Source organism: Pleuronectes platessa, chromosome 1 (assembly GCF_947347685.1).
Source record: "Pleuronectes platessa chromosome 1, fPlePla1.1, whole genome shotgun sequence".
NCBI classification, from domain to species: domain Eukaryota; kingdom Metazoa; phylum Chordata; class Actinopteri; order Pleuronectiformes; family Pleuronectidae; genus Pleuronectes; species Pleuronectes platessa.
This window is the reverse complement of record NC_070626.1, coordinates 5,076,133-5,148,221: the sequence shown is the minus strand read 5'-3', so window position 1 is coordinate 5,148,221 and position 72,089 is coordinate 5,076,133. Positions and strand designations below refer to the sequence as shown.

General features: G+C 41.1%; 1 protein-coding gene and 1 long non-coding RNA gene across 2 annotated transcripts in view; both read left to right on the top strand.

Moving 5' to 3' along the window:
* Positions 1-3,823, top strand: part of tshz3b (teashirt zinc finger homeobox 3b) — a 4,205-nt gene extending 382 nt beyond the window's left edge. The window contains exon 2 of the mRNA XM_053421792.1: positions 1-3,823. This exon is cut by the window's left edge and continues 199 nt beyond it. Within this exon, the coding sequence (XP_053277767.1) occupies positions 1-3,451 (3,451 nt within the window). The 3' untranslated portion in view covers positions 3,452-3,823.
* A 23,280-nt stretch (positions 3,824-27,103) lies between these two features.
* Positions 27,104-55,169, top strand: LOC128441900 (uncharacterized). Its single transcript, XR_008338774.1, has 4 exons — positions 27,104-27,263; positions 53,841-53,901; positions 54,280-54,362; positions 54,607-55,169. It is a non-coding gene; the product is annotated as an uncharacterized LOC128441900 (long non-coding RNA).
* The last annotated feature ends 16,920 nt before the right edge of the window (positions 55,170-72,089 follow it).

Sequence of the window (72,089 nt, the reverse complement as noted above, 5' to 3'; positions counted from 1 at the left end):
CGAGTCTCACGTGAGCGAATCCAGTGACAGACTGTCAGATTTTGAGAATTCCTCACTTAAAAATGAGGACGATGTCCTCCTATGTAAAGACCCCTCAAATGCCCTGTCTTTGTCTTCCTCTGCCATAATGGCTGCTGTCAACGCCACTGCCCAAGTAAGTGGAGATGAGGCCATTTTAGCCACAACAGGGTCTGTGGCAGACAGCCTAGAAAAGATGAAGGCCATTTACACCTCCTTTCTGACCAACTCCTATTGGTCCACACTGAATTTGAACCTGAGCCAGCCCCCTGCAGAAAAACCCCCACGCAGTCACAGCAGCAGCAGTAGTAGCAGCAGTAGCAGTAGTTGTGGAAGTGGAGGCTATGACTGGCACCAGACAGCTATGAATAAAACCCTCCAACAGGCTTCACAGAACCACCACAACAGACTGGGCCTGGTTCACCAACCTACAGTGGCTGTATCTACAGTATCTACAGAACCTCACCTCTTCAGCACTGTCCAGCTGTACCGACAGAGCTCCAAGCTCTATGGCTCTATATTCACTGGTGCAAGCAAATTCCGCTGCAAGGACTGCAGTGGAGCCTATGACACACTGGTGGAGCTTACAGTGCACATGAATGAGACAGGCCACTACCGAGATGATAACCACGAGACAGGTGGTGAGGGTGCTAAACGGTGGTCAAAACCCAGAAAGCGTTCCTTGTTAGAGATGGAGGGGAAGGAGGATGCACAAAAAGTCCTGAAGTGCATGTACTGTGGGCACTCCTTTGAATCCCTTCAGGACTTAAGTGTCCATATGATCAAGACAAAACATTACCAGAAAGTGCCTCTGAAAGAGCCTGTTACACCAGTGGCAGCTAAGATTATGTCCACGGCTCGAAAGAGAGCTCCTATTGAACTAGACATCCCAAGCTCACCCGACTCAAACGGAGGGACCACACCTAAGCCCACCGCGCTCAATGAATCAAATGAAATACTCCAGAGGGTTACCAACCCTTACATCACCCCTAACAACCGCTATGGACACCAGAATGGTGCCAGCTATGCCTGGCAGTTTGAATCCAGGAAGTCACAGATCCTCAAGTGCATGGAGTGTGGCAGCTCTCATGACACACTACAAGAGCTAACTGCTCACATGATGGTGACTGGACACTTTATTAAAGTCACCAACTCTGCGATAAAGAAAGGTAAACCCATCATAGAGTCACCGATCTCGGCCCCTCCAACCAATTTAACAGGTGAAGAAAAGTTCCAATCTGTTCCTCTCGCTGCCACAACATTCTCTCCTCCACCTGCCCCAGTGCCTCCTCCAACCAGCATCTCCCCAATTGCCATGGCTGTGGAGATAAAAAAGGAGGAAAAGGAGGAGGAATGCACTAAGGAGTCCATTATCAACAATGGTAACATTCTCAACAAAGAGAAGAAAGCAGGAGTTGAGGATGACGCTGAGGAAAAGTTTGATATTTCTTCAAAATACTCTTATCTGACTGAAGAGGATCTGGAGGAAAGTCCAAAAGGGGGTCTCGATATCCTGAAGTCATTGGAAAACACAGTGGCGTCAGCCATCAACAAAGCACAGAATGGTGCTCCAAGTTGGGGTGGGTATCCCAGTATCCATGCAGCCTATCAGCTTCCTAACATAATGAAGCTGTCTCTAGGCAATGCTGTGAAGAGCTCCCCCCTTAAATACATGTTCCCTGGAAGGGACATTCTCTCCCCAACTAGTAAGAGCCAGCCGCTCCTCTCTCCTCCCAGCCGCCAGACCTCTCCAATGCCAAAAAACAACTTCCATGCTATGGAGGAATTGGTCAAGAAAGTGACAGAGAAAGTAGCCAAGGTAGAAGAAAAAATGAGAGAGCCCAGTAGCATGGTAAGGGTATCTCCTCTAAGACGTACCACGCCCTCACCTTGCAACAGTGAAGTAGGGGACTCAGTCCGAGGAACGTCCCCCAAAGAAAATAGAGCAGAAGGCTGTAACACCCCTGAGAATAATAGCGGAGTGGAAAAATTAATAGGAAACGGAAATGGAGCAGATCATGGGATATCAAATGGAGATATTTCCATGAAAGAGTCTGTGGAAAATGGTGTGGAGTCAGCTGCTGTGACATCACCCCTGCCTGCCTCCCTGATTGGCAGTACAGCTATCATTACAGACCATCCACCTCCTGAACAGCCATTCATTAACCCTCTCAGTGCACTGCAGTCAGTAATGAACGTCCACCTGGGGAAAGCTGCTAAGCCTGCCCTGCCCTCCCTTGACCCCATGAGCATGTTGTTCAAGATGAGCAACAGTCTGGCAGAGAAAGCAGCAGTTGCTGCTTCCACACCACCAGCACAGACCAAAAAGCCCAGTAATGACCACTTAGACCGCTACTTCTACCAGCAACATCTAAACAACGACCAACCCATTGATCTCACTAAAGGCAAAAATGCTGATAAAAACAACAGTAGTGGTTCTCTGGGTTCGACAGCTCTGTCTTCCACTGCTTCCACTCCATCCTCACTTCCTCCCCCCTCCACTGTCACTATGACCAAAGCCTCAGCTGCAGTAGCTTCCTTTATGTCCTCCTCCCCATTGAGAGAAAATGCACTGTCAGATATCTCTGACATGCTGAGGAACCTAACAGAAAGTCATGCTCTTTCCAAGTCCTCCACACCTACCAGCCAGTCTGAGCGCTCCGACATTGAAGGTGTCACACAGGAGGAAGCAGACGATGTTTCTCCGGCCCAGAAACGTAAAGGCCGCCAGTCAAACTGGAACCCCCAACACCTACTCATCCTACAAGCCCAGTTTGCTGCCAGTCTGAGACAAACAAGTGATGGCAAGTATATAATGTCTGACCTGAGCCCACAGGAGAGAATGCATATCTCCCGTTTCACTGGTCTCTCAATGACTACAATATCCCATTGGTTGGCTAATGTCAAGTACCAGCTAAGGAGAACCGGTGGCACCAAGTTCTTGAAAAACTTGGATTCCGGTCACCCAGTTTTCTTCTGTAGTGACTGTGCCTCCCAGATCCGCTCACCATCCACCTATGTCAGCCACTTGGAATCCCATCTGGGCTTCCGCCTGCGAGACTTGGCCAAGCTTTCCGGGGAGCAGCTGCTCAGCCAGATATCACAGCAACACCATCAACGCCACATCAAAGGACTATCTGAAAAACTGCTCTCTAATCTTCACTCATCTAGCCACCCTTTAGCCTCCTCTCTACCTACATCCTTAGCCTCGTCCTTACCCATCTCCCTTCCCTCTTCCTTAATCACCTCCCTGCACTCGACTGAACCCCCATCACCCTCCCCGGACGACGACGACAGTGTTGCCATGTACCAGTGCAAGCTCTGCAAACGGACTTTCGCGAGTAAGCATGCGGTCAAGCTTCACCTGAGCAAGACTCATGGGAAGTCCCCAGAGGACCATCTCATGTATGTGTGTGAGCTGGAGAAACAGTAGCACTGGCTTGGGACAACTCTGCACTCTTTCATAATGGCTCACTGTTTTCTTGCTCTGTCTCTTTATCCTTTCATGGACTTTTCTTTCAAAGAAAAGAAAGGATTATTAATGTGATGGAACTGCACAAAGATGCCATACAACTACTGCTTTGAGTTTTGGTACATGGTTTTAAATTTTGCGTTGTAGCAGTTTTTTCTTTCTCTGTTTCAGAGTGAGGTAGTCTCACTTTGGCCCACTCGATTTCATGATCTGAGTGTGTGATGTGATCTCCTTTTTAGGACTAGTACATGTTTTCATAATGTGCAGATGGGGGATGTTGTCAGTAAGAAGACACCGTAAATGAAGGTTTAAAAAAAAAAAAAGATTCTAAAATGAATTAGGATGTATTTTGTGTACATGAAAACTAAGTTCATTTATATTTTGACATCACTGGGGTGTGATAAGCTGCATGCATAAATAAAACAGTTTAGTTAAACATTTTATAACTAAATCTGGTGCACTTTCCATTATTTTCTCTCTTCATGTTTTCACTCTTCTGCTCGCTCTTTTTTTGTTTTTTTAAATAACATTTTTGTGCTGGAGTCAGCATTTAAGATTTAACCCTCTGAGTACGTCAAAGCACTTCTACACCTAAGATCCAAACACCATAGACTAAAGATTTGAGATTGGGAATTTCTGAAGCTATTATGAGAATTTGATGGACAATGTGTGCATGTGTCTGCAATGATTGTTTCCCAGACATACAGTATGTTGAGTCTATTGCTACACATGAAAGCAAGAGTATTCTGTATTAAGTGCAAAGTATTCACCTTGGGCTAAATACTTGTCTGGAAGATGCTCAAAGGATTTGATACAAGCATTGTAGCGATGTGGTAAAAAAAAGTAGGAAAAAAGGGAAATCTTAAGTCTTTTACTTTGGTCGATCAGGGACCTATATTAATTCAGGTCTGTGTAAAATATGTATATAAAAACATATTAAATAATTCCTGTCTAAATTATGCATCATTTCTATATTTTTAATTTAAAAGGATTATGACTATCTGCTGGTGCACAGTATATGAAGACGTAAATACAATTGTTTTGCACAATAGTTTTATAAATGTGTTATTTAATCAAATGATACAAAAAAAATGGAGGTTACAAAGGGTTGACAACAGGTGAATCTTTTTATTCCTGACTCGTGCTCAAAGGGTTAAAGACTCTTTTTACCAGACACTACTCGACATGTGCCGCTGTATGAACATTAAAAAGATATTAAAGGTTGTACAAAAAAGATGTTACTTTATGAAGATATTTCACATGTAAACTGTTATTTATAAGCACTCTTGGTTGTTTCATATCGTTGAATGCCTTTTTGATTTTTTCTTTTGTTTTGTTCTGTCTAATTGCTCTGCCATGATTCCACACTGCAGCTTTATCTTTTTGGGATATGAAAGGTAACCATGGTTACGCTAACCCCTTGAGTGACAAGTTCTGCTACATTTTTGGCAGTTAATTTGCTGAAGTAACTGACAGCTGCCAGTGTAGAGAAGTATTAAAAAAAATCCTTATGTGTAAAATATCGGCATGTAAACAGCACAGATACTGTTATGCATTCTGTGCTGTTGGTCTTTTTCATTTAGTTTTTTTCGTTTTCTGTTGTTGTTCTTGACAATGAACCCCCATTATATGACTTCATATAACCTTGTTTTCTACTGCAGCATTAAAAAAAAGGAAACTGTTTTTGCAATAATGTGTGTGTATGTGTGCATCATGTGTGTCATGGCTTTCAATTATGTGTGTGCTGTGCAGCCACTAATGAGCACATTAGACTGGGAGTGTGTCAACGTCTGTCTGTGACGAGCTGCAGACTAGTTTACAGTGAGTGCCAGGAGTGGAGCTGCGTGGGAGGGAAACATACATGCACACACATGCGCACACACAGTCAATCAGACACACAAACAGACACAATCATCGCCGGGCACTTGTTGGGCCTCCTCTGTTGTTCCACTGGCTAAGACTAAGGCATATACTGCATATATAAGGACTGTGTTTGCAACGTAAGACCTCATTAACAGCAAACAATCAGCAAACAATCCAATGACAGAAAGTTTTTTTTATCTTCATAAGGGGTCAGTGGATGTGGGAGGTTCACACAAAGCTGTCATTTGATATGTTATTCATAGGGTAAATTAAAACAAATAAACTCAGGTGCAAACGTCATGTCATTTTCTCGCAAATGTCATGCAAACTAATATTAAATGCAGAGATCTTACAATTCTGAAAATCAAACACATGGTCAAACATTGTCATCCGATTGTATAAGAGATAAAGATTGACTGAGTTCCACCTTCTTTCACTTTCTATACAACAAGGAAGGCTTATACAGATGCACACAAACACACACACACACAGTAACAAACAAAGAGAAAAAAAAAAAAGTCTCCCTTGCATATCTCCAGCTGTATAATTACCTCAGACGTCGTTTTTGCGGCGGGTCTCAATAAGGTAAGGAACCTGGCAGACATATTTGTTTAGGCTTTGTGGGAGATGACAACAATGCTGACAAGATGAGCAGCTTCTTTCAGGTCTTTATTTATTCATGTTTCTCGCTGTCCAGAGCTGTGATTAAATGGTAATTGTATCAGGATCAATTTGATGATATTGTATGTGCAACACAACAGTACAAAATAGATAAAACAGATGGAATGAAACGTTAAGGCTTATAGGAGGAAGAGATCTGTGAGAGCTGCTTCCTGTCCAAAGAATGACATTAGAATCACGATATGTTCAGTAGACATAAGCGATAGGAACACAGAGTTAGGTATAGCTGGAAAAAATAAATGTTCAAGAACTGGCACATATATCATCAAATACAAATGATCATACAAACAGAAGTATATTACATAAACCTGCGCAGGGAACACAGCAGTGGGACGGTGGGCAGAGTAAGTGTGTTCCTGAACTACATCAAATAATTGTTGCTGTATTCTGCCAATTAATTTACCATCCTGAAAAATAAAACACTTCCTTACACACACCTGCATGCAACACAAACAGCTCAGCATGGTACAGACTACTGCTTTATTTTCCAAATGCATACACACATAGATGGACAAAAGACACACAAACACAATCAAGGACTTCATCTGCACTGACAAGGTGCCACTGTGTGTGAGAAAGTTAGCCTTCAACAGTGCAGCCAGGAGTCTGGAACCATATTTAAGGCTCTCATTAGCCTCAAAGAAAATATGCGTGAAATTAAAGTGTAAGAAAGCCATTTTCTCTCTATCTCCCTGCCCTCACATCCTGCAGGTAGAGGTAAGGGCCTATTATGGTTCAAAACTAACATGCAGGAGACAGTGGGTACCACCATTGGGAAGGCCGTGCACACACACACACACACACACAGAAACATATTCACATTCATAGACTGACTGTGTCCCATTGTAATCATAATGTGCACTAAACTCCATTAGTTACAGTCAGTGAAGTAAAATGAGGAGTAAGTGTTGACCTCCAGACACTGATTATCCTTAGGCAAACACCAACATTTGTGTTTTCATTTAAAGAACCCTACACTCATAGAAAGTCTCCTCAGTTTACCACAGCACCATTCCACCATTATGTGCACTATTTATGTAAATCATGGAGAGTTGCACCAACATCTCTACAAAAGGGATAATGGTAATGCGCTTTAGTCCATTTAGAATGACATGAGCATTGACCACGGGAAGCATTTTAAACACCTCGATACACAATTTTCCAAAATGAAATAGAAGAATGTGTATGTGTTCACACCACAATGGGTTCAGAGGTTGTTATTGTAGTAATCATAAAGACACCTTAAGAAATCAGTCTTTCATTTTGTTCAACTCAGTTATGAAGGACAGAGAGAGCCACCATTAAAAACTACTTCAGGGAATTGCACGATGTGAGAAACTGCTTTGATGTAAGAAATGGTGTAGATTCTAAATACTTAATACAGCTTTTGATGTTTGATGTGATACAAATTTTAAATGTCACAGGTTTAACTTGACAGTGGATGCGTCCAAATCCTACATGGTTACAACCTAACTCACAATGAGACAATTAGTCAATCTATTAACTTTTCGTTTCTTAATTAGCTATATTTCATTCAGCATAACAAAGGGCTCTCTTTTAACAATCTAGGCTCATGATCAGAAGCGCATGTCCACTTTAGTAATTTAAATGCAGACTAACCTACTACAGGTGGGTTATATGCAATAAAATATCCCTTATTTCATTTCAGAGCTAGGAAAGAATTATTCTCGAGGTAGTAAGAAAGAATGCAGCTCCATGAGTTGGTGTATGTTGTTCACTATGTAGGTGCTATCTTGATAATGTGCCTTTCAATAATAGTGGAATACTATGCCACTGGCGTCTAACTGGGTTCTTGGAGGTCAAATGCCCATGAGTGCTCCGATGGGTTAATTTGCTACTTAAACCATGTGGGCCCAGGACAGGAAAACGACCACTGCTTTAGAAACTAACAAAAACCCTGATGTCACACTTGTCAATAGGTGTATAGAATGCCAAGATCGTGGTAGCAACCTTTTCAAATTGGGTTAGGGTTAAATGTTGTCATTGGACATAAATGTGACATATCTAAACCATCAGTTGCTTAACTACTTTTGTACACACTGAAATATATGTAATGGCCAAATCAGATTAACATTGTCAATTGGCTAACTTATCCCCCAGCCTCACAATGAGATTATTTCAGTCAGGGACACTTGGGAGGGGTAACCATAGCAAGTTATTTGTTAGATTTAGTTTGAAATGGAATTCAAGCTCCGGTAGGGATTCTCCAGAGAGCTAATCCCCCTCGCATGAACATGAATCCCAGTTAATTCAACAACACAAAATACCTCATAAGGAGGAGGTTGGTAATGGAGGCCTGAATGTGACTGTCAGAGTAACGGTGAGGAAGTATCAGGTTATAATGCCTGCAATGTGCACCTGAATGAATATTATTGGAAGTTACTTTCTGCACAGTGGTGAATGAGCCAATAAAAGGGTAATTCCAGTGCTCTGCCTGAACTGACGCTATGCTTCATTTCAGTCAGAAACACTTAACTCAGGGAAGTGACCATGTATTGCAAATGGTTATACTGTACATGTAAATTGGAAGAAAAGGCTCTGTTGTTTAAGGGAGCGCTCAATGAATCCAAGCAGCAATGTCGACTCTGGTATGAGAGCTAATCCCCCAGAACAAAATCACCACTCCCTGCTTAATAAGATGGATAAGTTTATAATTTAAGTATAATGCAATATGTGTAAGTGCACACAACGACCCCAAACAGCAGAGCCACTGGGATCCACCTTCCTGAAACTGCAACATGCATGTCATGATTTCTGTTCAATATAGAAGCTTTTCTCATCAGAACAAGCATGTTGCAGTTCCATTTAAGTTCTAGGGGAGCCTTTTATATTTGAAAGGTAGTTCAATACCTCGGATGAAGATGTATTCAAACAGTATCTTGAATCAAGGGAAATATTTCAGACTAAATGTACCCTATGAGAAACACCAAGCCAAGTATTCTTCTACTATTTAATGAACCAGTTAAAAAGTAGCTAATTCAGAAGATGCAGAATGGCTAGCACGACAGATTGGTAGGCAGTGGTTGGACCCATATGCCAACCCCAATGACTTGTTTTAACACTCACTGAAATGGTCAAAAAACTTCCAATAGGAGGTATATTTGGTTGGAATAGCTCCAGTATATTACAATTAAACATGACTCAATACTTTGCCAGCCTTGTTGCCACTTTAACATCTACCACCAATTCAACAAATGTCTGTATATGGAACGCATATCTCGCAAACCGTTCATCTAATCTGCCTTATACTTAGAATGTGTGTTCTTACTAGCCTGACAAAGTGCAGGGCAGAGTTTAATGTGATTTACACACAATACATTCAATAACAATAATAATAACGTGGGAATCAGCGCTCTGAAGCATTGCGTGGAGGCTGTCTGTGGACTACCTTGAACATGTCTTCTTCGGACAAACAAGAGCAGTGGACAAGCTGCGGCAATCTGATTACTTTTTATTTCACTATATCAGACTGTCAAAGACACAGATATTACACTATCCCCTATTGTTCGTGAATTTGTCTTCAAAGTCAGAGTGCAACGTTCGTGTCGTTGCTATAATAGTTTATACTGGCTGGAATTACAGAGCTTTTACTTTGAAAAGTTGTGAATTTGGGTCTGAAGTTAGTGTCATTTGCTTAAGAGGTAATGCATGCAATACATACACAAATATGACCAGTTTAGTAAATCATTCAAACGTATGTACAGGCAACACACTTGAACAGTAATGAAGCAAATTCGGTTTAATTTCTTGAAAAATATTGTCTAGGATAAACACAAAGTTTTGTAATTTCAGTCCTCACCATAGACTGTTGTTGACTTACAAAAAGCTCTGCACACAACGTCCAGCACAAAAACAATCAAAAGCGACAATATATTGTAGAACTATTCAAAGGAGGACTCACGAATAAAAAGGAGTAATTCTGAATTAGGCTCCAAACAGTCCCTTCCAAAGAGGCACTGGACTTCTTAATGAAGAAGTCAGATTTCTCTTCTTGACAAACAGCGTGTAGAACTGAATGACTGTTTTCTGTGTGACTCGACTACAGAATAATGAGGCTGCTGCCTCCTTGCTGCCTGTGTCAGATTCATTTAGCCACATGGAAATTCTGTGGGCTCTAAGTATGAATTGTGGACTTGAGTGAAAAGGCCAGAACTAAGAATATTAGCACAGCTGATCAAACAAAAGGTGAATGGGGGTCACTCATACCTGTCACTAATTTATGTCATGGATTGTGACAAAGACGTATTCCTCAACGTGAAGAGTTTTCTTTGTGTTTTGATACAAGCTGTTTGGCGAAGCACGTCAACAGAATCAATTCCATGATCAGAGCAACCGTGCTCACAGATGGAACAAGTACACTCTTGTTGCAGGCATCTGAAAAGGAAACATACAGAGTTTGACCTAATGAAATAATTGATTCTTTTATTTTTAATGCCATTACCGAGAATGTTATGTAAGCTTTTGAGCCATGCATAATTCATCGGATTCAGTCTTGCCTACTTGGAATCTATTGTATGCCTATTTTGGTTTTATTGAATAAGCTTATGTAAAGCTGCTAAATATTTAAAAAAGGAATAATACAAATGTATTACATAATGTCTAGGGGGAAATTTTGTTATCGGTAAACTGGCAGCAGCAATCTCACAAGCTAGCTTTATCTTCCTTTAAATGTCAAGTTGTATGTCCATAGCAGAGAGGGTGGTGTTGACCACGTCAGGATGGGGGGATTGCAGTCTGTGCAGCAGTACAAAGCCACAATACAGTAACAACTCAACCAAAGTGCATTTACTGATGTTTTGGTGCATTTTTAGATGTTTTGCAATATACATCACAATTTTGATCACCTTTACAGCTGGGGCTGGGCAATATGACCAAAAATCTATATTACGATTATTTTTTACCTATTACAATTAATGAACAATCATTTTAGCTTGCTTGTACTCTGTGTGTTGAGGGCAGCAGTAATATTGAAATGTGGGGGGTACAAAGTGACCCAAGAAGGTCATGGAACAAGAATTAAGTTGACATTGCCAACCCTAGTTCAGGTCTTCATAACTTCTGATTAGTGTTGGTGTTTATTGTTAATGTGTAAGGTGAACGTAGGTCAGTGGGGTAAGTGAGGAGGGTTGACATGTGGTATGGTGATATGGCACAGTACAAGGTCTTCAGGCCGCCGCTACAAAATGAACGTAGCAGAATCACCAAAGTTTGTAAATGCACATATTGGGGAAACTTTTAAACCAAGTTAACCGACATGAGCAATATACAAATCGGCTAAAGGTTGTAAATGTCGATGCCCATCCCTAGTTACAGCAATGTAAGGGTAAAATATAGCTCTATATATATATATATAGAGAGAGAGAGAGAGAGAGAGATTTAGAGGATCATCAGTTGCAGCCCTGCTTGTGCGCTAAGATAGACTATTATATGTGCACATATGATTCTCCTAATATTCTGGAAAACGCATAGCAATTAAACACGATTGTCCTACTCTGTCTGTGGCCAATGTAAAATTCTCAATGGGAAGTCAGCTTTCGGTGTTGTAAAGCGATTGCACTGCCTAAAGCTAGCTATGCCAGTGAACATTAACATCTTAATAGTGGTTGTGGAGATGGTGCTGTGTGCCAACATACCACACCCTCATTGTAGCCCACACAATGCAACCGTCAGAATCCCACAGGAACATAGAGAGAGCCTCCACAATAGTCATCAGCTCACATGCATTTGAGGAAGGTGCACTGCAGATCCAGATAGCTTTATCTAAAGAAGGGGGCTGGTGGGAGGGTGGGAATACAAGCTCGGTGGATCTACTCTGCACAATGGAATCACGCGGCATAACATAAATAAAGCCAGGGTACAAGCAACCATACTGCTTACACAAAGACACACAGGGAGAGTGCCCTGTCCTCCACACTTTCTCTTGATTTCTTTTTCTGTTCCCATTTCTTCATTCACCTGTTCTTTCACTTGGGCACACACACACACACACACGGATACAATGCTACCTATAGGCAGACAACGTATCGGACTCACACATCCACTATACCAATTAAACAATTTCTTGAATAATGATGGGCTGATGGGCCTGAGGAGCCATTTGTCGAACCAGGCTACGAACCACACATTCAAGAAACATATTATTTAATTAATTCAGGAGGAAGTTAGATGAATCAGAGGCTGAACCAGTATCTTCAGCAAAGTCAAAACAGTTAATCGTTGGTAGATAATACTTGATATTTGTTGATAGAGTTTCCTCAGGCCACAACCATACTACTACGTTTTTATTGAGTGAAGGTTATGTCACGACAGAAAAAAAAACAATCAGCAAGCGGTTGTAATCCTCATTGTTTCCAAATATCAAATGTTCTTGCAAGCAGAGATTAAAATGCAAAACTGGAGTTTTCAAGCCAAGTAGAGAGATAGTAGTGTTTCCAAACATCTCCATTTTAGCAGCCCTAAAACTCTGAAGTAGTGTGGACACCAGGTGTGTCGGTTGCAGAGTTGATGCGTTATCAAGTGAAAACGTAGAAGTATGGATGGAGCTTCAGGATAACCTGCTGTGCTTCAGCATCCTGAAATGAAACCAGTCTAATTTACGACCTGAAACCACACAGGCAGATTTTTCTGGTTTGTACAGAATATTTTTGTTGTATTTCTTCAATACATTATCATCTAAAATCCAAAATGCAATACAGGAGATCTAACAATGTCTCTCAACAACCACTCAGTTTCTACAGTCAAACAAACCGACACATGACATGAATATTGAAACAAGGCTGCGTCCCTGAGAGGTTTCAGAGTAAGTGACCGGACACACTAATTATATAGAGATACGGGTCATGTTGGACAAGCTGTCAGAGGGAAAAATGTTTACAGGTAGAAATTCTCGAGGTCATTTTCAATGAATCTGCTTGTCAAATAACAGTAGAATGACAACCTGCCATTCTCAATATTGTTGCCGGTGAAACCTGCAGCAACAAAATAACTTTTCCACAGAAACGAACCAAGTTGAACTCATTTGGATGCAAAACATCAAAGAACCTATCCATGAGCCCAACAGATCACTCTCTGAATCTCTGTTAGTTCAAGAGCAACTCTTGTTAGTAACATTACCAGGGTCTTGATTTGCTAATGTCTTGGATTTGGGAGAGAGTTATTTATTTGTACAGCCACTGACGTCTCTGATCATAGGAATGGCATATGTAAATTCTGTCTGAGCAGGTTCTCGGGCGAGATTCCTTAAGAAGACTATGGGAAGTGTGCCAAGAGACTGGGAAGTTGCACATCAAAGTCAAACATCAGAAGCAGCTGGAAGGTAGATTCACGACATTTACTTGCTTTTTTAATGAAATATTCAAAGAGTCGTTAGACATATACAGAATATGGCTATACGAAATACTTCTAAAATAACAGTCCTGCAAATGCTAAACCAAAACAGGCCATACAACAAAAATTAAGAAAATCAACAACTTACACATAGATACAAACAAAGACAAATAAAAAAAGATGAAAAATTAATATAAATACAATACAATGTGATAAACAGGTTATATTACAAAAAACAGTGCTGTTAAAAAAATGTTTTGTCCCGAGTCGTAATGAGGCACATTAAATGTGAATGCATTTTTTATCTTTTATTCAAATTTGTGTTCATTCTCAACAAGATGTCCATTATTATATTACCATACATGTTTGGGCATGTGTAAAGTATCCTGTACTCCTCAGTGTTGAGGTGATAATAAATAAAATGAAAGCTTATTTAAGATGGCTTTATGAATTAAAATAAGACAATGTTGTCCCCCTCGTGTGCTAAGTGTCCACCCTACCTTCTCATAGAGGAGACAATGATGGGTTCTAAAACTGCCACCTGTAATAAATCAAAGGGAGCGGTGATACGCTGCATCAAGAGGCTGGAGGGTGTGGGCTGCAGCGTAAATTACATCTACATAGTCAAGCACTGATTAAAATGTTGCCTGCCCAATCTGTGTTTTACTATGAGAGAGGGACCCTGCTTGTTTCTAAAACAGAAATCTGATTCAATTTTAAGTGTCTTATTATTCAACATTTTTTATTGAGCCCTCAATATTGCACTAATAGTAAAAAAGCAGAAGCACTTATCTGTTGCAAGCTGCTGGTGGTTCTCTTATTCACTTTTAAGATTTGACGTTGGAAATGTTTGATACAAAATACTGATATGTTAATTTGAGTCCCTCTGAAATATTACTGTGGATTCAGTAAAGAAAGAAGAGGAGGTGATTTGACCTCCCTACCGGCTTCACGGGGCTGACCTTTGGAGGAAGAAAGACGGTACGTGTCCAAAGTGCAGCAAAGTATCACTGTGACACTGCATTGAATGCAAAAAAGAGATGCACCTTGGTTCTTAGATCACAATATCTGGGTGTTTCTTTTTCTTTATTCCATTCCATACTAACAACCATGCTTTAAAAGATGTTGTGAAATGATTTTTATCAATAACCCCTCCTGTTCCGATGGAGAGTCAGTCAGTCATTGTGTATATTTGTTACATGCAGCACTGTAGATCTTGTCTGGCCGCACACGTTTCGAAAGTATCTTAAAATAACGCCTGTGATAAATGTGCAATTTCCCTAATTTACAGCTGGCTGCCGTACTCAGGGCTGCGGGCTGGATGGAAATCTTAAATGGGGCTTGAACAGCACTCTTCACAACAAGAAATCAATATGCCATGCAGCCTAGAAAGGCGACTTGCTATCTACTGTGGCCGAGGCAACGCTCGCAGGGTAATTTCCTCTAAACGCTACAAACACAGCTCAGCCACTTCACCGACACAAATAGAATCCCAGTCACACGCTCTGACACACATACACTCCAGAAGATGCAGGCTCAATGTGTGTGTCTGTGAGTGTGTGTGTGTGTGTGCATATGGAGAAACAATGACAGAATGTATGTCTGTGCGTATATGTGCCTTTTCACGTATCTAGGAAAGGTGCTGAATTTTCTGTTTTGTTGTTGTATGTTTCTGCTTTGCAAAGCAGCTTTTTTCTATTATTCACCTAGATATGAGTATTGGAACTCAAACACACTAAGTAAATCAAATTTATATTTTATATTTTTATTATATTAATGAGGTATGCAATAATTTGGTCTCGCTTGTGTTTTAAAGGGTAAGTAGTGAGCGTTGGTTTTAGGAAGGTACATTTAGCTCTGGCTGAAAACAAGACTGATTAAAGCAGTGAGATTAAACCATAACAATTAAGTTGCTGCATACAAAACCAAAACAATAAGCTGATAGATGCTAAAATGCAAAACAAGTTGAGAGAAAGTCCAAATACCTGCGATAAGTCTTGGTGATATGGTCACTACGAGTTCCTCATTTCCCTTTTAATATAAAACATATACAAGGTAGAGGTACAGAGACTAAAATAAGTTTTTTAAATAGTGTTTCTGCCTTTATCAACTGAATCAAGGGCTTTCAAACAAATTTAAGTATTAGATTGTTTATCAATTTAATGACTGTGATTTTCATCAATTACACCAGTACAGATACAAACAAACTCAAAACCAAATATGTACAGGTAGATATGTGAGTATAACAATATTCAGCCGGACTCAATTGGTTTATACAATATTCAATTATATGTCAGCGGTGCCACATAAACAAACACTTAAAACAGATATAATAAATTGACAAATCTGTCTAAAGACGCTTTGAGCAAATCTCACCTTCCAGCAATCTGGAATCCACACACACTTAAAGGTTCAGTGCATAGAATTTAGTGACATCTAGTGGTGAAGTTGTATGTTGCAGCTGAATGCCCCCCCTCCAAACACAAAAGAGAACCTGTGGGAGCCTTCAGATGTAATCAAAACCCAAAAGGTGTTTAGTTTGTCCAGTTTTGAATACTGTAAAAACATGGCGGCCTGATATAAAGTATATGGATATAAAGGGTAATAATAGAGAATACAATTTAGATGAAATACACAATAACATTATTGTATGTTCAATTTCTCAATAGATCCGTTTCACCTAAATCTTACACACTGAATCGTTAACTTGTCAAATTTATAAAACCTCATCAAAAAACAAATAAAAGTTTCTCATTTCATTTAGATGTTTTTTATAATCATAAAAGTAAAGGCTTGATGTCTTATTTAACCTAAAATTAAACCATCACAAAATTGTAAAATGTCCCTTAAATTATCTAATAACAAAACCTAAGTTCAACTGAATCGTATATTCGGGTTCACACATTCAGCTCCTCCGGCTTGTGTTTGGAAAAAATCAGGGCTGCAATGCATGTTTGAAAGCAGATCTTGTCTCTCATACAGCTCACTCCATTTGGTTAACAAACTGCCGCCACTGAACAGAGCTGGTGACTCTCGTCTATAGAAAGTAACTAACATTTGTCCAAAAACTCACTAGATTTGTCACTAGTTGAAAAAAAAAGCATTAAAAGGTCAGATAGTTGGAACTGTATGCACCAATTCATTATAAAGGGCAACATCCAATCAGGAAACTCCCAAAAGTGGATTCATTACGTGATTCACTCATGCATGGTGTCCTTCATCTGGTGTAATCAGAAGTAGAGTTCTGACTGAGGAAGAGGTGCAAGTAAGTAAATTCAGACAATATCCATTACCAAATATAATCTGCTCTCCCCTGTGCAGATACCATCTTTCCACAGTCCTACAGGAACAATACAGAGGATGTGCTTGCGCTGTTATTCTTGGACTGCTTTGCTATGGAACTCATCAGATAAGCTGGAACACTCCGTGCATAAACGCATACAGTATACTGCATTAAGCATGTGTGTGTGTGAGAGAGACACAAAGAGAAATGAACCATGCCACTACATAGAAATGACTAGAGGGGCAGTCTAAGAGTGCGTACCTCCACCAAGGCTAACACCCTCCTTGCCATGTTAAATAAAAGTGAAACAAAATTCCAGGATCTGCCTGTTTATTTGACTTCACTCCAAAATGTAATTGGTTCTTACTTGGGTTGCATTCCACCTCGGCACAAAGAGTCATGGGAAATGGTTCAATCGTTTTTGGGAAATCCTGCTAACTAACAAACAACCTTACAAACAAATGCAGATGGAAACACAAGCAGAACACTCCAAGAGTGCATAACTCAGCCAAGGCTATTGACCTGTCTCACCACATCAAAGCAGTGTTCCCCAAAAATTGTCTGGACATTGGTGACCTGCCATTTTCTAATATGTTCTGTTCTGACACAAATTTTTATCAACGATTTGTCTAAATTTCACCATGAAATCTTTTATGCTTTTGAATTGTTAGCTACCTGGCAGCTAATGATTTGTTGGAAAAAATATGAACATTCAAGTGATCATCTTTACTGAATAGACTATATTAATAGCAATGGCAGTATACCAGGGTCATACCTTCTTCGTTAGCCCATATACTTTTTCCAGAAAAGAAGTAAAAACTGCAGTGATTTTATGTCACCCACTGATGTTGACATCATCCCTGCTGCAGAGCCAGAAAATGTTGCGTCTCAAACACTCATTGCAAACCATTGTAAAGATGCCATTAAACCACTGATGACAAAGTATCTTTAAGCGTCAAGGGTGAACTGAGCTGACCCTGGTGATAGGAGGAAGTGCTCAGTGTGGTCAAACTTGCCTCCTGCACATGTGTGTAAATGTACATGTGAGTGTTCTAGTATATAGCCGTCCTTAAGGATTTCGACCTCCACTATAAGAGCCTTTGGCCATAGCAGTGCAGCTGCATTATGAGGTCAAATGTGTGACCCCATTCAAAAGGATGAGCTGTGTTTTCCTTTAATAGACACAACATAGCTCCGCATCATGCTCAGAGTGGCCTTCTGCAATAGGAACAGATTAGTGCCAGTTAAATTTGTTCCAAATTCGAAATTTAATTTGCTGTTTTTGAAATTTGTCATTGAAGGAAATTCGTGTGTTTAGATGAATACAGAAGATGCATGTCCTACTGCTTTTCGAACAGTTATCTGAAGGTGTGTGTGTGTGTCGGGGGGTTAGTGGCTATTGATTTAGATGGAAGATCACTCTATTAGTCGATAGCCATGAGGTTAAAATAAACCTTAAAACCCCCTAGTTTGATGTTTGTTGTGATCAGCACATTATCAGAGGTTTAGTCATTTGGGAGGAGGCACTCTAACACTGATGAAGGTGGGTGAGTAGTTAAACAAGTTGATGATAAGGCTAATGAGAAAAAGTAATGATCTGTTTTCACTTTACATTTATCACACGCAAAACTCTTGTTGGAAAATGAGGAATAAATGGTAGAACTGAATAGAAATAGGTGTGGTCCACTTATTATAACCACAGGGAAATTGTATAACCTGCACTCAAGGTCAACAACGACAGACCTAAACATCCTAAGCCTTCCAGGTAAAAGACATTCGAATCTGTTTTGAATGTTGAGTAATGTAAAGTCATACTTTGTGTGCTAATCTTCTTGTTCATATGAGCCAATTTAGTGGGAAGGAAGACACTGTCAAAACTTTTTCTTACACAAATGTCCCGTTACTCTTTCACATTATTGAGGAACAGAAATGTCAGAATAAAGAATAACTCCACTTCACTATCAACCCACAAGTAGTATTATTCCCTCCTTCCTCTCAACACCATTGCTGCAACCAGTAATACAAATATTTTCCTGGGCAGGAGGAAGACCCCTGTTCTAAAAATGAACGTGTGTTTTTTTCATGTAAGATCAGAACAGAAGATAAGCATTAGACAGAGGTAACTCGCCATCTCAGGTGGTCACAAATGATCTAGTGATGTCCGAACCTTGACATCCCTGCTGGTCTGTGTCTTGACATGCAGGTGGGGTGAACTGAAATGATTCATGATGTCTTTATTGGTGCCCGCACGATGTTGCCAGTAACAGCTCTAATGTGGTGATGAGTGAGCTTTTGATTTATCTTGATCAATACACATTCCAACCCTCACCTTTGGTCATCGGCTTTATGTAATTACCAAAATGTTTCATGCAGCAAAAATGACCTCCACTAATATTTCCTCAAAGGAAGTCAAGGCAAGGTGAGGTCAGGTGTCACACAGGAGCTGATGGTAGAACTGTTGCTTAATGGAACCAGTTGAGATGGTTTGAACATCTGACAATTTCCTGCGGGGGTATGCCAGAGATGCCCGTCTGGTGGGACATTTCTGCAGAAAATAAAATAAAGTAAATAAATATCTTTTATTATTATTCAATCTCATATTTGGTCATTTTTGTTGAGGTGGTTCTGCAATGTGTGACTAACTCAAATAATTTACAGCTAAATACCAGCATTTTCCAGTAAATTAGATGGAAAGGGAAATTCATAGCACATTTGTTGCATTAACAAATCATTTGCAAAAGAAAATAATACATTTCTCAGTTATTAGGTCTTTATGATTGAGTATGTTGAGGTCAAGATTTTACAAAATTATAGTAACTCCCCCAATATAGGGGTTGTTTTGCACTAAAACATCAAAGTCCTATGACATCTGCATCTCTTTGATGTTGCACTGTTTCTAATCTTAACACATTCATATTTCAAATTCAGAAATAATAATAGTGCAAATCTTGATATCCAACCACTTTCCAGACTCACCTCTGATTTGTTTTACAGAACCAGCTGAAGTCAGTCGAAGCAGGGTGACGGCGCTCCCTATTCTTTTGCCTGATAGCCTGGAGATCACTCTCACTGCTCCTCTTCAAGCTCATTATCACGGTTAAATTATTTCCTCCCACAAGAACGTTAATTAACACACACGTCCAGACCACGTCTGACTGCACAAATTGATTACAACATCAGAGTCAGTGTGTGTGCCTGGCTGGCCACTTCAGGAACAAAAGGCGATTGGCCCTCATTGGGACCAGCGAGCCTCTAACGGCAGCAGAAACATATTACATATGCCACACAATGTATAACGTACGACACACAGTGTATGTGTTTATGTGTATCTAAAAAAGTGTGGCACATGTTTTCTATGTACATGCTAATGGTGGAACAGAGGTAACAGCTTCAACAAGGGGATCGTAGTAATCAAGAGGTATCACACACAAACAGGAAACAGAAGTGGCTGCATGGTGAGACATACACACACAATACATACACTCACAGGAGCACACTTTAAACTGAGAATGTGAATTATGTCACAAAGACAATGCAGGATGTGTGATTTCAGGTTTGGCCTCAATCACCAGTGGTTACTTCAGTCGTAAAGGGGTTAATTAGGGGCTGCAAAGACAGGCCTGAATTAATTGCTTGTGACTTTTCTGAAAGAAAATAATGAAGGCGGAGAGGGGGAGTGGCTGTGACGTTTTAATTTCCCAGAATCGGCTGACAGTGTTGACCTGTATGGAAGTAAATCAGTCTCATCAGATTTTGTCATTTTAAAGGCTTTGCATTTCTAGCACTGAATTATTTAATGTGGAAATTATGCATTTGTATGTTTCGCCGCTGAATTTCAGTCTTCAAATTATCAAAGTATAATATTCAACTGCAAAAATTCAGATGCAAAAATTCCGTTGCAAATTTTCTGAATTAAGATCCGGGATATCAGGAAAAGCAAACGATAGTCTCACATCGAACCAAACCTCTGACCAATCAGGTCATGTGTCAGTGGTCATGTGAGGTCAGGTGATGCTTGCGACAACGAGAAGCACCATACTGTCAGATACGCTACTAGACCGGCCATGGTATAGAACCAGCATGAGGTTTGGTTCAATGTGAGACTATCGATTGCTTTTCCTAGTATCCCGGATGTTTAAAAGCTTCAATGGATAAAGGAAATGTTGTTGGGGCAGTGTTCCTAGACCTAAAAAAGGCCTTTGACACGGTAAACCACAGTACTCTAATGAACAAGTTAAAATCGTTCAAAATGTCATCAGAAGCTCTGCAGTGGTTTGCATCTTACCTGGAGGGGAGAGAGCAATGTGTCAGGGTCAATGGGGTCAGGTCCCATCTGCGTGCCAACAGCATGGGTGTACCGCAAGGGTCTGTACTTGGTCCACTGTTGTTTTCTATGTATATCAATGACCTACCAAACTGCTGTCCGGGGTCCAACTGTCAAATGTATGCTGATGACACTGTTATCCATGTGTCCAGTAAAACACCCAGCTTAGCAGGTGAGCACCTGACACAAGCATTACTCAGCATTTCAAAATGGCTTGAGCTGTCTCAGTTGACCATTAATGTGAAGAAAACTGTCTCTATGTGCTTCTCCATCCGTAATAGGCCTATCACCGATGTTTTCGAGGTACGGATCAAAAATGAATTAATTGAATCAGTAAATGAAGTAAAATATCTGGGCATCATCCTGGATCAGAATTTAAAATTTGTTACGCAAATTAAGTATGTTGCAAAAAAGGCAAAACTAAATCTAAACTGTTTCCGTTTCATAAGAAGGGACTTGTCATGTCAAACGGCCAAATTATTTATGCACGCTATGATATTTTCTCATTTGTCATACTGTATCACATCATGGTCACAAGCTTCTTCTACTGCATTAAAACCTATCTTCTCAATATACAAACAGACAATAAAAGTCATGGACCGGAAACCCATGAGATGGCATCACTGCGGCATTCTAAAAAAAAAACACAACCTTTTCACCTTTGATAACTTTATTAATTTTAGTCATCTTCAATTGTTTTTCAAGTGTGTAAATAACCATGTGTCACCACTGTTGTCTGAATTGGCCATCAGACGTCAGAGCTCTCGTCGGGCAAATACACGAGCCTCCATCAATGGTGATTGTCTTGTTCCCATGCACAGGACATCTTTCGGTCAGTCTGTCTTCTCTGCAAAGGGGGCAAAACTATGGAACCTCTTGCCCACTAGTCTAAAACTAGAGACTAACAGCAACACTTTTAACAGAGAACTAAAACAACGGCTCAAATCAAATCAACAGTGCTCACACAAATAATTTACAACTGGTTATTGTTTGATCATGCTGCCTTTGTTCTCTACGTAGCCTATATATATATATTCAACTCATTATATTGCTGCTCTGTACTCTACTGTATACTCCATTTTTACTCTTTTTAATTATCACTATCAGTTTTTTATCAGTATTTGATCTTGTTTCTGTCTTGTTCAGTTTCTTTTGTTGTTTTCAAAAAGCCTCCTGTGGACAGGTGTTGTAAACTAGCATTTATGCTAATACACTGTAAACAATGCATCTGGTTCGTCCAATGACATTGTCATGTCCATGTCCAAATAAAATCTACTACTACTAATCTGAATTTTTGCATCTGACGTTTTGCAACAGAATTTTTGCAGTTGAATATTATTCTTTGAAAATTTAAAGACGGAATATGGACAGCGAAGTCTCAAAGTGCTTCACTTTATTGGGCAGCGGACGCGTGTTATGATCGTGCATTTGTTTGGTGTCAGAAAAATGGGAAAACTTGGTTCCCTAATGGAATTTGTTGCGTGAACACCAACCTCAAGTTCGAAACATAACCATAAAAGTTTGGAGCATGAGACGTTCTCACTATACTTTTCATCCAGTACAGATTTGAAAGAGAAACCTTTGAATCTACTTATATGCCGCCTTCTTTTCTTTCTTTTCATTGGAAAGAGGTGTCAATGTGTTGTTTACGCTCTATACACTTAAAGACAACAAATGTCATAAACAGGTGCTAAACAACTCAGGAAAAGGGACACTCTGAAGAGCACGTGAATGCACCATGAGTTCTACAAATGAGCTAGGTACGTTGGCAAGTATATTACCGGACTAATGCATTAAGAGGTTTTAGGAGGTGCCTAGACTGAGAGACAATGTAGGAGTAAATGAGCAGCTTAAAGGGAGTGAAGTAGACAGGAGAGGTGAGTGTATCTGAGATGAACAGGAAAGCTCTTTGCATCATGGGTATTTTTTATATCTCTTCATTTATTTAAGTCAAGGTGCATTGATGGGCGACACGCCTGAGTGGCCGTGAAACAGAGTTGGCAAAAAGCTGATGGGGGAGAAAGAGAAAAAGAGTCCTTCATCCATTCACTCTGTCTCTCAGGTTCCCTCTCCCTTCCTCTGTGCAGTACTGAAAGGCTCATCAGGACTTGTCATCGCTCTAATGAATATCATTTAAATTGCTTTGTGTATGGGAGTGAGTTTGGATGTCGATTTAATTTGCGCATGTGTTTGAGCTCTTGTGCTCGGCGGGGCGGACGGACGGAGAGCGGCAGCCCTAATGAAACGCCGGCCTCGTGACAGGCTGACGAGGCCCGACCCGATCAGATGCCGTTGAAAGGAAATTTTGACAGGGCGGCGGAGGTAGGGAACACACACACATACAGTCACACACACACACACACACACACACACAGAAACATGCATGCAGACTAAATGGAGAATAAAAAGATGCAGGAACTCATACATTTACACACACACACACACAAACACACACAAAGATTAATACACAAGATACACACCCATGCAGGGATAATAATGTGTTGCTGTTCATATACAAATTTAAGCAACACACGTTTGGAGAGAAATATCGGCTCATGTTTCAGGAAATAAACTGAGTTGCAGCTAGGTTTGTGTTATCACAACATCCCAGTACCACCTGTTCTAATTTGCAGATCCTATCTCCTTTTAGCGCAGCTCTGCTAATGATGGCACCTCAGTGTCCCTGAGCCGGGGGACTATGTAAAATAACACCCACTTTACTCTGCTCAAGACGAGCCATAGCAGGCTATAAGCATGGCCTTATCAGAATGAAATTACAATAAATGCTGATGCCGTATTTCAGCAACCCCCACTTCAAATCCTCGTGTGTGCACTCCCACTGCCGCACACCTGGTGAAATATTACAACCTTTCCCAAAGCAAAAGATATAAATCCACATTGAGGAATTGCAAAAACAGCACAAAGCATTCTCATCTAGTGAGGCGCTTGTGATTTAGCATCGCAGGTGTATCCAGAGCTCTCTCTCTCCCTCCCGTCCCCTCTCGTACTCGGCCTGACACACCAGAGAGCGTGGTCACGCAGCACCCGCTCAGCCGCAGCGCCCTGTTTCATTACTATCACCCAGAGGTTTTTTAATTGAGTCAGATCCAATTATGAGCCAGCAATTAGCTATTAATATAATCAATTACTCCTCCATGCTTGTCACATCAGTATGTGATGCAGATGTGGAACGTGTGTACAGTGCATTCAGTGCATTACTAACCAGATTTATCCCAGTCACGGTGGGGAAAGGGCTCAGGTTTAATAGAAAGAATATTAAAATGATGCAAGTAGCTAGAAGAAAGGAAGAGACAGTGTTACTACTCAGGAGTGACACCTGTCTGTGGAAGAAACCTCTGTGTGATCAAACTGCTCCTTCTCTGTCTCTACATGGGTTTTACACTGGTACAAAAAGTGGAACTGATATCAATCAGTCATGTAAGTACCTTCACATGTGCACAAGAAATCTGATTCCTGGGAGAAATTAAACAATGTGGCTAATTTGACAACGTGTTTAAATGCACTGTAGTAACCTAGTTATTGAGAAATCCAGCTCTACACATAGTATCAGTTCACCTTCGTCCCTTACCTGTCTCCTGTTTACAAATATAAAAGTTATAGATGAGAAACAGAGTAACGCAGAGATAAGACCTTGACCAGCTGTGGGCACACTGATGAAAACAAACAAGAGATAAAAACACAGCAGCCTCTTTGCATTGGCCTTTAGTTGATTTCAGAACAGAGCATCTGTGCACGTGTAAGTGAGTGCTATTTGTGGTTTTTTGTAAATACATTTCAACGCTTTCTTGAAAATGTATTTTACTACTACGGTTGTTGATCCGGAAAGTTGTATTACTATACTCCAATCCTATTGTGACGTGCTCTCTGTAATTTATAAACAGTTTTAAATGTTCTCCTTTTTTTGTCTCTATAGCCTCTCTGCAGCTGGACATTTTTGATCATACACTGCTGTGTGACACATCAGTGGTTCTCATCAGCAGCCATCCTGAATAACACAAATCTTGCTCCTGAGGCACAACATTTTCAAATGAAGATGCATATTTGAGTTGTTACAAATGTTTATAATAAAGAGAAAATCTCTCAGGGAGAGAGAAACAAGAGAGAGAGAGAGGGAGGGAGGTCCCTGACAGTCCAAGCAGCCGGGCAAGTTAAACAGACACACATAATAGGATATTAAACTTTAACTACCCCATATTCATTCCAATCATCCAGGAGAGAAACAGCCAAAACTTCGGGCTCCAAATTTCATTTGTGCCTCATTGGAAAGGTTGAATTTATGAGGCCTTTTTGTTAACAGAGAGGTATGAGTCGGATTAAAAAGTTCTCCAGGCCTCTCTCTCTCTCTCTCTCTCTCTCTCTCTCTCTCTCTCTCTCTCTCTCTCTCTCTCTCTCTCTCTCTCTCTGACATACGTCTTCATTTGTGAAGGCTCAGCTCATGCCAGGGTGGAACTTTCATTGGCAAGAGCCCAGTTCCCCCAGGAGAACTGTTAAGCAGTGCACAGGAAATAAAAAGGAATGCCAAGTTACTTCCTAATGTCGTGAGTGATTTCATTGCCTCAGACACAGGACTAATTTAGGGCAAGTGAAAGAATGGGATTTCAACATGCAAAACAGCAGATAACTACCCAGCGAACCGCAGAGCAGAATTCATGCAAAACTGCATTCATAAATGCAAACAAATGGGGATATTTAACTGCAGAAAGGTACAATGGAAAATACACTTAAATGCCTGACCTCCTGAAGGCAACTTCTCTTTGGAGTAAAGCCTGCTTAAAGGGCGATGTGTTAAAAACCATGCAATTAAGAGGGACTTGAAGGGGAGGAGGAGGCAGAGAAATGAGATCTCATTGTGGGGCGGACATGAAGCTTAGATGATCCTATGATGAGGCGAGCACTTGTCAGGACAGTGAGGTCGTTGCCAGCCAAGCTCTCTCTCTCTCCTTTTAACTAACCTGTGCATCTTGACAAGGCAATCAAGTCCCTCCCCAAGTGTAATTAAATGATAAGTTCATATTTGAGGGACAATTGTGAGGCGGCTGATCGGAGGGCGCTGTCACGGCGAACTGCTGGCGTGACGAATACCCTTATTAGCAGAGGAACAGGGCTGACCGGGAGAGAGAAAGAGTGTGTGTGTGTGTGTGTGTCTGTGTGTTGTGTGTGTGTGCGTGATTGCATGTGTGTGTGTGTGTCAGGTAGAGAAGGTCCACTGTTTCGTATTCAGACATGCCCTCTATCAGATGAGAATATGCATAAATGTTGGTGAATGATGGCAGAACAGACACACACCCTCACCACAGCCCCCCGCCAGTGATCGTTGAAGATATGCCCACAAAGGGCAGATGGAGGTAAAGGGGACATGCACTCCAGCGTGTCAGCGCAACATGCATCTCCCTGTAAATCACTGAAAGATGATGTGAGCTCTGCGTCCCAGCTGTTTTATATGCAAACGGATTTTCTATGCAAATGTGTGTCGACAGCTTCAGACACACTGAGCAGGAGAGTGGCCCAGGTGTACTGAGGGAAGGAGACTACAATAAAAAAGCAAATAAATAAATATCTTTTTTAGTTTAAATGACAAACAGCTGATTTGGGCATGAGGTTTGTTTAAGCAGCACTACACCACTGATGTTTGCTCCCCCACTTGTCCCTTGTCTCCCCCCTCCTTCTATCCTCCCTAATGCTGAGATCAACTCTCACAACGGCAAAAAAAAGAAAGGTGCTTGGCAGACGCAACGCACCTACAGGTCTTATGAAAGGGTTTGCAAACATTACACTATTCACAAAATGTCCTCATCAAAAGCAGCGCAGCAGATAGTGTTTTGTGTTCTTTTTTCTCTGTTGGTGTCTGTGTGTAAGATATATCCCCTCCCTTTCCTTTCAAGGGGTGGATCACGAAGTGTGTGCTTGCTTTAATCCTGTGTGTGCGGCTCGGTGTAGTGCGGGCCTGCTCGCAGCATGACTCCCATTGTGGCGTTTGCTCATTGTGTCTGTGGAATAAAGCTGCCTCTGTTGTCTAGCCAGCTTCCTGCTTCAAACAGCTCTGTGGAGCTCTCGCTCCTCCCATCCTCCCCTTTTCTCTCTCTTTCTCTCCCTGTCATTCATCCTCTCATCTCAATTGTTTACCTCTGTCCTTTTGGTCTATCTCGCTCCCTCTTCCTTGATTCTACAACTGCCCCTCCTTTCTTCCCCGTCTTGTGAAAACAAACCTGCTCTTTTGAGCCGAAGCTGTACGGTGAGAGGGAGGAGGAAGGACGGTAGGAAAGCTTTTTTTATTTTTGGAAGAGAGCTGTGGTTTAAGAAGTGAGGGGATGAAATGAAACCAGCAGCCAAAGAAAACCAAAGACCAAAGAGAGGGAAATGAACTGACACATATGGCACACAAGCATGACTCACTTTGCATGATTGCTTTTCAATGCTTGAGTCATTTTCTTAGCTGCCACTTGAGCTAATAGTCAAAGTCTAATGTTCATCTGGGGAATATCTGAGACAAAACCGACAGAGAGTGTGCAATGCACACCGATACAAACTGGGAAAGGGCGGCAAACTCCACAGGTGATACTTTTCTCTCGGCCCATGACTTTTTGTAAAAACTAAGTGGCACCGCAGTAAAGAAACGGGCTCCACTTCAGATTCCTGCTTAATAAATCATAGAGCGGAGAGGCTTGTTAAATTGAACTTTATATAACTTCTGTGTAAAGGTCAGTGCTCTCTTCGTCTGAGGTAATTTAAAGATTAGAGGAGTCAGTGTTTCCATCACACGCACTCACACACATTTGGGTTAGCATGCACAGGTATGGACACACACACGCGCAACACTCATATAAAGCATTAGGCCTTCGGAGAGACAGGAGCTGAGGTGAGACTTTGTTAATCATATCTTCACCCGTGCAAACTAAGCTTGGCGCCATTTGCAAATACCAAAGTCCAACTCTAACTTTCACAGCAGCTAATGATAGAATTTCCAGTCTTTTCTTTGAATCAACGCCTTGTGTGACAGAATAGAATATCATTAGGAGAATGTCCATGCTGAGAAGCTCCAGATGTTGTCAGTGTCTAGTGAGATGGTATGCTGAAAATGTACCCAGCAGTAATTATAGTTAACTTGACGGAAACATTGATTTCAAATTATCAGATTATGTTGTAGCATCCAGTGAGACCCTCACACTGCAAGAATATCTGTCAAGCTCACTTTCAACAGAATTCAGATGAACCCAGGCCTGGGTCGGGAAGCTCTTATTTTGGAATGACCTATAACCAAGATGAGCAATGAAGTAGGATGTAGGGCTGTAACACTGTAGATGCAGTTGTTTGCTGCTCCACTCCTCAATCGATCAAATCACCTTCAGATCTGTCTACTGATCCTGCAGACATCTCTGTCTGTCTGCCTTTATAACGCATATCTCCAGAAGCAGCGTCTTATCGGCTTCACACTTGGCATGGGTATTAAGGGTCCAGAGAAGTGCGGTGTTAAATTTGGCCCAATTTGAACATATTTGTATACAATTTGTATGAACAGGTGACGAGCACTTTGCAGTGAAGTGGTGGCGGGGCGAGTTGAACATGTCTTATTCTACGTTCATGGATAACCTAGCGGTCAGCAACTGGTGGCCTGCGGGCCAAAATCAAGATCATTGTGAAAAAGTAATTATTTGTATTGCACCATATCGGACTGACACGGACATTCAAGAGTGTTGTGGCTGCTGATCTCCGTTTTGTCAACAACATTCATAGAATCACCTCCTCCTTAGCAATTTGTCTTCAAAGTAAAAGCATTTTCTTTGTATATGCTGCAATGCTTTCTATAGAGCTGAATCACAGAGCTTTTATTTTAAAGGTTGGAAACTTTGTTCTGAAGATTGTCTTGATCGCTTATCAGACCTCTGAAATAGTGACATGCAATATATGAAAAAATAACACCAGTTAATTAAATCATTCAAAAATATTTTCCAATTTTCACCATAAACCGTTTAAAAGAAGCTCTGCACACAATGTCCAGCACACAAACAATAGAACCTGACAGTATATTATAGAACTGTTTGAGGAGGACTTACAAGGAATATTTCTGAAGTAGCTCTGGAACATTAACACAGTCCAAGAAAACAGCCTTTTCCACACAGGAAGGATCAGAGCGAGCCCTGCACTCGTCTGATTGAACGGGGGAGGGGGAGCAAACCCACATGTGAGAGCAAATAATTCACTGATTGGCCTGAAAGGTAGGCAAAGTAAACCGACAAATTAATATGAATTGAAATGGTGTTGTTTAACATACTCAGCTTCCTCTACCTCCCCAACCTCTTCCTTCACCTCATGGTGTTGCTGATTTAACTGCAACTCATGTTGATGTAGGGGGGGCTCTTTCAGCAGAATCCACATCAGTGCTTGAATCATTGAGATCTCCCTGAAACCTTTCCACCGAATAATGTAACCACAAAAGCATTCACTCAGGTCACTTTCTTGAAATGTCATTCTCCTGGATACGCTGGAGATTAAATCAGTTGATCACCAAAGTTTGTAAACTGACCTGACATGATAACTTCCTCACCCTGCTCTTAGAATCACGCTAATGTCTTTTGCTGCTGCAGCTTATTCCACTGTCCAAACCTGCTCCTTATATGGCATTTCATGTTGTGTGTGTGTTTATTTGTTGGGTTAGTGCTTTCAACAGGAACATCTGGTGCCAATCAACCAATGCAAGCACAACTTCAGTGCTCTGCCTGAAGTGAAGGAAAGGATAATGTAGTGTTAATGAAATTGGTAATGTACATACAGGGTGTTATTCACACCAAGCAGAAACAAGATGTCAGATATCACAAAATGTATCTTTCCAATGTGTTTCTAAGCTTTCAAAAATAAATACAGGAGTAAAACATATACTCGTAAATCAGACCTGAAAATTGAAAACATTCTCCGATCACATCAGAAGCTATCATTGCAAGTGCATGGCATAACCACTCTTGACATAATGTCATAATTGTATAAAACATGACATTACAGTAGTTCACAAATCACACATCAGAGGAAGCTGAAACTAATAAATAAGAAGCTGGTGAATTCTAAAAAGTCGTTGTCCTCCGTACTGAGCCCAGCACCGTGTATTAAATAACTTAATTGTTCAGTCAAACAACCTATACCATGCTACATGATCTGATGCCGTACTCGTGGTAGGGAGACAAATACAGAGAGGCAGCCACAGAGAGACATGTAACCATCAGGAGAGGAACTGGCAATCAAAGTGACAGCGAGATACAGTGAGAGAAGGAAAGAGAGATAGTGTAGGCTTACATGACTCACCATGCTTCACTCTTATTGGACGATGAAGTTCATTCTCCTCACTTTCATGGTGATGAAGTGTCCATTTCATTTTTAATGCCCAACTACATGTGTTGATGTCTTTTGTTTGTATATTGACAGACCTCCACTGCTCCCTCCCTGCCATTGACCCTCAATTACATGAGGATCAATGACAAATAAAAAAAATGTATCTACATAAAGTATTTTCCATATAGATTAAATGCATATTTTTGTTAAATATGTTTTCAAACTGCTTAAATTAAATATTTTAAAGTATTTTTGATCTCTTTGGGAAGTATCATTTAGAGCGTCTACCCTGCCTAACGCATTATTTTTTTGGTGGATGTGATTGTCTTGACCTTTATTAAAGGATTTTGCATTCTATTGGACAGGGGCTGATATCATTAGCAACACTGGAACAGGCAAACTTTTGTGGTTAATAAGTGACAACTTTCTTGTTTGTTGAGAGGTTAAGGCCCAATCCCATTTGACTCCTTGGACCTTAGCCCCCTCTCCTCATTTTGCGTGTTCACATGTAGGAGTAGGCTGTCCCAATACCTGTTTGGATGAAGGGGTAGGGCCAAGCGTTAGGGCTCTATAGCCCCTCGAAATGGAGATTTGTTAGACCCACACTTCAAACCAAGGGGTACCCAGAATGCCTTGGGATTACCAAAAAACTGGGATTGAGACCCACAAATGTAGTATTTTCTCCATTAATAAGGATTGAAAAATTTAAATATTGAGGGTAATATCTTTGTTTAATATAATTTTAATGTTTTATGGTAATTCTTTTCCACAACAACCCTGAAAAATATGACCGCAAGCGTAAGAATGCTTTGCCGATCTTTTTTTGCATGATAATCCCGTAATTTCACATAATTTCATGTTGCATCCCGAACGGAGTTCTCAAGTCTGGTCTCATGTACAGCTGACTTCTCCTGCATTGATTGTAACTACTAGTTGACTTGGCCATATTATTTTATACTGACGAATTGTTTTATACCTTGTATTACTGTATATATATATGCATATTTACTTATTCTTATTTATTCAATGTATTAACTCTTCTATGTATCAACTCTTTATTGTACCCTCGGCACCATTGAAAATGAGGGTCTTATCCCTCAATGTGTTTTCCGAGGTCTAAATAAAATATTCAATCAATCAATCCCCCCTCTGTGAAGATACACCATGCACTTCATTTAACTAGCATATAGCAGTAATATCGCTAAATTTAACTGCACCTCTAATAACAAAGCATCCTGGCAGGGTTGCATACAGACCACTGCTAGTAGCCTGAAACTTTGTGCTTTTGATTCATACGAGAAATAATGCCAAGCATCAAAGCTTTTCAATTTCAAATGTCATTGATTTACCTGCATTAGTATAGATGTTATTTGTATTTTATAGGTTTGTCACTTTACAAACTGCAAGCTCATTGTCTCGTCTGTTTACACATGATGATTACTGATGATGTTATGGCTTCTTGAAGGGCTGTCCCAATTGATAGGGGAAAATTTCAACCACTACCCCTTGTGACTCTGTTTCATGGGGCAAGATAACCCTCGAAAACAAGGGGCAGGGGTAGGGCCAAGGGGTGAAATGGGATTGGGCCTAAGAGTGTGACTGGTTTCACAGTTCAACAAACACAGATTATATTTACAACGTGTCCATTCACACACTGACAGGACAGTAAAAGCTCCTGTCTATGATTCTTAAATATTAATCGCTTTCTTTTGGGAAGGCTGCAGTATTGTGTTGACCATGCATCGGCTGACATTTAGCAGCACTTACAACATGGGTACAGTTTCCCTCAGTTGAGGAATTTCCATGAAACATGGGGAAGACTACTCAGGTGTCAGGGTTATAAAATGGCTGTTATTGCTGAGGACACTAGGATGTGCAGTGTCGACATAAGCAGATGAGAAATATGAAAATAAGGAACATAAACCTACAATCGTTCAGGACTGCAGCAACACATCCACCTTACAGAGGTCCTAGAAGGTTCAACACAAAGATGGCGCTTTGTCAAATCACACATCTACTAACAGCTATACAACCTGCACAGTAACATATTTAGCGTGATAGTATCTTTGAATGAGGGCTAAGATCGAAAAGTTGGAAACTGCTCATCACAGCAGTACAGCAGCTCTGTAGGATAACTTAAGTGACAGCATTATAGTTATTTCTTTAAAGCACCAAGGTTTCTCACTCTCCTGAATAGAGTGGGGTCAAGACTAGAAACATTTTCATTTGTAACATAAAACTGCTTGTGAATGCACCTTCGATGTGGCAGGTCAAATTAGAACTGCTGACATAGGCTGTATATTATGGGGAATATTTAAAATGGACGGTTAAGGCTATTATCACTTTCTTTTCTATATATATTTGTTTAGCCCGACGAGTTTGTTTGCAACATATATGTTTATCTGACCGATCATGCCACACCTCAATCTAAGGTATCAGCAGTGACTCTGGTGAGTACAATGTTATTGTGACTGCACCAATAACCAGAGTTGCAGGAATGAAATGAGATAAGTTGGAACAAACCATTGTTCCCTTTAAATGGTCCTACATGAGGGAGGAGCCAATAAACTGAGTCCCACTCTTTAAGCTCTCTGTAGGTGAGCCTGTGAACTAAGTCAGAGAGTACCTCAGGTTTTCTATCTTGCGAGCTAGTAAAGTTCATTCTTCTGGCATACCAGGTGTGAATGAGTCCCTTAGGGCTGCACGGCTTCTAGATGACTAGAAAGAAAAGCAAGCGAGTCGAGAAAGAGACAGAGAGTTTGAGCTCAGATGTCCGTCAGAGTAATAGTTTAAAAAAGCACCTCCCTCCTGCTCTCCCCCCTCCCGTCCCTCTTCCTCCTCTCAGAGAGGCCTGTCACATGCACTTTGCACTGATGGCTGACGGACCGGGCCAAGACACTCGTCTCAGGGCACTTCTCTATATATCGTTAATTTAATGCATGATGACGTGGCCAATTACAGTGGGCCTGCACGCTCAAATAGCATGTCAAAACCTGTGTGTCTATCTATTAGGTCCCGTCTCCGTGCACATTACAAGGCACCTTAAGCCCATCCCTGGCGCTGGAGGAAAGTGCTGACCTCATGGTAACAGGCCTCTGATCCTCTCTCCAGCCTTTTAAAGTCCATAAAAATCCTAACAAGACTTAAACTGGCACGACAGTGAGATCAGGGGATATATGGCTGTATATATGCAGGGATATGTATGCATATATTCAAAGAGCAGTGTTGCTGTCACACAGGAAGCTTTTTACCTGTTAGGGTTTGAAGACCACTAAGGGGGCATGGTCCGTGGTAATGGGAAGGGGTTGGTTGTTCCACTGCGATGATGGGCTGAGCTGGGTTGCCTGCCAGAAAACTTCTCCTTTGTCTTTATCTCTCTTCTTCCCTCTCTCTTCCATTGCCTCCCTCCCACCCCATGGGGTTTTCTTGCTGACAGGTGGGGCTGTGAAGTTTGACTTGGCTCAGCTCAGGCTTTGATACTGTCACTTCCGATTCACTCAAAGAGTTCAAGGCTATCAAGTATCACAAAATGACGATGCCCAGAATACTTGTCAAATTTAGTCAGAGACTAAGTGTCAGAGCGATTGAAGTAGCCTCATGTTGACTTTTCAGCTACCAATTAATCACGTAGAAAAACTGAGTAAAAAATGTTTTTTGCAATAAGAACTACACACAGATTCATAAACACAACAAACCACAATACAGGTCTGACCAAGACCGGTGGTGACATTTAGTCACCACCGGTTAGACCAACTGCAGGAAATTCAGAAAGCATTAAACAATAGAAGAAGAAAAAAAAGCAGAAGGATTGTGTATAGTCGTCACGTCATCTGAATGAGGAGGATGTTCATTTTGTGAAGCCGTTAATTCATTTTCTTCATTTAAATGGAAAGATTAGCTTTTTTCTTTGCACTTTATTTAAAATGTTCAGTAAATACAATGGCTGTATTAACAACATGCCAACGTCAAACTGTCAACAGATCAATCATTCGGTAGATGCAGCCCACGTAGGTAATGATGACAGGGTGTAAGTAGGGGAGCGCGGGGTAATGTGGGACATCGGGTCATGTATCTAGACAACGGTACACATTTGTGGTCATTTGACCATTATGTTTTCAAGCCCCTCCCATTCCCCCCTTGCCATGAAGGAGAAGTTGGTGCTGGTGCTGTGGAAAGTATGTTTTTTCACAAAAATGTGTTTTTTGCATGTAAAAGTACATTTTCTTGCTGTGAACTTAATCCACTTTTGTGTCAAAACAAATTGATTCAGGTAGAAAAACTTATATCATACATGTTGGTGAACTTCCAACATATAAAACCATGTGATGATGCTAGCTGAAGATTAGCCTGAATTGCTAAGAGATTTTTTTTCTAAAATGTTGGCTGTGGGGTAAAGTGGGACACTGTCTCACTTTACCCAACCATGAAGCACAAGTTAAGTTTAGTTTTCAGATTGATAATGCATTAAAAGGTGTGCATCTGCTATAAACAACTACTCTCATTCACCATTCCCTAAATATGTACGACAATGTCAACAGAGCTACAACTCCTCTCACTTACTTTTCCAAAGACATTTCACGCAGACGGCAAGAAAAGACAGTTGTGTGTGTTTGAAAGAGTTCATTTTGTGCATGACTCCACTGCAGTATGCAGTACTGTTATGTAAAAGATCCAGTTGGGTTTTGGCAACTGTGTTATACCTTGTTGTCTGCACGACACAGCTGACAGATACAGTGATAAGAAGACAAAGTGTGTGTTTGGACGGGTGTGTGTTGAGGGGAGTAGAGATTGTTGTGTGAACTTCAAATCACAATATCTGTGCATGCGCACGTCTTTACAAGCAAGCACATAAGAGCCAAAGACCATAAGTGCAGCGATTACTATTTCATGTGTGCTTCTGGAGGCGAGTGTGTGTCCTTTGAGGAAGCCAGACCACTGTGTGTGTGTGTGTGTGTGTATATGTGTGTGTGTTCCTATGTGTGTGAGCAACAGTGATGGGCACTGATCTCTGGAGTGACAGGGCTAATCTCCCCAGTTACTGTCCCGCTCTCCACATCCTGTCGTGCTCCAAGTGGCTCTCTGATCAGCTCGCATTAAAGCTAAACTCTTTGACTGATTTGGAGGAAAATCAAAATCAATTTGCACCAGGGCCCTCCATTCGGAGCTGTCCCCCCTGGGCCCTCGAGCTTGTCACATCCCCTCGGTGTGGGATTGACGTTTTGACATGCAAAGTTAGATTAAAAAAGAGACAGAGCGAGTGAGAGAGAGAGCGAGAGAATGAAGTTGAGGTTTCCTCCCACCCACTTCCATCAGTTCCCAAACCAGCCATGAGATCAAGGTAGCCTGGGACGTGTCACTGCTGAACAGGTTCAATCATGGGGTGTCAGTCAGAGCTGCATGGCTCTGAGCTTCCTGGTAGCTTGACGTCCTGTTATGTAAGCGTTAGCGTACGGTTGTTTTCAAGTAGGGTCCCGTGATACTGAGAGGAAGCCGGCGAAAGGACTCACGAACTGATGAACAAATTAAACCGGCGGTTGACAGACGGGGAAGCCAAAAGAAGGCTTGCGGACAAGCTGACTGACGGGATTGATTGAAAGCAGGGCCACAGAGGAGTGACGGTGCTGACAGACAGATGGAGTGTGACAAGCTTAAGCTGGTGTGTGAAGCTGAACACCATCAGATGGAAGAGGTGACGGCAATGCAACAACCGCAGTGGTTGAACACAGCAGGTCACCATGGCGGCTAAAAGTGTAGTGAAAGGGTGATTGACAGGGGGAGTTTGATCCGAGACGTTTACTCCTGTTTTAACATTTGCATATGTACTTGTGACAGGAGCAGCAGCGTGGAGCGAGTGTGGTGAGGAGGGACAGCACGTTGGATTAGAGTGACAAAACATGGGAATGTAGGATGAGGAAGAAAGAGGGATCAGGTCATGTGGAGGTGAATGGCCTTATCACACTCTCTTTCTCACACTCACACACACACATAGGATGTGGTCCATTTGCACTGACACGCGTAGTGATATCTCTGCTGGCATCGGCAAGGAGATGGGCTGTTTGTTGGCCTTGACAGTTTTGGGTGGGCTCAGTGCTTCACAGCGGCTCCTCCACTGTGAACTCTGCTGAACAGACGTCAATCTCCCACTGTCTTATGGGGATTTGAAACTTAAACAAAACAGAAGCCAAAGAGAGAAATAAAGGAGGATGTGTGGGGGGGTCTACTGAGCTCTTCCTGCTTTTCATAATAACCAAACCTAGGAGCAGATGATTAAGCTTTCCGCCACGAACAGATCTGCTTTTTACTGTATAATCTCCTGCTCTTGTAATGAACTGAGAAACGGTTTGTAAAACAAGCTGTTTGTGCGTAAACACATGGATCAACTTCACTTGATGTTCAGGCTTCATCGGTTCTTGATAATTCCAGGGTTTCAGGCCACCCCCACTTAATTAGCTTGATTATATTGTTAGGGTTTTCTTTTACTGCCAGCATAACTACAGCCACTCTTTTAATTAGAATTAATTATGCTCTAAGTGGAGGTCTTTCAATGAACATTAATATAAATTGTTAACTAATTAATCATCCTGTTGCTGACTGTTCCCCCATTTATTAAAGCTCATCTTGACCTTCCTGCGTCTCCACTGCCTCCAGAGAGTCAGATTTAGAAATGGATGTTTTCAAAAGTGAGCAACTGACACAAAAAGCATGTGCCACTCCACGTATCATTGTCCTAATGGTATTCATCAGGGTCGCTCCTCCATGACCTCTTGGCTAATATGATATCATGGTTGGAGTGTAAGTGAGCCAATCAGGCGTGTCACGGTCCTGACCCTACAGGCAAGTCACGCTCACTAATGGACAACATCTCTGACGTCCAGTACCGTCACGTGGTTGGACCCAGCGATGTCACTGCGCTGACAGGCCTATTAGCCAGGGTAGGTGTGAGTGTGTGTGTGTGTGTGTCCGTGTTGGGGAGGGGGCTGGGGTCATTGACACAGATAGACTCTGACAGAGAGAGATGTAGGAGAGAGAAGGGTCCCATTGACACAGATAGACTCTGATAGGAACAGAACGGTAGCGGGGGGTACGTGGGGCTGGCTGGGTGGGCTATAATATTTGTACAAAAGAGCATCATTTCCCTAAGTCAAAAAGTCTAACTTCATAAAGGAGACATTTTTCCCCCTCTCTGAAGGTGATTAAAATTTTTGGTCAATCTATCAATTAAATAGATTTGTATTTTTGTGAGTTTATTTTGTTCTTTCTTTAATTTTAATAACTGACATTTCAAAAATGGGAACGCAAAGGCTGAGTTGCACTTTACAGATAAACGTATTACAGATTTTATATACTGTTTCTTTTCATGCTTTCAAACAATGGGATAACATTTTTCTTTTTTTAAAACTTTCTATGTGGAACAATAGTACTTCAAATAATCATCATGTTATAAAGTGTGTTTATTTAAGCTTCTATTTATTTGCAGTGCAACACATATTTGCCAAGTAAATTAACTTTGTTGGCATGCCATATTCCGCGGCAGTGGTGTTGACCTACAAAGCTCAGGTGCAGGTAAGGACCACATGCTGTGGCGGTGAACAAGGTCCTGACCCGGTCCGAAGTGCAAAAGTGGTTACAACTTACAGACGCACACATCCATTTCTGATCTCCGATTTAAAAATAAACCTGTTCACCAAGATTTAAGTCAGAAATCCGTGAGAGACTGTTTCTGGATACATTTTAAAAGGGATTTGTAATTTTTATTTTTTTTCTGTTTATCTGTCTGTCTGCTAGACTTTCTGGTAGTTCTACCTAAATTGTGAAGAAGACTTTCAAGTGTACAATATAGTATATTCTAAAAGTTTTTTATTATTCAATATTTTTTAGGAGTTAACTCGTGAGTAGATAAACTGAAAAGATTTCCTTGAAATTTAGATTGATGGGGGGCACATGGCTAAAGGGAGAACCCATTAAATTACGCGGCAGTTCAAAATAAAATGCTGTATTTTTACTTTGTCTACCACAGGATTAATTAATTCTTTGGGTTTCGCGGCGGGAGCAAGGGGCGTACACATACGAAGGTCACTCTCATCTGTAACAGATACTGCGTGACAGGTACACATAAGAGTGAAAGAGCAATTCTCGAAAAAGAGAGAGAACTGCAGTGCATGCTACTTGCAGATACACACACGACTCTAGCTGAAATTATGAGGCCTGACTGTGCTAGGATGGTAAAAATCTTTTGGAATATAGCACGAGCATGCAATAGCACGAGTGAATACGCAGCAAATCGCACAGCACAAAGCTTTACAATGCAGCAATGGAGCAAATCACCAATTTACAGAGGTTATGAGAAAAATAACTTAATGGGAAACACTGCTTTGACATGGAATTATAGTGCATTTCCCTTGGTGGAGGAATGCTATCTTCTAGTTTGTTTAATTTAGAACACTTATTCTCCTAGTTTCCAATTTTAATGCCGCCTCCGTCATTTTTTCTTGACCTACAATGACAACAATTGATTCCAAGCATTAGTTTTTCACCCTACATTGACAGTTGCCACTGCCTTTAGGGGTTTGCGATTATTGTATTAGCAAGTCAATAAAACTCCATTTGAGCAAGGCAAGTTTCTTGCAATGATCTGCACTTGAGTCCTTATCTGACAACTCTTAACAACTAATCCTGTCATGATATAGACTTTGTGAGATACAAATTATCGCCTGACCTGCCCAGGTAACAGAGCAGCTGAGGACAAAGCACATACTCTAGCATCACTTTCAAAGAATGAAGAGATTTCTGATACCATCCAACCTCTGAATGATCATGAGCAGTAAAAAAATGCACCCACCCGAGGGAAAGGGGAGCTGGGTGCCTAGGTCGGATGAGTTAACTTCACTAAGATGTTTTGAAAAATATACAACATCTGTGACTATAATACATAGGACATACTGTGTTTTGTCTTGTGTATTACTCATTACTAACAGACAAAATAATTACCAACAGAATAAATAATTTCACTGAACAGGCTGCCAGTCAACAGTGAAGAGAGACAGGCAATAAGATGTGGTGAGGTTTACATTGACTACACAGGGGTAGATAGTGTAAAGGAATCAGAAATGCAGCTATAAGCTTGACTGCAGATTGAAGGAAGATATGAGTGTGTTGAAGAAAGCTCTCAAGCAATAGCACGTGAACTATTAAATCTAGGAGAGGGAGGGAGAGAGAAATGGATAGAAGGCACTTTTCCTTTTTCAGATATGCCAAATGTTGAGGATAATGGCGTGACATACCCGTAATGCACTTGTGGCTCCAGGCTAGGCAGGATGACACAATCTCACTCATGCTTCACAGTCACAAACACTGGTGTTTCCAAGCTTGGCCAGGAAGACAGCAAGGTTAGAGCACACACACACACACACTAGCAAATAGCTAATGGTTATAGCACACACTTAGCCCCCCTCCCCCCTCATTCATTGGAAGGTGTTGCACTGCAGGTGAGGACTGAAGACGACCAGGACATAATACGAGCAGCAGCTAAATGACACACTTCATCTCTGTTGCTCATCGCAACATCGGAATTTGGAGCTGTTCAACTACATTATGATCACATCAGTTGACTGTGCATGTTGAATAGTTTTTCTGGATCAAATGACTGTCACGACAAGCGGTGAGTGCCAGAGGGGAGGTAATATTACATTTGGAGTTATTAATCAAAAACCAAATGACTTGTCTGGGGGATGTATTAGTAAGCATATTTCCAAAATGAGGAACAGCTGAATGATGATGGGACAACTGAAAACATCCAGTGTTCCAAAGTCAGTAAATAAATCCATTTGGAACAATAAAAGGCCCTCAAAAACAACAAGACCGACTCCAGAATATGAAGAAAATGATAACAGATTAAAATATAAAGTATTTTGAGCATTTTATGGCCCTAACACTTATTCGAATAGTTATTGGATTATAATCCATGGCACCTTCGTTCTCCTAGTTGCTGTAGCCTGCACTTTCTCTGTTAATATGGTTACCCACATGTTCAGCTTTGGCAAACCAGCAGTGTGAATGTTTCAGATCGAACACCAGATTTTAAACTTGCACCAATTGAGCTTTCAACATCAATGTTTTGCTTGGCAAAAGATTTAACTATAACTAGTTTAATTAAGACAAAGACTTCTGTAAGACTTTTTCAATTGCCCATCCAACCAAATAGTTAAGTGGCTGGGACGATTGTTGTAGCCAAATTAACGATGATGTTATGATGTAAAGAATTATTATGTTTATTTAAAATTAAAATGTGATTTCATCACAATGGATTTGCCATTTTTTGTTCTGTTTAATATTTCCAATGTAATGAAACGCTAAAGCCTTACATGTATGTGAATTTTTTTCTAATTAAAAATGAATAAAACTATATATTTTTTCAAGAAATTATGCAATGTTGTTGGTTAACAAAATTTGAATTTGTATATGTATAAAATATTAAGGATTGAGAGCAGGACACTAAATCAGTTTAAAGTAAAGTTTAAAAGGTGAAAAACTTTTTCTGAGTAGTTTAACAGGGTAGAAAGAATGTAGAAACCTCAGAGAGAGCCACATGTGAGGGATCCCTCTCCCAGGACGGACAGAAGTGCAATAGATACCACGTGTAATGGAGAACATCAGAAAGATGTAATCATAGTCCATGATCAGCATCCGCCATGATCAGGATCCGCCATCAGGTTCCACCATCATAATCCACGATGTTGAGGTATAATGGTGCCATATAATTAAGGGCCTTGAAGGTGAGGAGGTGAATTTTAAATTCTATTCTAGATTTAGCTGGAAGCCAGTGTAGCGATGCTAATACAGGAGAAATGTGCTCTCTTTTCTTGGTTCTCGTCAGGACACGTGCTGCGGCATTTTGGACAAGCTGTAGAGTCTTGCAGCTAGTATAACATCTTGCACAGGTTCAGTTGAAATGTTGATGATCCTGCTCACAGAACATGATGGGGAAACGGATACTTGAGTCTTGTGCTGATTGTATGCAGTAGTGGAAAGCTATAAAACCCTGACTGTATGAAAGTAATGCACTAGATTCATATTGCTAATGCATACAATGTCTAATTTTTCATTTGAGAAAGAAATTATCTTTGTGCAAAAGTTGGACAGTCCTTTAGGTAAAGTGCTTAAAGACCAACACTTTTATAGACTCATTATTATCATACCATATGTTGTAGATTCCCTTTAAAATGACCCACAATACACTCTTGTATTTAATTAGAAATAAGACACTTAGCATCTAATGGTAGCATCCAATGGGCATCCCTATCTACAAAAAGGAATGAAGCTGGGCTCAGGTTTGTGTACATTATAGATACTGTAACCATTATCTTCAATGCATCTCACTGAGTATTTATCTACACCTCAGCCAATCTCTTTCATTCTCTCTCTCTCTTTCTCTCTGTCCTTCTTTTTTTGCTGCAGCCACCCATCATCAGTTCCTCCGCTCAATGCTGGGAGCACACAGGCACACTCCTTCCACTCACCAGGGTGTAATCTCTCTTTGTTTACACTGCCAAGGGGTTATTTGGCTGTCTGTTAGAGTGTGACACAGACAGCGCTACACTGTCAAAGACAGCCTCAGCACACTGCAGACGAGCCGATTCTGTATTCAGTGTATCTAACACGTCAGCCCCCACTGACAGTATGTGATGGCCTACAATCACACAATAGGCTCTGAAAGACAGGATCCATCCATATGTCAGGGAAGAAAAAAAAAACATGGAGAATAGCCATTGGCTGTGGTTGCACTTGTCATTTCAGCCAGGTTTTTAAGACCTAATGTTAAAGGAGGGCCACGCTGCAAGAAAAACATGTGATTCCTGTCGCAACCCATTGTTTGCCATGTGTTTACATGGAGATATACATCTACATTCTAACTGGATTGCAATGCCATACACAAAGAAGATTCAGACAGCACACCGGGCCTCTTTGTGTGCGTTCTTACATGTTTATTCTGTCAACAAGGCCAGTGCCAGAATTTTTTAAATACTGACTTCAAGAGTCCAAGATCCCATCTCACCCCTCTAAAATAAAATGAATTAAGTTTTTGTTAGATGGTGATGGTGAATTTTACGAAACAGCAGAAATTAATGTTGGCGGCTGTGTGATTCTTTATAGGGTCTAAATAACTAAGTCTCAAAGTCATGTCACAAAACGACTCACTCAATGAACCTAGATGTATATATTTAGCAACCACATATCTGTGCAATGACTGGAAAATGTGGTTCTATAACTGAATGACCCTCTCCCCTCAACAGCTCAGTGGACAGGCTCACGTGATACTCTAAGGGTTGTTCTAACTGTAACAGGAAGGTGAATTACTAGGGGGAAATTGACTCGCACTTAAAAATAAGTGGCGAGTGTTGTTCTTTACTAAGAAGTCACTTGTTGAGGAATGAACTCCCAGAAAACAAGCTGCAGTGAGAAAACAGTGATGTCCCCTCTTGTCTCGACACTCTGCTACTCAATTATTACAGTTTTGAGCAGCAGTATTCCTCTGATCCAGCAGCATAATAGGCATATGGTGTACTCTATGTGGGCATGTATGTGTCTGTTGTGTAACTCATGTGCCAGTAGATATTCTGGTATATGATGTGTATTTTCATTACTCTAACAGACATGTGCCAACGAAATCTGACTAAAATCCCTGTGTGTGTGTGTGTGTGTGCGTGTGTCTTTAAAAGCTCAGAGACAGATTTCCTCCATTACGTCAATTATGAATTAGCACCTCTCTGCCATCTCTCAGCTCCCTCTCTCTCTGTCGGCTGCTGTCTTAATTAGCCAAACACAGGGCATCAACTCATTCTTCCTGCTGCAGGAGCTCTCCTCACAATCACACACACACATCCACACATGCCTGGACGCACACACATATATATGCACGCATGCACACACACACGATTGTAGACAAAGAAAGGTGTACAGATCCATGTATAGCATGCACACATATGCAGGATGCAAATTTGCAGAGGAAAATATGCTAAGAACACACGCGCTTATACATACACACACACAAATACGGGGAGTGGCAGCTTGTGGGTTTAAATGGAGTGTGGGGACACATAATGAGACAGTCCTTCACAAAGTGCCATGGTGTGACGATCTGTTACAAGTCCCTATCTGGCCTGTTTCAAGTGTAATATGAATCAAGGCCCTGACAGGCCCTTAGCACATAGATCTGTCACTTCTCAAAATGCAGTCCACTAAAAAGGAAGTGGAGTTGAAACAAGGCCTTTTCGTACGAATAAGGGTTTGACATGAGCGACAAAGTAAACACGGCCTTTTAAAAGCAACCATTTGTGTGTAAATGAGGGTTTTATGGTTGAAAATCATATTAGCTGAGGAGCTAGAGTGTGACTAGAAATATGAGAGGATTTTGGAAGATTAGACTCTTGTCCAATTTACGGTATCCTAAAGCTCTACTTATGGATATTTTGATTTTAACAATGCATTAAATGTCTGTGTAAATTGAAAAGGGCCATTTGCCATAATGTCACTGCAGTTCAGTCTGTCTGTTCGTATTGTTTCCAGCTGCAGGGATCTAAAGACTCACTCTCTACTGCCCAGCACATAAGAAACCATGAGTGGATCCAACTGTTGAGAATGTTAAATGCATAAATAGAGTAGTTGGTACGTCAATGTTCAGTTTACTGCTCGTACTGCTGCGGCCAACAGAATTAATGCTATTTAACCTTGGTGTTTCTTTCATACATCTACACCAATTAACCGATAACTTGTTTTTATTTCCCTGGATTGTAGTTCCATGCGGAGTGGCTGTGGAAGGATACCATCTAGCAGCTGTTGTGAATTGGCCTTGAGTTCTTGATTTGTGCTCTGAGTATTGAAAGGGAATTTTTAATTATGACATCTGGTAACTTTTGCAGTTTGTGGAACATTGGAATTTATAGAACAAAGGAAATAGTGTTCTTCAAGAAACAAATTATGGATAAGTGTATTAGTAAGGTAAGGTCAGGTAGGTCCATCTTTATTATCATATAGTTCATCATTTGTCCATTCCCTTAGGAAATAGTTCCTCATATATTATGGATCCATGTGTTATTTCTGTGCTCCAGGAAATCTTTAAATTCTCTGATTGGATATTTTGGTCTCATTTAATGTGTGTGTAAGATGTCAAATTATAAGTTATTACAAGTAGGGATGCACCGATATATCGGCCGAACATCGGTAGCGGCCGATATTCGCCTCGTTTACTGATATCGGCTTATCGGTAATAAACTTGACTTTCACCGATATCATTGGCCGATGTTCATATTTGTGGTAAAACCGCTGGGCACGTGCCGCGGCTGGGGGAGCAGTCGCTCCGTCGCCCTCCTCTCCGCGCCGCCGGAGGCTCAGTGTGCGGCACCGGGAGGTCCTCATCCGGTGGCACCTCACAGCGCCGGCGCGGAAGGCGGGCCCGTTGGAGGGGACCGGGTACGCGGTCAGCGGCGGCCACTCTGGACGCGTGTCGGGCCCTTCTCGCGGATTACCTCAGCTACGGCGACCGCTGGGGGAACCCTCCGGCTGGCGCCTAGCAGCTGACTGAGAACTGGTGCGGACCAGGGGAATCCGACTGTTTAATTAAAACAAGCATCGCGAAGGGCCACGGTGGGTGTTGACGCGATGTGATTTCTGCCCGACACTAAAAACAGGTAACACTGAGGAGGGCTTGTTAAGTTATCTTGACTCACGCAGTGTAACTTGGTGTAAAAAGTATGAGCGTAGCGTCTGTTTAAGTACTTTATTCTCATGTGCACCAGCTCTATTCATCCGTCTCATGCACAGGTAACAAGGGAATTGACAACATACGTTATACACACAGAAGCCGTAACACATCTAATAAACGGGCAATACTGCTACCGTAAATCAATGAGAAGAGCGTTCTCTATAATGATACTTTAACAGGGCTGTTTTAGACAGGGTAAAAAGGTGCTGTTTTAAATTATCCTTGTGGTATTTTGACCAAAATATGTTACAGACATTTCATTAAGATCCCAAGGAACCATTTCAGCTTGCGGTAAAATGGGCATAATATGTCTTTGTTAAATAAAGTTTAGTTAAATCAAAGATTGTTTCATAAATCTGATTCAATTTGTGCTCATTAAAAGATAAGAGTGATGAATAGTGCTTTTTAAATAATGATTTAATTATTTTTCTGGCACAAAAGGGTGAATGAATAACAACAAAAAGAAAATAAACAAATATCGGTATCGGTATCGGCTATCGGCCAGATTGTTATTTTAAATATCGGTATCGGTATCGGCCAAGAATTTCCATATCGGTGCATCCCTAATTACAAGTAATTATAAATAAGTTCTGACCTGTTAGTGATGCTGGAATAACAAATTTATGTGGGTGTGATAGCACAATTTCAGGATTATATCATATATTCACGCTACACAAGTTTATAAGCATAGGCACTGTCTTCAAGGGTTAAATCGATTTTTTAAAAATGTTTCAAGACTCTACTGATAAAATGTCTATCTTTCATACAATGTCTATCAATGCTTACTTGGCTGTGTGGCCAGCAGCCATTATCAGTGGCTTTTGCCCTGGAATAATTGTTAGAAAGGAACTTCCTGAATCACCTTAAAAATTGCACTCATGTCCAAACTACGCTGACTACGATGGCTACAGCGCATGCTCGTGTGGCTAGAGCAACAGTCGCCGCGGCAACCAGACTGACAACTGCTTGCAAAATATTTATGTCCAAGTGGAAGAAAACATTGTGCTTTTTTAGTAACTTTTTTAACTCCTAATGACAAACCTCAGTGCATGTGCAAAGGCACCACTCATCAAATCCATCAGACAATAGAGCCATTCCCCATCTACTATCAGTGTGCATTGATAGAAAGGGGAATTTGTTGCCTATAAGGGCCATGTGCTCTGCATTCATGTCCAATATGCAGTGTTCTGTCAATTAGAGACATGCAACAGGGCAGATGCTTATGCACAGAGAAGTGGTTTAGTGGAGTTTGATCATGTCCAGTACTTGGTGTAGAGTTCTGTGGCCACCAATTCAACTGGTGTTCTTCTAGAAGGGGTTCTTACAGAGATGGTAGTGAATAAGTGGCTGTGCAAGGCTACAGAGTGTCAGAGCTGGCTGCTGATACTGAAGGTGCACCACTGAGGGGAACTGGGCCACATTTCATTTTCTGTGTTGGAACCACGCATCTCCTCTCATTCTTGAAAGAGGAGCGTCATGGTCCTCTGTAATGATACACACAGTACTGCCCTTTCTGAAAACCTTTCAAGACCTGCCCACACAATACCATAGCCAAGTGGCACTTGCCCAAAGTGAAGCCTCACTTTTTTTACTAAAATAAAAACATGTCATGAAACTAAACTGGAAAAACAACCAACCACCACAGACAACATCAGCAAAATAATATTGGTAATATGGTTTGCAGGTTAGTGTTAAGTAAAAATGAATTCCTTATCACGAAATGTACATTCTTATTGATGGGGTGCAGAGCACTTTCTGTCCATTGGTCAAAGTAGAGCAGAGTGTGCAAAGGGGTCACCGTCTGCGGCATGGCCTGTGTGTGGCGTAGCCGGCAGTCTGACAGGCAGTCAGGCTACTGAGCAGAGCCTCCTGCACAATGGACTAAGTGAGTTAGCATGGGGCTGCTGGCTCTGTAATAAAGCGTTTAATGGACACACAGCTTCTCCCTGCCTTCCTGGGGCTAACACTAAATCCCTCTTTACTGTCGCTTTCCCAGATGTTACCGAGTTATCCATTTCTCCCATCACTCCGGAGGCTGAAATTCACATAAAAATATATTTTAAGTCAGACGTGTTATCTCAACTACACACACGCCGTCAATATCTGAGTGCATTATGATCATACATGCATGTGCTGCAGCCTACGTTTAATCATATAAGTGCAGTCAGGATTGGTCATCTACATGTAGCTCCTATATGGGTCAGAACCCCCGGTCGCTGTAGGAGGCTTCAAGCCTCATCATATGCCCCCACTGCTCAACAGGTTTATAGACTTTCAGATTTAAAACAGTTACAGAGAAAATGAGGCTGTCTCCATCATTACTGCCCCCAAGTTCCTTCAGCACATAGGTGGTTTAAGTCACAACATCCACCTGGACAACATTCAGAAAAATAAAAGTGTGAAACAATACACTCCCACTTTTCTTTTGAATGAGGCAACTGCATTTACACGCTCAGGGTTACAACTTGCCAAAAGACAATGTTACAAAGCTGCTCCTCATACACACATGTCAGATTTAGATTTATTTGATTATGTTGATGAAATATCTTTGTTGTTTCCCTTATGTGGTACAGGTTAAGATAAATGTAACTTTGATAACTCTCCAGAGATGTAAAACCCTGTCTCACGGTAATACAAACCATTGTGCAATCTTTTTACATTTCCTCATCTCACCTGTACCTGAAACAACATGTCCCCACCTTCCCCACCTATGCAGACATACAAGTGTAATCATTCTCATGGTCAAAGTGCTTGTAATCAGCAACAAATTTTGTTTCACATGTGCAGACAGTCTCCTTTAAGTCAGCTGTCATACTGGACCTGTTGGTCACATTTCAAAGGTCCATATCTACATGTTGCTGGCCTCCCGGGAGGGACTGAGTTTGATTTTCTATGATTATTTTCAAGATATTACACACTGAAAACTAAAAAAACTAAGTCTTTAGTGGTGTCAACCACCTGCATCATCCATTCAAGACAAAAGACACATTCTATGAGATAAGACGTTTAAAAACATGTTTAGACCTTGCACTAGTATCAGGCCACATAACAAGCAAATGAAACCAAACTGTTCTGTATTACGGGGGTGTTTGAATTTCTTTTAGGGCCAGGAATGGTGGGCCAACTATCTGTAACAACTGCTATTATGGTCAATCTAAAATGTTCCACCTCAGCCAGGACTTCACAGGATATAACACAGAAGTGATACAGGTGGAAGCTTCAGATGTAGTTACTCACGGGCAGGATTGATTTGATCTAAGATGCTCTGCTTGTTCTGTGCTGTGCACGCCTCAGATGTGATAGACAGTCGCTGAGTCTCACAGATACACACACAGCCCTCAGGTCGTCAGCGCAGTAACAAGATTTCCCCTGTTGGACACACACTCATCATGTCACTGTATTTCTGCTACAGCTTTAAGGAAAAAGAAAAGAAACTACACAGGAAAACACAATTAAGCCACAAGGACAGAGCACAAAACGCCACACCGTCAAGTAACTCTGATGTGTCTAGACTGGGGCTAATGCACTGAGACTGGACCGACAAGGAGTAATCTGTTTGGAAAAGAGGGGAAAGGGGAGCTGGTGTTTTCAGTGATGCTGGTAACATTTAGCTCACACAAGCCTGAAAGTGTTAGCTACAAGACAAGATCTCAAGGGGACTGTTTAGTTTTTACATCCTTTCTGTCTCTCTTATTTTCGTTTTTCCTTCTTTTTTTGGTTTGGATCTTTATTTCCTCCCACAGCCACTCACCAAGTGTTGTCTGGACAGCCCTGATGAGCAGGGGCGTCTCCGAAATTACACATGTAAGCAGGACAAAGAGACAGTAGGAATGAGGCTGGGTGGGTGGGAGGGAAGCAGCGAGACCGAAGAAGGCATTCAGCAAAATGCAGACGTGTCGAATCTGGAAGCGTAACAAAAATGTGTCTGGCCTAATGATGTCAACTAGTGTGTTCACTGCCCAATCTGCAGTGTGTGTACATTTGTATGTCTGTGAGTGTGTGTGTGTGTGTGTGTGTGTGTGTGTGTGTCTCGTCGAGGTTGGCTTTTTGTGTGTTTCCTCTTTGCCGTCTGACAATCTGGTTGCCAGGGAGAGGGCTGTAGGGATGGGATTTAACCTCCCTCGCCACACACATGTACACTCACACATGTTCATACAAAGAGCTGGTGTTGCAGCTCAACTCTCCTCTTTTCTGCCCAGTCCATGGAACAAGACTCTTCAATCGAGCGCATTTGACACCTAAAAAAAGGGCGACAGTGGCCAGACACGACAGTTGGTGGCACAGGCTAGTGTCTGCGTCTTTAAGGCTAACTAGGTACTAAGGAGTGGAAGTTGGTGAGCGGGCTCTGGAAAAGGTCACACGGAGTTCAAAGCCTGCCGGGGGATGAGTGATGGCTGTGGAGAGGGGGCTCTGTTCCCGGGCCTTGTTCTTTTCTGTGCTGGCTGTCGGCCGGCACAGCAGTGGACTGAGACTTGATGGATTGGCAGCCAGTGAAAGGGAACGTAGCCCCCTTCACCACCGCCATCACCTCCTCCACCAATTCCCCCTTTTCCTCCTAGCCCAGCTCCCTCCAAGCCCCCTCCCTCCATCTCTTGCTTCGGTGCTGCTGAAGTTATGCACTTGTGGATGGCTGAAACAGAAAGACATATGACAGTGTGTGATGATGATGATGTATTTAGTGCTGTTTGATTCTAGAAAGCTGTAGGAATTTTGAAATAATATCATGACAATTAGAAGAAAAGAATTGTCAAAGGAGCTAACTCGCCACTGTTTCCTCTGCACGTATGGGGAGGGGGGGGGGGGGTCAATCCACAAGGAATGTGTGTGTGTGCACGTGTGTTTATGTGAAGTCCTTGAGGAGGTAATAGGTGAATGTGAGGCGAGAGAGGAGGCATACGGCTCAAGAGGGAGGAAAGAAGGGGGAGGCAGGGGTTAGGGGGAGGGATGTCGGTTTGGTGAAAGGTTTAAGTACAGGACATCCCCTGACCCGGGGTCAAGCGCAGAGGACACCCCAGGAGCCTTGTTTTCTTGGCGGGGGGAGGGAGTGGGGTGACTGTTGTACCTTGTAGGACACAAAAGAAGGTCTGCCAAAATATACATCAAAGCCTGCTGACCCTGTCCCGCTTCTGCCACTTGGAAATGGAGGGCTCTCAGATGAGCCTGCCAAGCTTCCTCTAGATTTCTATTCTTTTTATAAATAGTCTATTGAATTCATTTATGAACATCTCACAGCTGTACTTTCTTTTTTTTGTACGTTCATGCATTTGTTAAGCTATTTTACTACAATATAAACACAGATGCATTTCCAGACCAAATTATGTGCAACTGATATACAATTTTATATGTTATAAGAAGGCTAAGGTGGTAGAGGGAGTAGGCCACTAATCAGGAAGTCGGTAGTTAAATTCCTGGCTCCTCCAGTCCACATGCTGAAGTGTCCTTGGGCAAGACAATGTACCTTAAATTAAAGGTCAGTATGTTTAAAGCGCTTTGAGTGGTCGATAATACTAGAAAAGTATTATATAAATTGCAATTATATTCATATTCACAAAAATCGAACATAATCACAGTACATACTGTGATAAAGGACAAAATATGTAAAAATGCCTACTGTTTGCCTTTGCTTTTTAAATATCAAATACATTTAAAGAAAACGTTGTGGTTTTCCATGCTGCAAGTTGAGCCCACACAGTTAACGAGCTAAATCGACTGATCAACAGCCAGGATTAACTTTCAAGATATCGGATACTTATACAAATTTGATCCAAATGTGAGTAAAAAGCCTGCATGTGCTTCACCATAATATGTTTAAAGCCACTATAAAGCAAGCTCTGACCTTTACTCAGACTGGAACATCTTTGCAGCCTATCTTTATTCGTCACATGTGAAAACTAACCAGGAACTGAATTTCTTTCTGCTCCTTGTTATCATCTCTGTCGATCATGATTCGAAGTTTGGTGAGTGAAGCACAGCTTTGCATCATGTCACTAGTTGAAGTACACAATACCTGCATTGTTTGTAGAGAGTGACAGGTTTCACTTGTTTGGAAAAAGTTACCACTAAAACAAAAGAATAACTCAACCAACTTTAATGGATAGTTCAAAGATAAAATGAAAAACCACTTATTATCTACTCACAACTATGCCCATGGAGGGGTGGGTGAAGTACTTTAGTCCACAAAACACTTTAGGAGTCTCAGGGGGTAAACAGTGTTGGAGCAGAATCCAACACAAGTACTGGTACTTTCCAACGGAATCAAACAACAGAAAACACCTAATGTGTCACCATACTGCTCGTGTGGTGTCATCCAAGTGTCAGGAAAGCCCGGTATAAAAATTTGACTCGAAACGGCATCAAATACACCATCGGAGCCGAGTTACGTTGACGCTCACACACCGGAAATACTGCACACAAGCTCTCGCCCAAATAGCACGCGCGGGGTGAGCATAAGCATCACTACATCCGCTAGCTCCACTACTTCCGGGTGCAGACTTTTAGGCTTATAACTTGGTGTAAGCTACGCCATTTTGAGTTGAATATGAATGTCGGAGCTCTCGGACACTTGGATGACACCATACAGAGCAGTATGGAGGCATGTTATGTTATTTTTCTACTGATTTATTATGTTGGAAAAATGTATCACCAGTACTTCAATGGATTTGGCTGTTACACTGTTTACCCCTGAGAGTCCAGTAGTGTAATTTGGACTCAAGCACTTCACCCTCCCCTCCATTAATATTGTGGTGAGTAGATAATGAGTGAATTTAAATTTTTTCTTTGAACTATCACTTTAATTAATACTTAGCAGAGACACCACTTGTCAGTGACAACTACCAGACATTTAGTTTGAATCTGAAACAAATGGGAGTTTCTCACTCTGTAAGATCTTAAATGCTTTTGTCAGTTGGACCAATTCAGACAATCTAACTGTTCGAATAAACATGTGAGGCAACGCATTAAACAACATATGTGTGTGTGTGTGTGTGTGTAAATACCTCGACATGGATGAGGGGACAGGAGAGGGTGGGTGGAGTGACGTTTGGTGGGGGTAGCAAGGGAGATGATTATGCCCATCTGTGGCAGATACCAGGTGTGCAGCACCCCCCCCCCTTCCCTTCACTGCTTCTCCATTATGATGCCCCTACCCCACCACTGATTCTCTCATTGTCTCTCACACACACACACACACACAGAGAAAAAGAGAGAGGGAGAGAAGGACAGAGAGAAAAAGAGAAAATGCACTTACTAGCATACAATCACACTCCATTGGCGCTCTCCAGCTGGCAGGAAAAGCAACAGCAACAGCCGTTGTCACTCTAACTGTTATCGAGGGGTGGCAGTGGGTGTGTGTGCCCTTAAAGCTTGTGTATGTGTAAGTAGGATAATCAGAGAATGCTTTATAGTTTGACTTGGTATGTTTGAAGACAGGGATTTGTCCTCAGAGTAAAGAGTAAGGTCGAGACCATACAATATTAGAAGGAAACCTAACAGTTTCATAATAAGCAAACAAGCTTTCTTCACTTCACGTACAGCTTCACTCACAGATTGAACCTTAACACAGTGGATGAATTTGCTCGTCCCTAAAAGGATTAGTTTGAGCAAGTAGATTAGCCTTCACATTGGGTCGACAGACATGAAAGCAGTATCAATCTTCATGTTAAAAAAAAAGTTGTAAACTAGTACCAAGTGACAGGGATGGGCATTCGATTAAATTGTCTTAATCGATCGTCGGGAGAATTAACGATTGATATTTGATTAATCATTCATATTTTTATACTAAAATTCACTCTTCATAGGCTATATTAAAATTCAGTGAAAATAGAAAAAATACACAGCGTGTTTCCTCATTGAGAACTTTATTACAAGATGAACAACTCTTGTGGCAGCTTAGCCCCGATGATAGAGCTGCAGCTAGCCGCTGAGAGCTAGCTCGATTTGATGGTTCTCGACCTCTCAGTCTGGTTGTTGTCGCGCCCTCACTCCCGAAACCCCTCACCCAGACCCGGGTCTGTCCGGGTTCCCTTCCGCGTGGACTGACGGTCTGTGTGCGGACATGAAGCCGAGCAGCGGAGGCTAGCTCCGGGCTTCTTCCTCCAGCTGCTAACATCCTCACTTTGCTGCGTTCCAGGCGACTCGGATATTCCGACCTCCTGCCGCATAACCAAATCCAGTTTTATCGTAGATGAAAAGATTCTGTCATCGACGAAATTCTTAATGATCAATAATCGATCGTTGATTAATTATGACCATCCCTACCAAGTACTAAATATCACACTTGTATTAAACTTTGAGTAACCTAATGCCTTGACTACAAGAACTAATTGTCTTACTTAGCCGACACTAAGATACAACGAAGCCACATCTTTACATAATATTTCTGAAATAGCATTTCTTCTTCATTTTCAACAAATCAAAAATTCAAAACTAATAACTTATACTTTTATGTATATTGTATTCATGGAGAGTGTATCAAGGAAAGAGTAAGCTTTACTAAACGTCCCATGTAAGTGCTGCTCTCCAGATGTTTGGCACTTGTACAGCAAATGTGATGAATGTGCGTAAGAATGAAGCTTTCTTAATAATTTCTATTGAAACCTGCTTTGAACTGTCGAAATTGTCTTGCCTGCGTGCTTGCTGACAGGAAAACCCACAAGCAGAGTCTTGGCTACAAACCCTCATGCATCGACTTGTCAAGAGACACAGTATATCTCATATCGACACTTCATTATGTCCTTTCCTTGTTCCCCTGCTACAGATGAGCATTTCACTTTGTTCCTAAAAACACAGCAGACAGCAAAATAAGCAATCTAGCTGGGGTAAGTAAGTCAGATATCTTTAAAAAGTCTAAAATATTTCGCATCTTACCTTGTAAGTGCTCATGCTTGAAATAACTAGAGTAGAGTTGAGCTTGTCCTGATTAGCTGGGATTTTTTATTTCTTGAAATGTCACTCCCAATAGCAATAGTTATGATCATAGAACCAATTTCAACACATAACCTGTGTGGAATAGACCTTTATTCTGACCCATATCTTTAGTTCACTTCTCCCTGTTTTACAGTCTTATTACAGTCAGTGTAATTTAACATAAGAGAGGTATTTATTTCGGGATTCTACAGATGTGCATTGTAACTGTTTGTCGACCAGTACATGATAAAGCTAATTTATATATCTGTCTCATTTCATCTCCAATGAAGTGCTTCAGTCAGCAAATGTCCTGAGTGTCTACTCAACAAGAGCTTCTTCATACACACAGAGTAAATTGGCTAAAACAGGAAAGGTAGGTTGATTGGTTTATTTAGTTTGGCATGTTCTGTGACATTCACATGTTTAGTGTGATTACTACCATTTATCTTACCTAAGATTTTTTTAAAGGATTTTGTAGTGTGACTCTACTGCTATGTTTCTTCTTTAAATTTTTCTATTTCGTCCCTTTTAACAAATGTATATCCCATATATTCTTAAATTCTACTTCTATGTTTTTTTCATACAATTTAGAGTGTGATTTTTTTATCCTCTTGCAGTGGCGGTGGACTAGTGGCAGAAACTTGGACTATGGGCACACAGGTCTCTGGTTCGTCTCTGGTTAGACTCCACGGAGAAACAACAAAAAGAAGAACCTGGATTGGTCTGTCCAAAAATCCAAGAGGATTCTCCCTACCCTGTCTAGTGCCCCTGAGCAAGGCACCTTACTCCCCCAACATCTGCTCCCCGGGCGCCGTACATGGTCACTCACTGCTCTGTGTGTCCTGCACCAAATGGGTCAAAATCAGAGGTTAAATTTCCCTACCTGCATGAGTGTGCCTGTGCATGTCTGTGCATGTGTTTGGGACTAATAAATGCATCTTAATCTTAATCTTAATGCTTTTGAAATGTGCTGTACAAATAAATTTGTCATGTCTTATGTTACTTCAGAAGGCAACAACATCTTCAACTATCCTAACGACTGGGCCATGCTGGCTGCGGTTGTACCGTGGTTCAGCCTCAGTTCAGCCTTCAGCAGTTCCATGTCAGAACCTTGTGTTTTTCATTTTTACCTTTGTCTCTCACTGTTTCCACTAAGTCAGGTGGGGGGATTTTGGACTAAAACAGCACTAATGTCATGTCATAATAGAAAGAGTATTTGAGTATTGTCTTTTGTAAGAGCATACTATTGATAAGGCTTTTACATCCCATTATGAATGGCAAACTGACAAAACTGAAAGTAAAGATTTTCTCACCCCTCATCTGTTGCTGTGTGCTGTCTCCCCAGTGTTCCCCACAGTAGCCTATTAGTGATGCATTCCACTGCTTAAAGTCTTTCCAGCTAATTTATTTTTCCAAAGGATGAAGGGTGTGAAAAAATAGTTATGACAATAGTGTGTTTTACGGCAGTCTAAAAGTAGTCCCCGTGTTCTTCCATCAAATGAAACAATTTTATTTTCATAAGATCAGCATTGTTCTCTTTGAAATTCCGCCAAGTAACTTAGCAACACCATGCACCCACATGCAGCTACTGTATTTTTGTCATACACATGAATCATGTGAATCAAAGTTTACCTATACTTTACAACGGCTTTCATACATTTTCTCTTTACCTATGACTGTTGTTTTCCTTACATTCATTTTTGTGCATGCATACATACATACATGTACACAGTGTTTAACAGGAGCATTCATTCTGTCACCTTGCGTTATAGAAAGATACAGTGTAAATAATCTGAATTTTGATAAATGCTCATCGTGGAGAGAAATGGGAAGGAAGAGTTGGAGAGAAGAGCATACAGGGACAGAGAGGGAACAAATGACCATTGAAAAAATACCATATCAAAGTTAAGTGGTTTTAGATATTAGGTTTTATTTGATTGAATCTATGCATTTGACTGCCAGTGGTTTTTACTTGATGCAGTAGATGATTTTGGCTTGATTCAATAGAAATATTGCTTAAATTGAAGTAGGCACTTTTACCATTAAATGTACAGGTATAACAACCATGAAAATATAGGACATTATGTTGTACAGGAAACACACCATACCAGTACAAGAGTTTAGGTTAGGATGGCACCAAGCTTTTCTGACAACCTTAATACCTGTTTGTTTATGCAGTTATCCAATCAGCCAATCACATGGCAGAAGTGTAAAAAACAATAATGTAGTCACAGGTCAGAAGCTTCAGTTAATGTTCACATCAAACATCAGACTGGAGAAAAGTGTGAATTCCGTAACTTTGACCATGGTATGAGTGTTGGTTTGAGTGTTTCTGAAACTGCTGCTCTCCTGGGATTTTCACACACAGCACTCTGGAGTTAAACCAGAATGGTGTGAAAAACAAAAACACCCAGTGAGCAGCTGTTCTGGGGATGGAAACACTTTGTTGGTAAGAGATCAGAGGATATAGCAGACTGGTTGGAGCTGACAGAAAGACTCCAGAAACTCAGATAACTGCTCTTTACAACTGTGGTGAACAGAGAAGCATCTCAGAATGAACAGCATGTTTAGCTCGATGGTTCTAGAACAGCAGAGACCACGTCAGGTTCTTCTCCTGTCAGCCAACGACAGAAATGTGAGACAGCAGTGACACAGACTCACCAACACTGGGCAGTTGAAGACTGAAAAACATAATGAATCCTGATTCCTGCTGAGGCTGCAGATGGAAGAGTCAGGATTTTTCATCAACTGTGTGGACCTGAACCCAGACCCACCATTTATTAGTATGGTGTCCCTACAGTGCTTGGGGAGGTATAAGCCACAGTCGATCCATCATGGGCATCATCGACTCTAATTGGAACATTATTATGCATTTCTTTCTACTGTCCACAAACTGCTAGGACACTCCCCAAGTAGACAGGTATGTTAAGATTATGTTTCTTTAGTGTCAGTTCAGAGTTCTGCATTGGGACTAGTACCTGCAGAAAAGTTGTGTAACAGGTAAAAGATATATTTATATAAAAATTAAAGAAACCTGGGCTGGAAGGCTGTCTGAAGAAAACTGAAACAAAAATCACTGAGCAGTGTTATTAACACCTAAATCAGCTTAATGAAGACTGCCCAGAAACAAGGATTAATTTAACAGTGAAAGTGTTTTTTGTTGTTAGGTTGGACCCCAAACCAGACGCTGACTGTTAGTTTTAGAACAAAAAGAGTTTATTTGCACGAAATCACGGATGTAGGCTGGGGCGGCAGGGTGCTGGCTGGCTCGGGTTTTCCAAGGTGAAAAGAGGACGAAGCAGAGCGGCAAGGCACACGGAAGGTCTAGGCATATAGAGGAAAATACAAAGGTTAGTAGTTCTTCAAACCACCTTTGACCCGTGGTTCTGGGGGTGAATACGTTCTGGGTTGTGTTGCTGCTTGTAAAAGTACCAAAAAGTATTCTCTTTTGATAGCCACAAGCCAGGCAGGTGGTTAAAACGGAAACACATTGACATCTGCAGGAGCACAGATGATGCGACAATTCACAGATACTTTACCAACAACACAACTCAAACACCAAAATGGGATGACGACAAGTACGATAACCGATTTAATGTGTGTTTAATCAAAGGTGATATGTCAGTTCAGGGGTCATATGGTAATGAATCTGGGTAAGTCTGGACTTGACCTGGAGATAATTGTGGTGAACGGGTCGGGTCCAGTACGGAAGGTACAGGTTTGCAAAAATTGACCCATTCAGTGACTCAGAGTGACACCTGCAGACACACACAGATCAGCTTTTGTTCCATTTTTACACAATTCATCACAACTCATCACGTGACTTTTGATCTTACTTTGTGGTTGCAGCCCAAAATGTAACAAAATACAATAACTGAAAAAAGAAACGAATAGTATAGATTTCTGATAATACACACAATGTACTCAATAAAATACACAAAATGCACATTTTGTATCAACAAGTTACTTTCAGAAACGAGAGTAACTGTAATATGTGACTTCAACCCTGGGTGTCCACTCTAGACTGCATGGCAGATCCCAGCGATCACTTCTCTCAGTTTATTTAGAGGAAACTGAGGCTTTCATCTACAGTGCTTAACCTGAATTACCTCAGTGTAATAAATTCAATTTGTAATTGAATTATAAACCTTCTGCTAAGCCCCTCAGATAAGGAGAGGCAGCTAACCAAATGGAAAAATGATTTGCTCAGGTTCGCTCTGAATTATGATATGCAGATCGTCTTTGGTGGACAGTACACTTAAGACTCCAGACAGGGGCTATGAAAGTGATATTATTATCCCTAGTGCCTGTGCAGAATACAGAGAGAGATTCACAGTGTATAGGTAAAATGGTCAGACTGTTTAACTTGATATTAACCCTCTTTTCCATTGCACCAAAAAAAAAACAAAAACGCAAAGCTGTCCATCTATTTGTCTATCTAACTACAAATGTACACATCTGTATCTTTTACTGTATATCTCTCTGCTTCATGGACACATGCACGGACACACACAGAGACTGACAGGGAGGCCCACATACGCACACAAACTTATTGCGGGGCCACAAGCGGAGAGGCCGCAGCTCGTAAAGCAAGAGGTGACGGGCTGATTGATCCCCTGGTGAAAATGGGCGATATTCCCCCAACATCGATATCAATAAAGCCTCTTAGGCTTGAGGCTTCTCAGGGCCTGCTTTTGTTTCTCTTCCGAGTAGAGCTAAGAAAAATCTATAGTCAATTGATGGTGTCTGGGAGAAAGGCTCTATTGGAGTATATCAAATCAACGTATCGGGGGAAGGGAAGGTTAGCCCTGTGAATTAGACTGTTTTTGCTCCAAGTTTAGCAGCAGAGTGAGAGAAATGTTCATTGCCATATTTTCAAGCCATTGGAAAAGGTGGACAATAGACAGAAGGATAGATAAGGTTATGTCTTTTTTAAGGTGTGTAATGACGAGTATGAATATGCTTCAAGAAAAGTGGATTCTCACTGGCCAATGTTAAAGTGGCCATATTAAAATGTTAGGAACATGTGTACCGTTTATAACATCTTCTGAATGTAAGTGTAAATGAGTATTTCTGATCTTGATGACAGAAAATTCTATTCATTAGAAAATAAATATTTCCTTACAGGAGACATATTATGCTTTTTCAGTCCATCCCTTTCCTCTAGTGAGTTAGGATTTTTGTGTACCTAAATAGATCTGTAGATGTTCAACCAGAGAAAATGCTGCTCTGAAGCTACAGTAGCTGATACGTCTGTCCCTGTGTGTTACTACTGTGTTTTGTTAGTAATTAGTTATCAATATATTTAAACCCTTGTGGAAATGGAATTCAGATAATCCACACTTTAGTAACACTGGTTTTACATAGGCTACACATTGCTTTAACACTTGATGGTGGGCGTGCCTGATTCTAGGTGCTACTGTTGTCATAGAGACATCAACTAGTCAGAGCATCTTGGGACACACACGGCAGAGCGTGCTCTCGTCTTAACAAACCAAACCAGCTGCCCATGCAAAGCTAAAGTGAGGTGCATGGAGAGATAAACTCCATCACCAGATGCACGCATACCAAGGTAAACATCTGCCTCGACCTGCAGGGCCTGTATTTAACAAGATGTGATTGGCTGGTACCTGCTGCACACTAGAGGTTTTTCAAATCTTAACTGGGAGACCAGTTAAGATTGTCTAGTGGCAGATGTGACCAGATGTGAATTTTTAAATCCTAATGTCACACACACTGCAACAAAAGTCTTAAAGGCAGCCATATGTTGTTAAAAAACACACAACATCTGATTGGTGACGTGGGTTTCTGCTCACTCACTTCAATTGCCATCCCTTTCATACTACATAAGTCCCCCAATTTCAATCAAACGTGATTGGGCTTTGTTCTACATAAAGCAAAGCTCCCACATACACAGTGCTTTGGTGGGTATAGTATAGCCATAACCAGCCATAACAAGCTGCAAACAAGCTTGTGTTTTTAAGTAATAATTATGTTTAGTTATACCCATGCTGGTCAAAATAATGTGTATTTTTAACTCAGGTTTATTCATTCTTTTGTCATGTGCATGGCCATTCTTTCTCTTCATTTTGCTGCAGTTGAATCAGTGGTTGAAGAGACCCTAAGCAGGCCAGCCTCTGGATAATTATTCTTTCCAATCACTGTGACTGTCTAATTGCAGTCCTGGCTGCTAATTTATGCTCGCCTTTGTTTTCTTCAAGGAACGCATTTCAAAAAACACATCAAACGATTTCTGATATGTAAAGAATACAGAAAAGGAGCACAGGCTGCAGCCGCTTAAAAATAAATTCTTGATTATTTTCATATGATAATAAGTCAGAGAAAATGAGGAAATCAAAAGGGAAGTCATATAATGATGTATGGGCACAAATATGGCACTTATTGTATTTTTTTCCTAGCGTTGAATACATTACCATATATTGCGTGTTTTCATTTGCCTTAAGCTGGAGTTATGTAGGACAGCTTGGTGACCATCATTCACAAGCTGTTATCATTTTTGCACATAGTCTGTCAAGCACAGATCTCACACACATAACTGGCATTGTTTTTAATGTAAATGATGTTGCAATGTGATGAGCAGCCATTAAATGCACACATAAACACATGCATATAAATATAAATCTACATAGATGCAGTTATCCAGCCTAACCACCCCCTTACACACACACACACACACACACACACACAGATACACTGTGACACCAGTGCATAGGGGAACAGCGGTGCTTACTTTGCATGAGGACAGGTAAAAAACATACAAATCCACAGTGGACACCCACTGTAATTGAATGTGACTCCCTCTGTATACCATCCATAGCGCCGGGATCTGGCAGCTAATTGGAATATACAGCTCCCTAAACCACCGGTGAAATCCGCAGAGAGGCTGGGTTGTCAGCCGCCGAAGGCCCGCTGCAGGTTTCGCTATGTTAAGTTGGCATGGGACTCTCATGCTGCTAACATTGAAGACGAGGGCTGGAATGAGAGACAAATTGGAGGCTCAAATGTAGAATGCCAAGATGTGTATATAACTTTGTGTGTCGGTGTGTGTGTGCGCGCTTGTGTGTTGTTTATACATGAAAGAGCATGTGAGTGTGTGAGTGCATGTTTGTGCATGGACTGGTCTGTTTGTCTCCACCGACTCTATTTCAATGTATTATGAGTAGAAAATGTCACCGTAGCTCTCATTGCTGTCTATTGTGATTGCTTTCAAAGACTGTCAGTGTGTCGTCTTTACCTATGCTGCCTCACTGGAGATATTGTGCCTCTCTGTGTTTAGTAGTTTTTGTTGTGAATATTGTGTTGGCAACAACAAGAAGGTTATTTATTATTTTTCTCAACCTTTATGCACTGTTTGACCTTGAATCATCCACTCATGTAAGGCTATAAAGGATGTATTAGATCTATGTAGCATATTGTACTCTCCTGGTATCACTGTCCCCCCCGGGTAGGGATTGGTCTTTTCAAGGCCCTGAGGTATAATCTTTGGTATGTTGAGTGTATGGGTAACAGTTGGTCTCATATGGGCTTGGATCAGCGGCAGTCATGTCAAGACAGGTGGAGCGAGGCCTACAGGTTGGCAGTTCTGAGCAAATACATGTTAAGTGAACGTAAGAGAGGCACGACTTAAAGGAAGCCATCCTTTTTACACAGCACATAAGTGAGTCACTAACTTAGTTCAAAGGCGTCATGTTTCCATCACGGTCACTGGCAGTCAGTTTGTTAAAGCAGTACGTAAATGTCAGTGAAGAAGAGCATGAGAGATTTGTTACTGTGAGGCTCTTCCCTGTGGTCCAGTGCAGACCTGGTTCACACAACTCCAAAAGGTATCAGTGGAAAGGATGTGTGTGCTCTGTCTTTTCTTTGCCAGCACAAGTCTATAAACTGTGATGAATGTCTGTTAATAACTCGGCTGATCATCCAACCACTCGTTTTCATTTCCCTGTTCTATGGCTCTGTCAGGTTCTCACCATATTCCACAATCTCATCAATTACTCAACCAGTAGCCACAGCTGCCAAATTAAAATCCCAAAGTGGTATTTATGTAAAGACATTTAGTCTTTTCCCACATGGTTGATGATGTCTGCATTTACCTTTATCCTTCGTTAAGTGTTTTGTTTAATTCTTCAACTACTACATACTTTTCCAAGCCCAGTTTTATTCATATAGTTGCAGAACGAACCTGCTTTATCTGGATGGAAACACAAATAGGGGTCAGGTTTTCCTTGTTTGTTTTGGATTAGGTGAGGTTACTCATTATTGGCTGTTCAATCAAAACAAATAAACCCCTCCCTTCACTTCTCCTTCAGAAGCTCATTACCATTTACATCACATTACATGTCTATGAGGGGCCATCATTGGGGTCAGCATCTTTTGCCCTAGGACACTTCGGGCATGTGCTGGGATTTGGACTGCTGCCATTCTTGTTGGAGGAAAACTGCTCTACCAAGGCGCACCACTGATCCCAACAAGATGGAATTAGCTACTACAAACATAAGCATTATCTGCAGATAAAATCCAACCTCTATATTTACACAAACTACACGTTCAACAACCAGAATCAGCCGCTACAGTGAGCATCGGTCTGGCCGTGAAGAAGCAGACAGTTCGATACTAATGTACCATTATCACTGCACCACCGATGTTGCGTGAGCCACTGCTCCTCACTCAGAAGTTGTTACGTACCAGTGTGTGGTCCAGTGACAACTTCCTGTGGTCTTTCTAGCGTTGAGACGTTTCCAGTGCCAAATAGTAGTTGTCACGTTCTGAAACAGTAGTGGTGATGTAAGTTATCTTTGGCCACTTTTTCAGGTTCAGGAGTAATAACGATTATTGCTTTTGAGATGTAATAGGTGATGTTTCCCTGTTGTATGTATGACTAGCTCTAAACAGAGGATTAGTGTATCATAAGGGTTTATGACTGTTCCTGCTTGAGGGAGCTCCATCTCACTCCCACTGCCCCTTTACCCCCCCCCCCCCCCCCACCCCCAAATTTTAGCAGAATTTTACAAAAAAACATACTTATTTAATATGGCTCACCCCAACTTTAATTTATCATTTATTGTAGCATCTAGAGAGATAGCTAATGGTTTTCAAAAAGATGATAAAATATATTGGAATCAAATCTATTGATTGATTATATAGAGATTAGGATTATGAGGGTGATTATAGTGATTCCTGAGTTTGAGCTGCGCTTGTTTTGCACATCTCTAAAGAATTTAAACACCTTTGTTTGCTTGCTATTTATCCTCAGTTGCATTTAGTAATCTCTGTTTTTTCCCTCTGCCCAGCATTGTGCTTTCTCAGCCAAAAGCCAACAGCCTTGTATCTATCCCATGTAAATAATGAAACACATAATTATCATATCATAATTGCAGTAAAGATGGCTTTGACAGAAATCATTTCCCGTATCTAATACAGCTCTAATCAAATCTGTTCCCCCACTCACTAACACGACCTCTGGTGATTGAGTTTCGGACATTGGTTTGTGTGTGCCTGTGTGTGTGGTCATGGTAGATTGATGTGTGTCTTAGCTCTCGTACAAACGTTTAAATTCTTCTCTTCTTTGTTTTCCTTTTACTCTTCACTCAAGAGCCTGCATTCTCTTTCATAGGTTTATGCAAGGTTTAAATACTGTTCATCCTTTCATCCTTTTTTTGTAAGTATGCATACCTACCTTGTGGGTTTATTCTCTCCTCTCCCTGCCTCAACACTCACAAATCACATTCTTTATTTGATAACTCACAAAGATGCTGATTAGATGCTGATTAATCAAGGTGCAGCAGTATTGTATGTTTGTATGGATTCTTTCTGTGTCTCTGCTGCTTGTTCCCTTTCCATTGTTCCTTTGCTTGATTGATTGACAACTCGTCAGATGTAGCAAAGCTAGCCCGGTCACGTGACCCAGCAGATGGCTGAGGAGACAGCCGACAGCAGTCACTGTGTATGCAAGCATGTAAATGAGTGAATCTGAATTATCTCATGCAATGGAATGGAATTCCCTTTATACATAAATGATAGATAGATAGATAGATGGGAATATGTATGTGCAGAGGGCAGAGGTAGATGATGTAAGAATAGTCTTAAAGGGCAGATTGAGATAGGCTGAGGATAGGTCTCTAACAATGAGTGATTATTGCACTAACAAGGCTGGCAGCTGGAAGGGATGCGTGTAATCTGATTGGTGCTGGCCGCTATTTTTCTTGACCAATAGACAACTGACCTGGCTATGCCCCCCCCCCCCCCCCCACAGGTCAGCTAGAGTTCACCAGGCTAAGGAACGATGTTATAATACACTCACACATGCACACGCAAACCAGGACAAATACCTTGTTTTCTCTCTCGACGTGTCTAATACTCGGATTGAAGAAAAGATAATGTTTTTTTAAGGTGTTGCTCTCAGCAGTGATTAAATACAATGTTCAGGATTCATAAATATAACACTATTATTCAAATATGTCACATATATGAAGTGTTGAATTTATTTATCTCTTTCACTGAAACCGATGTAAAGTCAGACACAGAGACGAGGTGTAAAGGCACACAACGAGGAAGTGAGATAGAAGGGATGATGAAAAAGAAGAGAGTCGACTCGCATGTAGTGAGGGAGGGCGAGGCATGTTGAGTAATGAGCGCTGTTGCTCCCAGAACAATCAGGTTCTCCATTTTGCTGCGTGTTCCTACCTGATGTATAGTGCGAGCTGTGGGAGCTGCTGTAATAAGACCATTTGGGCTTCTCATTGACGAGCATTAGTGGCAAATGTCTTCCACAGGCCTAAAGACTGCCTGCGGGGCTGAAGAAACGGCCACATTAGCTGTGCCGCTCATTTGGTCCGAGGTGATGTGGGCTGGAGGAGAAAGTTGCTGTGCACACTTGATTAGGCTCTGCAGGGTTGTGTAGCCACATCAAGGAAAATATTCATTTCCAAACATTGGATCAATTTGACAGTCTTTTAGGCTTTTTCCTTCTTTTATTGTTGCTTTTCTTGATATATAAATATCATTGTTTGCAAGTAAATGTCTTAAATGATGTAACATTAGAACCACATTGCCATGTCTGATGCATAACTTAGTATCCCACACCAGAGCAATGACCCTATGTCGGCCAGCATCGCCAAAAGCAATAAAATCCTGTCATGTCTTCAAGTTTATGTCTTCTTCTGTGTTATCTACATGACATCTATTTTTATCCTTTTGCATCTGTTGCTTGTTTAAAACATCAGGAATGTTTGCGCACGGTGAATCTTCCACACATCATCCTGCTGTATTCTTACATGGGTTTATTCTGACAACAATCCTGAGTTTTTGCTTAGTGGCTGGCAGCAGAAACTCTGCAGAGTTTCCAGAGAAACTGACTCGGATATTTAAACTATCTCATACAGCCCCTCCAGATAATTTCAGGAGATTATCTGGAGTTTAGTGCATGTGTGAAAGCACAATATACGCCCAGATTAAAGTAGCCTTTTCACAAATACTGTATGATATTAAAAACATCTTTATCCTTTGTTAAAATATCAAACTGCTCCCTAAATTACTGTAGCTTTGTTAAACAATTAAAATCTCAAGATTGCTTCTCTACATTACTATTTCCTTAGCCTTTCATGTATGTCATAGTCTAAAACCTGGATATAATAGTCACGTAAGAACAGTGACGCTTTCCCCAATTTACTGCCTTTTTAAAGGAAGAACATATCAGGAACCCCTGTTGTGCTTCCACCATTACTGTATCCATCTATCTGATGCAAATCAAGGGCAACTTGCTTTGTACTCAGGTGTGTTTCATAATACAAAACCTGTCATGGAACCCAGGCGAGAGGAAAAGGGAAACAGTGATTTGTGAGATTTCCTCCGAAATAGCGAAATTGAAATCCAAAGAAAACACACATTGATATTCTATTTACAGACCAATCAAAGCAAAGGCATTTGAATACATTTGAAGAGATGGGGGAACGCTTGACTCTTGTCACAAGTGATGGGCCTTTATTGGAGGCTATTTTAAGTGTCAGGACAAATAATTGAAGCCCAGCTTCACATACTGTATTTTGAAAAGATATTTAAATACACACCCTATGCCATTCTGACCAGGGGCAATCACCATTTCAAAGCTTGCTAGGTTGCTCAGCATGCCAAAAAAAAAGAAAAGATGGTGAGACGATGTTGAGATGCTGAAAATGTGATTGAACAAAAGCTCTTTGGAGGGCAGAGCAGTTGCAGCGTACACAGGCCCGAGACAGACAGAAAGCTCAACTGGTCGGAAAAGTAATCAGTCAGATTGTTAAAGGATTATGTTGATGGCAGTGGGATTATCAACAGCATCATCATAAACACACGAATACATGTGCACAACACAAAGTGCTTCCTGCATCTGAATGATTCAGTGGAACATTCATTGTCTGAATATGTATTTGAAAGAGAAGAGGATGAGTGTACAGAGGTGTGTGTTTCATTTTTCCTGCCTTTGCTGTGTTTGTGTGTGCGTGTGTGTGAGTGTGTGTGTGTGTGTGCGAGGCAGGAGAGGAGGGAGGGTTTGCTGCAGAGGGAACAGTGGAAGGCGATAAAGACTCTGTGAGTGGCAAGTGTACATGGATAGCTTCACATCAACTGCCAATATGTTGTGAGGCGGCGGTAACAGGCGAGGGTCTCGGGGGAGGGCTGCGGCAGAGCAGGCTTGCAGCAGACGGAGGGGAAAACAATTTCTGGTGCCAATAACCCCGAGCGGCACAGATGAAAAATGTTTTAATATTTGCAGCTGCTTTATGGCAGTTGGGGTGACAGTGATGGAGTCAATGTCAGCTTTTTCCTTTTAAATGTCATGCTCTGTCTCAGGCTGTCAGAGTGTGTGTGTGTGTGTGTGTGTGTGTGAGTGTGTGTGCTTGTGCCGAATTGATCTTTCTCTCTTGTTAAGTGCCCAAACGTGAGAGAGCCCCACCCCTATTCCCTTCACCATTTTACCCCTAAACCAGCCCTTTGTGCTTGTGTTCCTCCTCCCTCCCCTCCCTCTATCCTCCTGTTGTCCATAAAGACAGTGCACTCAGCTGTCAGATGAAACTCCCCCAAACCCAGCAGCCATCATTTAGATAATCACTTCCTCCTCTTTGCATTTTATTTGGATTTGATTATTTTTCATCTGCAGCAAGATGGAAACCATAAATTACATTGTGTCCCTTATGCGTTTGCTGGAATCAAACATGCCGCCAGAATGATAGACTCAGCAAATGGAGAAACATTTTACAAGATCTTCAACATGTGGACACGACACCCAGAGGTATTCATAATTACACACATGGTTGTATTGTATTCGGGCAACAACAAACATATATTTTAATTGATCTGTCTATTTTTCATTTAATCTTTTTCCCTATAAAAGCAAACATTAGCCCAAAATGAGAAAAATTCCCCAAACACCTTTTATAAATTAGCAATTTTTCCCAACAACCATTCCAACACCCAGATAGATAGAAAGAAAGATAGATAGATAGATAGATAGATAGACAGAAAGAGCAGATGGCTGAGCTGACAAGTCACTGGGAATGCAAGCATGTAAATGAGTGACTCTGAATTATCTTCAGAAATGTAATCCCCTTTATATACGTGACAGATATATATATATTTTTTATATGAGGCATATATAAATTACTCTTTATTAAATTTCCAACTTTAAAAACAGAAATGTGTGTTTCAAAGTGTTTAAACATGCTGATGAAAAACCAAAAGCAGAGAAATGAGCCCACACTCCCCAAAACATGCAGGGTGCTGCAGAGATTTGCGAATGTGGTTTATCCCATTGGGCATCACATCCACTGGCCACACTATTAATGATTTCTTTATCTCCGCTGGCTGTGAGTAAACAAGTTTTGTTCCCTATTCTAAGGTTTTTCACACTAATAATTCTCTAATTTATTATTTTCCAGATACATTCAGTACATAATGTTTCAGCATGGTATATTTACAGATTCTAATAACCATGATAATCTGTTTGATTGTTGACAGGAAAATGTTTTTAAAAAGACTCAGACATTCAACGCACATGATGAAGTCTCCCTACAGTGTTACTGCTGCCATAATTGGCCTCTACAAACATGTCAATTGTGTCTTTTGCTGTGAGTGTTTGTTATTGTTCCCAGATCTGCTGAGGATCCTCTTGACCTACACTTGCTCCCACTTAGAGGGTCAGAGGTCAAACCAGCTACTGCTGGCACGGCCCCTTCCGCCCCCAAGTAGTGCATGTAGTGCAGTGAGGTCAGTGAAGTCTTTTTATGTGGTAATCATGGTCATTAGGATGGTGGTAGCAGGATGCTGTGAAATTTCGTATTTTTCATTTGTTGTATTTGAAATAACTCAAATATGTTTTTTATTTGTAGCCCATATTCATGAATTACAACTTGCCTCATAGCTCTTAACAAGGTGCAACAACCTCTACATTTGGCCCTCGACAAGAGTCCGGAAAAACTACCTGCACAAGCACAATTTCCATTTGTGTGTGGCATGTATTCCCCGCATGAAAATCACTGTTTCAATTAAAGGTGTTGGATGAAGCAGCACAAGCAGGACATGCCTGCACACAGGTTTGCTGGAGGGAGGCAGCGCTGCTTGTTTGCTCCCCTGCTGGGCCTTTCAGCGGGGGACTGATTTGTACTCCAGTGCCAGGCTTGTGCACCCCCACGGGACATCTCACCTATAATAGCAGTTTATAACATGAGGCCAGACCCCTGCTCTAGGTGTGAGGGGCCAGCAATCATGAACTCTCAACGTGAACTGTTCGAATCCCCTTTTCCTGTACATTTTGGGTAAACAGAAGGGACTACATGTTCTATAGATGTGTTGAAATACGATAGCAAATTAAATAAAAATATAGAACTATATTTTTATCTGTGCACAAGACTCGGTAACCGTGTTCACATAATGAAGCACTAATACCTGTGCTGAAACAAAGGAAGTCCAAAAGAATTGTGAAGAAGGATAAAGCAGGTGTCTGTAGTAAAGCGTTTCGAATAAACTTAATGATACAAATTCTGTTATAAAAACACAACAAATACTTCTTTGAAGTAATACATTCTGATACTTTAACTTTGAAATGAACTCATAAAATACATGACAGTTTTTCCGACATGCTTCTTTGGCACTTAGTATTTGTTCTTAATATTTATACGTCTCAAATGTGCCTAAAAAACATGTTACAGCCATGCAAACCTATTTTAAAGCGCTGTGGAAAATATCATATTCTAGATTTAATGGTGCCAATGCTATTTTATGTCGTAAAAAACTCTCACTGGTCTTTTTGTTTTACTTTTATTTAGGAACTCATGGCTGGGTTTTCAGTGTGTCTCCACTGCGTGGCCTAATTAAACTGCTTAATCAGTTAACGACTCCAGCGAACACAGTTAAAGGGGAATTAAGCACAAAGAGACTGAGGAGAGGAGAAGTGGAAATGCTGAGGAGATGCTTGCTCGTCTCCAGTGTAAAATAAAATTGGGGATGGAGCTGCGCAGAGAAGGCCATTAAAAAGTGAGCCGAGGCTTCTGAACTGTTTGCTGCAGTTGTGCTGAGGGCGAGCGAGCCAATCAAGATACTTGTTTAAATGGGAAACGGGACGTTGCCGCAAAGAGGCAAATTAAAAGCACTTTGCTCTGTTAAGCAGAGGGGAGACATGGGAAAACAGTGGGGGAAAACAACAACAGAAGTGAAATGCATCTTAGAGGAACTGTACTCCTTCAGTGCATCTTTATAGTTCTCAGGTGATTTCAGATAAGTCGAACTTAATAGACTTGTGAGGGATGAGTAGGGGGAGAGCGGTATAGTTGTGCTATTTTGACATAAAATACATAGAAAATTACTCTAATGTGTCATAATATAACAAAACTGGCTTCAATATCTATCGATGCCACCTTCAACCGAAAAGATTGTGAGACATAAGAAGCTGCAGTGTTGGGACTCAAGTTGTTGCCATGGATATGTCCAGAGAAGTAAGAAATAAAATTAGTTTACCATTTAAACACAGTATGATGAAAAATATATGATAAAGAAACTAAATACAAAAACAGCAGTGTTCTTCACTTTTATTTGATTTTGGTATTTGTTCAGTGCTCTGTATTGTTTTCTTGAAAATTGTATTCAGTCAGTTTCTTAAAATACATATTTTGAAAACAAAGAAACTAAAAACAAATGGCAAACTTTTCACTATAAAGGCTTCAGTTAGGACTGCCTGTCAGTACCAGATGTAGAGTGATAGCCTGACCCATCCTTCCTGTTCTGTGCAGTGGGCCGTACATTTCCACCAGTATCACAGACCCGTATCTCCAACACTGAGGACAAAGTCTCTTCGGTGACAAACACATATATTTTCTTTATATACATTGCAATGTAGCTATGGACACTTTTGTATAGATGTTAACAAGCATGACAGAAAATTACAATAAAGTAAATGCTTTTTCAAAATGAACTCTTGCTATGACCACAGAGGTATGAATGAACCTTGGAAGAATGCCTATAGTGGGGATATGTTGAGTGTTTTGAAAAAGTGAACAGGGTATTGAGAGAGTGTGAAAATGATTAAAAACATCCAAATCGCTTTTTCAGTCATTACTTTATTTTGGTCAGATACAATTTTTTCTTCTCTGATTATGTTGTGCTTTGAGTGCAGTTTTGCTCATTTGGGAAAAACAGTGCTGTTGCTATATAGCAGCACAGTTATTAGTCCTATAATATCAGTCTGATCAGATTTACTACATTTGCAACATTTCGCAGATGACTTCATGTCCATTCTGGTCATCAGTAAACTAAGATTATTGTCTAGTGGTGTTGATTTTTAATCTTTACAGAATCAATCTATAGTTGGGGTTCTACATTTCATGCAACTGTTTACTATACTTTTTTATTGCCATACATCCTTCTCTTTATTTTCTTTCCTTGACTCCTTTTTCCTCCTCCACATTTCCTTTGCCTCACCATCCTCCTCATCTTCCTCTGCCACAGACACCTCCGCCGTCCACGTCCTCCACTCAGCACCACATGCCTCTTTGACTTCGTGGATGGAACCCAAAATGATTCAGGCATATTATGCAGGTCCCCGCATGTGGGGAGAGAACAGGAGAGCAGAGAGGGGAGAGAAAAGAGAATGGGAGGGAGCGTCAAAAAGTAGGATGCAGGGGAAGAGCTTAACAGCATCTGTTGGCCTCTGAGGTAAGGCAGCAGTGTTGACTCACACATATGCACACACCTTCTGACGAGTAACATCACATACTGTACAAGGGTTCAGTGTATTTTAGGAAAAATTGGGCATTTTAGATTCATGCATATCAAAATGACATAATACACACATATACACACGCACACAAATATCTGCCTATCTCATATATTTGTAGGTTTGTGCTTGCATATGTGTTTGGTGATGCATGCGCGTGTGTGTGTGTGTGTGTGTGTGCACCTGTGTGTGTCAAGTGTTCGCGGACGCTGAAGGGGACTGAATTTTTTCTGATGCCTGTCTTGCTGCGCCTGTCTCACTGGGCCATGGAAGTGTCATCTGCCCAGGCCTCAACAAACACACACACACACACACACACACACACACACACACATTCACACATCTCAGTGTCTCTCACACATTGGTGAGGAACAGGGACAGCCCAGAGCTTGCTGTCATCTCATCACACTGTGCAGGTCCGGCCGTATATTGTGTGTGTGTGTGTGTGTGTGTGTGTGTGTGTGTGTGTGTGTGTGTGTGAAAAAAAGAGTGAAGGAGTGAGAGCAAAATATTGCTGCTAAACAGCATGCCTGCTGTCACTGTGGACTTCAAACTTCAGGTTGCATCAGATACACTTACAGAAATTTCTCCTTTTTGAAATCCCTTAATAACATCACAGTTGTGCCAATAGCTGTCAGAAAGACAGCCATCAGGGGACATCCCCTCTAAATCACACTCCTCTGCTTTAATGCCGTCTATGAATTTGTCTTTAAAACAATCAAGCTGTAGGAAAATGCTTGGAAAATTACTGCATTGCGCAAGCAAAAAGCCTCTTTGTGCCACAACCATTTCTACTCATTACCACCAGACTTAGTGTATTCTAATGGAGAACCCAATTAGCTT